Source organism: Coturnix japonica, chromosome 1 (assembly GCF_054131305.1).
Source record: "Coturnix japonica strain WE chromosome 1, WE-NBRP24, whole genome shotgun sequence".
NCBI lineage: Eukaryota > Metazoa > Chordata > Aves > Galliformes > Phasianidae > Coturnix > Coturnix japonica.
The window spans coordinates 90,994,309-91,055,853 of record NC_140663.1 but is presented as its reverse complement, the minus strand read 5'-3'; the positions used below and the strand labels follow the sequence as shown (position 1 = coordinate 91,055,853).

At 40.2% G+C, this 61,545-nt stretch overlaps 1 protein-coding gene and 1 long non-coding RNA gene across 4 annotated transcripts; both read left to right on the top strand.

Annotated features, from left to right (window-relative positions):
• The first annotated feature begins 20,982 nt into the window (after nucleotides 1–20,982).
• On the top strand, nucleotides 20,983–36,933 carry C1H21orf91 (chromosome 1 C21orf91 homolog). 3 transcript variants are annotated; one of them, XM_015880596.2, is made up of 5 exons: nucleotides 20,983–21,041; nucleotides 21,370–21,499; nucleotides 31,582–32,115; nucleotides 35,343–35,405; nucleotides 35,864–36,933. In XM_015880596.2, exons 2-5 carry the CDS (start codon nucleotides 21,376–21,378, stop codon nucleotides 36,022–36,024), a joined length of 882 nt encoding a protein of 293 aa, XP_015736082.2. In that variant the 5' UTR covers nucleotides 20,983–21,041; nucleotides 21,370–21,375; the 3' UTR covers nucleotides 36,025–36,933. The 3 variants fall into 3 exon arrangements, with proteins under 3 accessions (XP_015736082.2, XP_015736073.2, XP_085403837.1); XM_015880587.3 differs by having other exon boundaries at nucleotides 20,983–21,087; XM_085547711.1 differs by lacking the exon at nucleotides 31,582–32,115 and having other exon boundaries at nucleotides 20,983–21,087.
• Nucleotides 36,934–53,148: 16,215 nt separating this feature from the next.
• Nucleotides 53,149–54,211, top strand: LOC116654277 (uncharacterized). Its single transcript, XR_004309389.2, has 2 exons — nucleotides 53,149–53,238; nucleotides 54,124–54,211. It is a non-coding gene; the product is annotated as an uncharacterized LOC116654277 (long non-coding RNA).
• The last annotated feature ends 7,334 nt before the right edge of the window (nucleotides 54,212–61,545 follow it).

The following is a 61,545-nucleotide window of genomic DNA, read 5'->3' as shown; positions in this document are numbered from 1 at the left end:
AACACAAGAGCATACTCATTTTTAGTATTTCCTACAGTCGTTTCCTGCTCGTTCATCAATAACATCTTGAGCGTCTACTTCTCACATATCATACAGGGAGCCCATGCTCCCAACTCAGGACTGACTTATCTGGGAGAGGCCAAGTTCCCTCAAGGCCACACATAGCACTACCTAGTGTTGTACAGCCAGACACTCTTTTTTATTCCTAGCATTTAACTTGTTTTCAGCATAATAATAATGATAATGGCAGTGATAGTGAGGAGGAGGAGGAAGATAACAATAATAATACAAAGAAGTCAGGTTTTATTAGAGCAATCAATATTGAAGAAAAAAGTGCCCACATTCCCAGGCACATAAGCTTTAGCTTTCTAATATATTCCTTGTCCTTACAAACCTTGCCAACTATATTCTTTCCAATGGTGCAGTCTCATCAGAAGATTTGAAATAGATTTTTAAAAAGGAGAGAGAGAGAGAGAGAGAGAGTGGGAAGGAGAGAGAGAATCTCTTCTAAGAACATCTGGCTCAGACCAGTTCTCTCTTGGCACCTAGGATTACCACAGCTCTTGGTCATTCCTGGATGCTGTGACATATCTCTTCTTACAAGATCTGATACTCAAAACAAAACACTTTGCTGTTGCTCCCAGGTATACAGCAGTTAATCCTTTTTACAGAGATATTACATATATCTCTAGACTAATTGCCATTAACGCTTGTGTATATTACTGGATGTAAACTCACAGTGCAGAAATAATGTACTTGGATGACTTAAATATAATTTAGTTATGTCAACAGCAAGTGAACAATGTTCAACTCTAACAGCAGTAATGTTCTTTTCTTCACATACTACACAGTATAAAATAGCTCTACAGATAGCTGGATCAAACTTCAGTTGTATCTGCATCATTTTAGGGGGAGAGGAGGGAGTGCGAAGACATACTTGCACCAGAAAAGTGAAAGTAGATGATCCAGAGTCCTCTGTTAGATGACTAGTAACAAGCAAATTAACGTCTACAAATATATCATTGCATTTTCATGCTTTGAATGATTCTGAAGGAACATTTGCATTCAAGACAAGATCCTTGCTTGAATGACAAATTATCCCCACTGGAATCAAATGAGACTATTTTATATAAGTATAAAAATTAATTAAATACCTCTCCCTGCCAAGGGACTTTGGGCTTAGGCCTGATGCTGCTGAGCTCATAGGGCAGATAGGGCCCACTGTCCTGTCCTTGTAGCAGATTACAGACTACATCTATGGTCCCACAGAAGGTTTATCATTGCCACAAAAACCTAAATGCTCTGATAAATTGTTTTTGTTTCTGCACAGGCCTAACATTACAAACACTTATAATGCTGTTTCCAATGTTGGAGCAAAATCCTGCACTCAGATCTGTGGGCTATGTGATCATGCTGCAACTGTGTGAAGAAATTTATCCTCAATCCATTTTTTTTTTCCTCTTCTCACTGTTTCAGTGGGAGGAAATAGCAATTTATCTGCTTCAAATTCAAAAGAGAAGAAAGCAATTACAAAAATTATAGTAATTGAGGCATTCAGTTGCACTTCAAAGGATATTCTTTCCTTAACATCCTTGTCAAAATGTAGTTTTAGATTTCCTAACAATGCGCCCTTCCACCTACATCATCATCATCAGTCTTCTTAAAAAAAAAAAAAAAAAGAATCTTCTAGAAATTATTAGGGGCTGACCATGAGATCACTTGCTTCCAAGCAGGACAGATAACAATGCCGTTATCTTATGCTGTCCGCAGCAGGAGAATTAAAGTCTCTCTTCTGTTTAAGAACCGATTTTCACCAAACTAGGAGTGGCACGGTATATCTGAGACTTTTTTTCAATTTGGAGTAGGTTAATAGTTTCAGAAGTCCCCTGATAATGATGATGATACAATAGTTTTAAATGTTACATGCATACTTTCATTACTTGTCCCTTTCTCTAGTGGTTGTACTACCCTGTCAGTGCCCTTCTGAACCCCAAGATCAACGGTTTCAGCATGGGTGGAGGACAAGTCATCAGCAACCTGACTCCTTTGCCAGCAGGAGTTTGGCATTAACATTGCCTTCTTCACTTCTTAGGAAAAACTTAAGGTCAAATTTATGTTTGCTAACACACACATTGTGTCCTGTGCTTCACTTCTCAAGGCCTGTTCTGTCATACCAGGGCTGTGTCCTTGTGTTAGCCATAAATATCTTATTCTGTGCAGAATAGCTGCTTGTTACTGCTATCTACATAAAATTACAGTCACACCATGAAAAGATAACCAAAGTAAAAGAACATAATTGTAGCCACCTGGTCATTTGGAAGATTGCTGTTACATCTAAATCCTGATGTAAGAACAAGAATCCAGGCAGGCCAGGACAAGCTGAAACAAAATACATCTGATGGGCTTCATCTCAGAGACACTGCAAAATCAGTACAAATTCTTGGGCCAGTTACCAGCTGTAGCATTTCTACCAAAGTACAAGGATGCAGTACAATCACTGAGACCACTTTTCTTTAGAAAGACAGTGTAATGCCAAGAAAGACACACAGTGAATTGCCTGTTTTCTTTATAATAGTTCTGTATATCTTTCATGTATATGCTACTGCAGTGGAAAATCAAAACAAAATAAAGCACAAAAACTATGAAAGCATCTAAAAGGCTCCTATGGGTATGCAGCTAGCCTGAATACAAATCAGAAAGGAATGATTAATGGAGGTCTCAGAGATATGGCAATAAGACTGTAAAACAGCATGAAAAATTACTGCAGCCTTTCTCGCTTTTCCCTGTGAAAAAGTCCACTGCAATTCCATGTCAGCTGTGCTCCTTGGGTTTCACCTGAAGGTGACAATCCTTTGTTGCACCCCAGTCTCACACGCCATCATGAATTTCTCTTGGAAACCACAGATCATAGAACCACAGAACAGCTTGGGTTGGCAGTAACATTAAAGCAGATCTAATTCCAAACCCCTGTCCAGGGCAAAGCTGCCACCCACCAGCTCAGGCTACCCAGGTTCCCATCCAAACTGGCCTTGAATGCTTCCAGTGATGTAGTAGTCACACCTTCTCTGGGCAGCCTGCATCAGTTCCTCAGCACTCTCTGGGCAAAGCCATTTTTTCCTAACATCTAACCTAAATCTTTTAGTTCAAAACCATTTCCCTGGGCCAACCTTCCTGGCCCACCCCATTCATGATAATATCTTAGATACAATTTTCTCACCTTAAGTCAGGGCACTTGTCTCATCACAGCAGCATTAACTATAGTACACTCAACTGAAACAGCCAGCAGTCTACTCTCTGGTCTCTCACTCATTCTGAATGCCTCAGGCTTTGTTTTCACCCTCAGACAGTTTGGATGCTTCCTGCGCTGCTTTGTGCCTTCCTGCTGGTCACCCACTGCACTGTCTGGCTGGTTGGGATTCCCTGCACTGTACAGCACCTGCAGTAGTGCCAGGAGCATATTAAAAGAGACTGCCCCCATCAAAGAGCCGCTGTGCCAAAGTGCTCCTGTGAGGTTCAGTCCTTGGAGAGATTTTGGGTCAGGAGGGTGCTGAAGTTGCATGCTATTAATTTCCTTCTGATCCCATTTCCATAATTGGAAGACTGATCTGCTGGCCCTTAATACGGATTTTTGTGCTAATCCTTCCCAGAGTCTGAAGCAGCTGTAGAGACACTGCAGGCAGGTGAAGGTGAAGGAGCTATGGTGAAAGATCCCTGGCATAAAGTCATTGTGCATCCCCGGCATTTATTTTATTTTCTACCTGGAACATCCTTTATAGCTAAGAAATAGGAAAGAAACATAGTTATGGAAAGGAGCTGTTGACTGTGAAACTACTGAAAATCAACAGAGATTGCTTTTCATGGTCTTTTGTGAGATATGAATAACATTTTTGAGGTTTTCATTACATGCAGAAGGTCCATTTCCAATGACAGCAAACTCCCCATCAGTTTATGCACTCTGAAAAACAGATCTGTAAAACTGGTGAATTACCAATCAAAAGCAGTAGTAGTGACTGCAGTAAAGAAGACAGGGAGTAATAAGATCTTCCTTGTGTAAAGCAGAAAATGAAAAGTGTACTTGCTTTCAAGAAATGGTGATCCTCATACGGCATTAAGAATAGCTCCATGGGGAGCAGATGGAAGGGATAATAACACTTAAGCTTTTGGAACAAGTCCCTTCTGGGGCTGGCCTGCTGGAAAGATCTAGCTCATTATCTGCTGAAATGTAAATGTTATGTCATCACTACAGGAGAAAAGGAGTCAGCCTTTGTTTTAAAGGACAGGACCCCATGTTTTCTCTAATCCAGCTGCATCAAAATTAGCAGCAGTCTTTATTCTCTGATATAAATTTATGCTCCAAGATCTAAGCTTCTATCTAAAACATTAGATAAGGTTTCTAAACCCCTGATGTGAAGAAAGTCTCCAGAACATGACCTTAACCTAAAGTAATATAATATTGTTCTTCTTCAGTAGCAAACATGATTTGAAAAAAAAAAATAAACTCGATTTTCAGTTTTACTAAGGTTTTTTCCACTCTACTGAGGTGCTACAAAGCTTTCTCAGGGGCAAAGAAGTGGGCTGCAGACAGAAAAATTCCTATTTTGACTTTGTCTTGCTTTTCTTCACTAGCTTTGCCTCAGCCATCTGTGAGGGACAGACTAGACCCACGTCTGACACTCAACTGTGGTGCATGATAACCATGCTTGCTTCCAGGGGACCACAGGCCTTCATATACAAATGGGATGCAGGAGACACATCGTTGTGAGGGCATCTTGTATACAATACATGAATTAAAATAAGACTTGTGGTTTCTTCTTTCTTACTTCCCATTCTTTGTCTCTAAACCATTAACCACATTGTGTGCTTCAGCAGCTTCAAAAAAAAAAAAAAAAAAAAAAAAAAAAAGATTACATTGATCCAATGGCTTGTATCAGAAATTGTATGAAGAACACAACTAGAGGAGTAATTTTTCCTCTGTACTCAACACTTGTGAAACCCCCTCTCAAGTACTGTGTTCAGTTTTGGACACCTCAGTACAGAAAGGACATTGTGGTGCTGGAGCAGGTCCAAAGAAAGGCAACAAAGCTTGTGAAGGGCCTGAAGAATATGCCCTACAAGGAGAGACTGAAGGAACTGGGGCTGTTTAGTCAGGGGAAAAGGAAGCTGAAGGGAGACATATATTCCAGTATCTGAAAGGTGCTTACAGCAAGAGCGGGGTTGGTCTCTTCTCACTGGTGACAGGTGACAGGATGAGGGGAAATGGCCTCAGGTTGCACCAGGGTAAGTTTAGTTTGGATATCAGGAAGCACTTCTTTACAGAAAGGGTTTTTAAGCACTGGAATAGGCTCCCCAAGGAGGTGGTTGAGTCACCATCCCTGAATGTGCTTAAAAACCATTTGGATGTGGTGCTCAGGGACATGATTTAGCAGAGGGTTATTAGGGTAGTATGGTTAGGTTGTGGTTGGACTTGATGATCTTTAAGGTCTTTTCCAACCTGAGAAATTCTATGATTCTATGATAACTTCCTCTGTAACTTATACTAGCAATGGTTGGTAGCTAATTGTAAGTTAATGATCAGTTTTGCAATGCAATCATCACTTCTTCACTGCTCTTTCTTCTATTCACAATGTTAAGTAGAAAATCTGTCTTGATGAATTTGTATATTTCACAGGCAATTTCACATGAATTTATCACTTTAAATTAAAAATCAATAAATAAAACATATTGTTATATTAAATTTCAGCTCAGAATTTCCTGGTGTTTTAACAATTAAGTTTAAAGATAGTTATATAAGCTTCTATGAGTTTTGTTTCATTGGTTTTCTTCTCCCATGGTCCCTCAGAGCATCCCCTGATCCATCCTGCCCTGCCCCATGGAGAAATGGCCACACTGACCCTGGGATTGGTGTTCTCCCCTTGTGCACTCTCACTTCACTTTTGTCATTGAAGAACCAGCACTTAAACTTACACTTAAGGATTTCTCTGTGTGATCCCACTGGTGCTGAAATAGGACCTCGGAGTTGCTCCAGGACGTGCCCCATAAAGCACAGACCAATTTCCCTCTGCTTTCTGCAACCCTGGGCTTTTTGTCACCAGCCCCTGTTCAAACCACTGCAGGTGGGGATTTCTGCACACCTTGAAACAGGAGCATCTCTACTGACTTGATGGAGACTTACTGTTCTGGGGGAAAAAAGGGAAAATGCTGTTGGCATGTCCTGGTGGAGGGCACGATAGCATACACAGGGTCACCCTGCCCAGGATAGAACGGTAACTGCTCCTGGGTCACAGCTGAGCCCTGTGCTATGTGTGCTGCAGGGTTGGGGGCAAATGGAAAGGCACAGATGCACTGTGGCTGCCCCATAATTCACAGCACTAGGAGCCTGAGCAGTGCTGCCCTCTAAGCCTGTTTTGGATGGAATTTCTCTGCTCATCACTTGCTTTTTCTTTGGGATGCATGTGTCTGCATTTGTGTGACTGTAGCCAGGTATACCATAGGCATTGGTGTCTAAGTACCTGTGTGGGTTGGTATTTCCCATGTAGGAGAAATCCACTGTGAGCCCACCCAGGGATCTGCAGCTGTACTGGCACAAAAGACAGGCTGCAGGGCTGTTCCCAGTCTGGCCAGCTGCAAGAAGCACAGAGGTATGTTGTTTTTCCCCAGCACTTCCAAGCACAGCTGCTTTGGGCTCCCTGCCTTCTGCCTCAGCAGACTGCTTCCAGTATGTCCTCCCATCCCATTCAAGATGGAGTCCAGGTATGATCTTCCAGAGCATTGTTACTTGTACTCTTGCAGCATGTTTACCTCTGTTTTGCTCCATACTACAGGCAGCATCATCCTTCTGGTCCCCCAGGGGTCCCTCCAGCCGCAAATCTGTTTTTCCTATAGTTACTTAGGTCTTTTTTGCAGTAATGGAGAATGTCACAAGGAACAGTAAATTCACTCAGGAACTAAAGAGGGTCTGGGAGTTTTACAGCATTGATTGGAAGAATGTTTTGTGGTAGTCAATAGTATTCACATATATATCAAACCTGACAGCTATTGTGCCTTTCACCGCTTGACAGGGCCCCACAAAAACTACCTGGAAGCTTGTGGAGTTCTAATTTCTCAAGACAGAAGAAATTGCATTTGGAAGAAATGCACAAGGGACTTCCAAACTCAAGGAAATGCCACAGGTCAGGCAGCTAAGAAATAAAACAAGAAAAGATGGACATAAATAAAAAGCTGTTGGCAGGGCTTTTGCTGCAGTGCTTCATTATCAGTTTCCAAGAAAGAAGTATTTTTGTGCAGCAGGTCAGAGTTGAAGGAGATAGAGAATGTAGGTTCCTCTGACGTTCCTCCCAGGAGTATGCATGTGTCATCTCGATCTAAAATTGACATCATTTGGGGAGATTAACTTGTAAGTTACACAGTGCTCCATACTAATCAAAATATGAGAAGAAAATTAACACAAAGTCTTTTGCTCTTCTCAAGGGAGACACTTTTTAGTGCTGTTTCCAGTTGATTTAGCTTTTAAATGAGGAAGGTTATAATTGGTAATTAAGCTAGCTACATTTTGGGCATACAAATGAAGATGAAAAGTAGAGTTGCAGCTTCTGAGAGGAAAAAGAGTAAGCATATGGAAGCAAATGAGGCTAATATGACAAAATTCACAGCTTCATTAACATCAAGTATGCAAGTCAGGCAGGCTCCTCTTGATGTTAACACTACATTTGCTGAACTTGATAATCAGAGGACAAGCTCTGTAGCAAGCCAAAAATAAAACAAAAAGGCAGCTACTAGGTGAGAAATAGCCTAAAAATAAAATGGTGACAACCCTCACTCATCATCTGAAATGTGAAGCTGAGCCAGAGTCACACTATTGTCACACAGAATATCTGGAGTCTCCAAATGGCATCTGAATCATGGCTGGGTGTGCTGCAGTTGCAAAACAGTTCTGGATATCATTATTCCTTTTGTTTTGTACAATAAAACATTTTCATTTTCCAGCTTTGGTCAAATTTCTTGTATTAACACAGTGGCTGAAAAGCCAGGTGATTTGCAGCAAGAAGCAGGAAGTTGCAATATTTCCGTATGACAAGAGCATATAGAAAACAGAAAGATAACCAAATAGTTTGCAAACTGCTGAAAAGTGATAGGAGAAGTTGTTTCCTGATAATGTAATGTGATCTTCACTTTCTTCCAGTTGTACTTTCTTAGTCTTGCTAGCTACAATCTTCCTATTTTTGGCTCTTGCTATCTTTGTTTAACCAGGCACTCTTCTCTAGTCTTAGCACTGATGTCTCTTGCATATTTTTTCCAATGTGAACAGCTGCCTTCTGGATCTGTGTTCAAAAACCTATAGCAGTTCAAAGGAAAAACACAGAATCTTGTTCTCTCTACTCTTGGTAATATTTTGCTGCTAGCTAAGGAACAGATTTCTAAACACTGAAGATCTAAAAAATCTCCAGGTCAACAATCTTTATTTTCTATTTTTTTAATAGCTTGTTCAAAAACGTGTCCTAGAAACGTGTATCAGGAATGATAGTGAATGAACAGACTAGATTTCTTTAAAAGTTCTAACCAGAAATATTAAAGTCTGTAGAAGCATCTTGCAGACATGTGAAATGTTGTGTCTGGCTCCTGCATGCCGTGTGAATGTAAACATTATTTACATAAACATTCACTGAAAACCAACAGAAGTTTCATTCAGATTTTGTTCACCGTTCTCGAGATTTCACGAAGCCAGTTGTTACTTTTCCCTTGAAAAAGGGAGTAGAAGTGCTATTTGATACACCTGTTTTCTACTTCACTTTGCCAAGAAACATCCTAAGGAATGAACTTCAAATTATTTCTCACACTAAGACGCTCCATATGGTCAGCTCCCACATGTTTTTCTTTGCTCTCAATAAGGCTTTGCATTTAAAGTTGGTGTTTGTTTGTTGTATGGGCAGGTGGGAAAAAGAGAGACAAAGCAAGTAGCAGCTATAGTAAGGACACCAGAAGAAGAAACATTGAAAACATCTCACCCCAGATACATTTCTGTCTAGATATTTTTTTGCAGCTGGTGGCCTTGGATGGCACAAAATTGACTTGTATTTATAAGGTGTTGCATCACTCTGATGCGAGGGGCGTCCTTGTGAGATGTAGATAAATATAACAATTCAATAACTGAGTTGCAAAAAAGATATGTCTGGTCACTTCATGTTTCAAATTGCATGCTGTTCTGGGAGGCCACGTATTGTTTTACCAAAAAAAAAAAGCCTAATTACCTCACTGCATGCTATCTGGTGTACAGCTTGCTCAAGTAGGTCAGCACCGCGGAGCTATAACTGCAGCATGTCTATTTTTTTCAGTTGCTCTAGGCCATAGTATAAGGCTTCGTTCACTGAAATATAACTTTACAGCTGATACGTATCTACAGGTAGCCATCTCCTGAAGCTGCATTTACATTTCAGGCTTCTGATAAGCTCAACAACGCATTTGCAGACTTTAACTCTTTTCCGAATGTTATAACATTTATCGTATTAACACAGAGAATTATTATGCCTTTGATTCTTCCATCTGAAATGATTTGCCTCTGAAGCTGTTGCATAGAATGAAGAATCACTCAAACAATATCTTCATTGGATTGGGTACGTGAATGAGTCACTGATAATAATGTGCGATGACTAAAATGCATGAAATATATCGAAATTGGACTGCTGTTTTTTTGTTTTTGTTTTTGTTTTTGTTTTTTTTGGGGGGGGAGGGGAGGGGGGTTGTGATTTTTTTTTTCTATTTTGTTTTTGGTTTTGAAACCTATTATAGTCCTGACATTGACTATTGTTAGGACATCACGCATTTTGCAAATATGTTACAACAAATATCCTGCTATTAAACAGACTTTTTTGGCTGCATACATATGTATGCTAATAGGCTGCCCTTGCTTGTAGGTTAAAAAAATGGAACAATACAGGATGCTGATTACATCTAGACTGAAGAGGATGTTGAACTAATTGTCACTACAGGCATTTCCTTACAGACATAGCTGCATCTGCAAATTTTTATTTTTATTTTGTAATTAATTCTCTGTCCATTTTCACACTCTACATGATTTCAACATGTTTCTAGACTATACCTAAGATAAATGCATTTTGAGAATAAGGATTGGTTTTACAGGAATTCCAAAATAGAAAGTTAATGACAGTATGGCTGAGAGAATAAGAATTATGATGCTAGTTGGTCTAAAACCAAAATAGTAATTATTAAATCTGACTATTATGTTATATATTGGTACTGCTATAGCATATAAAAGTAAATAAGAAAATTTAGCATCAGCTAAGATAAGCAACATTTATAGTATTCAGAAATATCAGGGTTGCAATACATATGTAAGTTCAGGCTTCCCATAGCTACAAGATTAGAAGCAATAGAGAGAAAACCAAGTAGTAAACAAACCTGTAGCTAATCCAGCATGAGGCAATTTGCCTTATTTAGATTTAATTAGTGTAAGTATGTCTGATTAACTTATTTGAATTATTTTTTATCATTAAGATAATATAAGGACAAGTACACTAAGTTATCCTCTGTCCTTAAATCTACAGTGCATGCAGAGGTTCTCAGCTGCTGATACCTGTCTTTTCTGATGCATTATCTCTCATCTTAGATAAATCAGTTCAGATTTCTGTCCCCAGTGGGTAACTTCCTTACTAGTGCTTTACTAAAAGTAAAGCTTCTACTTCACTGAATATTACAGCCTATACTTTACTTTTGATCTACTTTTTGTCTTCCACATTTCAATTTTGCTAATTTCACATTGTAATCAATATGTTTATCTTTCATAGTACTAAAGAACATGAATTTGTCATGTCACATCTGCATCTTGCAACTGCTGAATTTCATTATGTTACATGACTGTTAAGTAAAAGCCTTTTCATCTATTACCATGAGAGCCAGATCTCTTCAGGGGAGGTTTCCAGAGCACAAACGATTTCCTGATTAATTCCTAGGGACCAACAGCTCAGAATGCTTCACTGCATATTTTTGAATAGCTATGGTTGTTCAAAGAATGCACCTGTCTATACATATTCCATAACTACCATTAATTATTTTCAGATTTTTCCCCAATTTCAGTTATGTTTGGCAGACAAACAGAAATCTCAATATTTTTTTTTCTTGTAAATGTAATGAACACAGGAACCTACGATAGAAAGATGTTAACACCTCTATGCAGGAAGACTGGAATGTGAGATTATTAAATATTGATAAAGTACTAGAGATGCATGAGGACAGAGGTGTTTTGAATTTCTCAACCCTAATACAATCTGCAACATTACTTATTCCTTCCTTCACACCAGAAAATTTATTCAGTAGGTAAAAGATTTTTAGGAGATCTCATTAATAGAAATGCTCACAGAACTCTATAGTAACTGTTTTCTAGGTATTTCAGTTGGAATGAAGTCTGGCATGCAGTGTGACAGTTAAGATGGTAGTTAGCAATCCATCAATCCATCTTTGGTCCAGTTATAGAAGAAATCACTTGAATAATGTGAACAATACGAGAAATCATAGAATGGGTTTGGTTGGAGGGGGATCTCACAGATCATCCAGTTCCAACCCCCTGCTGTGGGCAAGGTTGCTACACAAATCAGGCAAATTCATTTATTTTCACAAATCTATCTGTGATATGAGAAGACAAGAAGAGATTTTTATCTGCATTGAGGCTTTTCTTATCTCCTAGAGTGTTGCCAGAGCTGTTCAGGAAGTAGAAATATCACTACAGTCTAAACTGTTAAACTGGATGTTTCAGGACTTCCTAACAGAAGGATCTTGTTACCTTCTGTTATTTGGTTTGGACTTCTTCAGATGTACCTATTTTAAGTAAATCAGATACTCAACAAATACTTTCAACAAAGAAAACCTTAACAAAACCTTAACAAAAGCCTAGGATGTATGTTGAAAGACAAATTTAGCAGCCTTCACCTCAAAAAGGTTGCATAGGGATTTTACCCCCAAAACGACAAGGACAGTAATGTGTCTTGCTGCTTCTGAGTCAAATATTAATTTGTTAATGAGGGCAAAGCTACATAACACAGGCATCCTACTTGTGAACCACACAGCTGTTTGAGGAAATACACTTAGCAACCACAGCCTCTTCCATTTTGAGGAGCTCTATAGAGCAAAACCACAGAGAGCTGGGAAGTCAACGTTGCTGGCGTCAGCAGTCTCTTCTCTGAGGCTACGTTGGTCTCAGTGATGAGCAAGTCAGCAAGTCTCTTCCTACTTGACTGTCAGACATTGCTCTTGGAGCTTCAAGGGGAAGAGTGACCACTAAGCTTCCTGTCCATACCACAGATTCCCTTCTTACTGTACAGCCCTTCATTTAGTATAATGAAGGTGATGACCAAGCCCTGCCTTGTATGTATCATTGTGTTAGGAACCTAACATTAACATCTCAGTAGCAAGAGAAAAACATACATCCCCAGAAAATTATTCAGAATAATCCAGGTTTCTATAGTTGTAGTTAAAAAAATATATATTTTTAAAAATCAGATTGGCTTTTCTAAGTATTAAGATATTTTAGGGTTAAAAAAGAAACAGACATAATGCTCATTAAATGGAACCAGCAGGCATCTGATTTGAAATGGGATTAGTTCTCCCATCCTGCTGTGCTGTTTTCATGTACATGGATGGATTAACAAAACAGGTTGGGCTTAGGCTTTTTTTTTCCCCATCATTTCAGTTCAGGACTATCAGTCACTACTTTTTCCTGACTTTGCTGACTAAAACTTTTAATGAATCTATCAGTAGAAACTAGGCCACTGTCAGCAATGAGCTTAATACTATCTGACGCTTTTCAGAGATTAAGGCTCAGCCTGTACATACAGTGATGCATCATTTTAATTTTAATTAACTAAAAGACATGAGTAAACACAATTTTTACTTCTTGTTGAGTTTAATAGAGGCAACATGTGCATTTGGCAGCAGCACAGCACACCACCTGCATTTAACAGAGGCTGGTAAACTGAATCAACTAGATACTCAGAAATCCAGGATGTTCAGGGAATGGGTGAGGAAAGCCAATTACAACTAGGAGATGAATTGGTGATGAATGTGAAAGGCAACAATAATGGTTTCTACAGGTACATCAGCAGCAAAAAGAAGACCAGGGAAATTGTGGGACCCCCACTTAACAGGGCAGAACGACAGGGACCTGGTGACAAAGAACAGAGAAAAGACTACAATACGTAGTGCCTTTGAATACCAGTAAATTCTGCAGTCCCATGAGTCTAGGAAGAAAGACTAGAGCAAGAAGGACTTAACCCAGTGAAGTAAAAGCACATTAGGAAGCATGTAAACAATCTGGACATACCTCAGTCTTGGCAACCTGATGTAATGCTCCTGTGACAGAAGGGAAATCTATCCAATATTACTGCAAGGACACTGCCAATCAACTTTGAAAGGCTGTGGCAAACAGGAGAAATCTCTGACAGGAAGAAAGCAAGCATCATCCTTATCTTCAAGAAGGGCTAGAAGGTTCATCCAGAGAACTAGGGGCTGGTCAGCCTAACCTCAGCTTCTGGGAAGGTAATGGGACAAATAATCCTAGAAGCCATTTCCAAACATATGAAGGACAGGGCTATCTCTCAGGTCCTGTCAGTGTCATCAAGAAGCAGAGCACAGCATTGCTTCTCTGCTCCCCTCACAAGGACCTATAGGCCACCAGGAGTCCCCCTTCCAGATTCTTCTGCTTTGGGCTGAATGAACCAAGGGACCTCAGCTGCTTCTCATACATCTCATACACCATCATGCTTTTTTTCTTCTAGATCCTTCCTAATATTTGTAGCCACCAAACACCATCTTTGTTTCACTTAAACAGGAAGTAAAACTTTTCACTGTATGGGTGGTTGAACAGTAGTGCTGGCTGTTTATAGTGTGGAGTCTCCATCCTTGGAGATGTTCAAAACTTGGCTGGATACAGCCTCGGACAACCTGCTCTGTCTTACTCTGCTCTGGGTCTTTTGATCAGATAACCTCCAGCAATGCCTTTCTATATCAGCTGGTCTTTGATTGCATGTGTGACTAGAAATGTTGCTCAACGTATTGTATGCACCAACCATATAACTCAAACCAACAGGCTACATCTTTTGATGTGTTTTTTTTCTGTCTACTTTCCATCTTCTCTTATGTTTAGGCATCTGAAGTGAATTAACATGTCATTCCTAACATGGTGTTATGGAACTAACACTTCTTCCTGCAGATTTAAGTAGATTATGATGGTATAATCAGTACAAATGCACAGGCATAGAAGGAAGAAGGCAGGGCTAAGCAAATAACCTGGCCACAGGGATGCTGCAGTTATTGCTGTTTTTCATACACTGTGCAGGCAGCTGATTTTTCCTATTCTTATTGCTGTTGTTTGTTTGTTTGTTGCCTACAGAACTTTAATTCTCATTAATAAAAGGGGAAGGAGCCACTAAACAGTTCAGCCCTTACCAATATGCTGTTAAGGAGAGGTTTAAACATTAAAAAAATATGGGAGGACAGTAGCATGGAGATGTCATTTTTCTTGTGTTTGCTGCTACAGAAAATTACAGTATGAAGACAACATAGACTATTTTTGTATTCTGATACCAAAGCTAATGAAATCCGTTCCGTAAGCAAGTAAAAATTGGCTAAAATATTAAAACACCCACATACTTCAGAAGTAATACCTTAATCTTGTCCATTAGATAGGTAAAATATGTAGCTATCTTTATATTCTTTTCAAGCTGGTATTTCAAAATGTGGAAAGCTATTAAATGCTACTAATATTCCATAGCTCTGTGAGTAGGAGGTTATCTCTGCCGTGAAATCAGAGATCTCTTGCTACTCAGGTTTTGCTACTCACGTTTGTGGAGTCAGTGGATCTCTGGCACTTTCCCAAATTTCTCATGTAATATTATGCACCTGCTTGCCAAAACTGTAATGAAACTTTCACTTGAGAAACATGGGACTGCAAGCTACTTCAGATGATTTTCAGCAGACCACAGTTTGGCAACCTCAAGGCTTTGGTAACAACTAAAGTATTTGTAATAAAAAGAAGAGTTTATTGGTTTTCTAATATACAAGAAATGGAACAACTGGGTAACTATTACTGGTGAAGAGAATGTGGAAGTTTGGTGGCCCTGCCAGGCAGGGGGGTTGGAACTTCATGATCCTTGAGGTCCCTTCCAACCCAGGTCATTCTGTGATTCTGTAATGGAAGGTACAAAGCACAGTCACTGTGTTTTACAGATTCAACTCTGGGAAACAACTAAGTCTGTTCAACAATGCAGACTTAAGTCTTGTCTGATTAACAGCATGAACATGCCTTTAACATTTGTGAGGAACTTCCAACAGAGGAGGAGGCATTTTGTAAAAAAGGCCAAAGGTGATTGTGTGAGAAATACTCTAATGAGACAGTGAAGACTAGTATTACTGACAGAGAGTACATGAGGGCTGATGCTCAGTGAGACAATAAAGCTGATTCAGCATAGAGTCAATTGATCAGAAACTTTGAAGAGGACAAAGAATTTGCCTTTGATGCTGATGAACTGAAAAGCCAGAGAGAGACGGAGACATTATGTCAGCAAAGAAGATAATCCTCACAATGCAATTTTGAATGAACTTTAGAAGAGCACAGTGAAAGGCACAGGAATTAGAGAATGAAGTTGTTAATAGCTGAGGTGTGAAGTGACAGGCAGCTGAGACACTCATCAAGGCTGAATCTTCTATTCGATATGTAGAACTAAGTTAGATAATGCAGAGGCAATCCTTTTGTATTCAAGTTAAAGGCCTAAATTATTGGAAAACATATCATCTCAATTTATTATATTGTGCTTTTGTTAGCCATGGTAATTGACATCAAGGAGGTGCCAAAAAGGTATGGATTTAGATCAGATGAGGAAAGACAAGTCAGCAATGGAAATGGAGAAATACGAGTCACTAGAATAAGATACCAGTTAGTGCCAAGTTCATGGACAAGAGAACTAGAGACAGTGCTCACAGCTGTGATAACTTTGGGGGATGTATGACAAATGGTGATTAAAAGCTGACTGACAAGAATCAGCTGCTTTAAGAGAAACAGACAAGAATCAGAAGGAAAATCAGACAAAATTTTCATTCATTTTCAATAAAGCCTACCTGAAGACTTTATCTTAGAAACTGACAGGTGACGTTGAGAGGTCAGTGAAAATTAAGAAGTGCTGAGATTTGGGTAGGAAAAAGGTGTACTTAGATTGTGAGAGCGCTTCCAGTGACTAGGAGAAATCCAGAAATTTGTGAACTGCTGTATGATCAAAGAGGAAACCAAGGCCATGGCAGAAACAGGGCTGAGGCAGTAAACACCACATTCAGTTAAGCTGAAGAAAAGAGTAGGAAGCTCTGGCTGATTACTAAATAGGCAAGAATTGTAAAGAATAATCTATGGATGAAAAAGCAACACATAAACAACACTTAGAAGTGTGTTATGTCAACATAATAATTAATCACTGAGATCTTATTAGGATTAGGAAATCACATGTGTTCTTTCCAGAGAATGGGGATAAATGAGTTACTAGGAATTCTTTCCAGAACATTAATGTAAAGAAGTCATTTCTCTCCTCTGTCGTTCATGGCTTGTTTGAATAGACATGTACTGATTTATCGCCTCCGATCCACTCCAATCAGCAGTCTGCAAGAAGCCTTTGCTTACAATACACAGCTGCTCCACCCTTGTGTGCTATGACTGGAAAATAATTTTAGGTTGGCTCAGCTTCCTCTGTGGTGTGGATTATTTAATGTACACAACTGTAGATTTCTTTTTCTAACCTCAGACAATTCAGAACGTAGTCTTTTTTTTTCATGACTAATTTTTCATACTAGTTGGATATTCAGTTTCAGGAGCAGTAGTCAAGAATGTGAGTAGAAGAATGTGTAAGAGATAAAGACTGGTGGTGTGACACTACCCTGAAACAGCTTCATGTTGTGAAACGACATGGACACTCCATAGAGTGGTCAGTGAAGAAATTTCCTAGAGTTGTATGGCAGAACGGGAAAGACATTTAGGAAAGGAACTGAAGGAAAATGGTAATAAGGAGAAAAATAGAGAAACAGAAAGAGGCTAAAGAAGAAAGATTTGGGCTGTCAGTACCCATGTATTCATGCAGCTATTTTAATTAATCTCTACTGCTGCATTCTACTCTTCGTGCTATCTTGACACAACTGCTGCTTTGACAAAATAAATGTCTGGGCAGTCATGCAGTGAACTGGACAGGAATCTGGTTGATGATGGTTACTTTTCAGCACACAACTTGAATTAAAATAACAGAAATAAAATGGATAGAAGCTGGAAACACTTAAGCTGGTGCTGCTGCTAAGAGGATCAAGGAATCATAGCCCAAAAGGCAGATATAGCAAAAAGACTGGATAAATGAGCAGGTCTGGGACTGAGGACTAAGACTGGTGATTCTACATTTAGTTTGATGCAGGAAGCACATCACCACTCCAAAAATCTTTACACCAAATACAGCAACAATGTAGCTGAAGATAGTCATTTCAATGAGCTGATTAAAATAATAATAATAATAAAAATCATTGTTTTTGTTTTTTTCCTTCATCACCCCAGTTCACCTTGGAGTAGCCATAAGACCATCAGATCCAAACAGAAGGAAATTGCCAGATGAAGGAACTGCCCCTTTGCTATCAGATTTTTAAGCTACACACTGAGAGGTCTAAAGTTAGTCATGAAGACTTAAAATAATATATGACAGAAAAGGTTAAGCTCTGAGTGAAGTTAAAAGAGGACTGAGAAAATAGGAAGAGACAATAGTTCACAAAACAGAAGAGTCAAGATAGCAACTACAGCAAGATATTTTTACATGTATATATTCTGGGCTGAAAGTTGAAGTAGGAGGTGCTGCAGGACACTGAAGCAACAGATCTGAAACAAATAAACAAACAAAAAGCTAGTTAGAAACGCTCACAAGACAAAACAAAACCAGAAGAACAGCAAAAATACATCTATATTTATTAGCTGCTGACAGAGAACTGCCTGAAGAACATTAAGTCCCACAGGAGTGCCTGGAAAACCCCAGACACCTGACATGCAGAGGAAAAAATAATTCCCCCCAATCCAGAGGAGAGCAGAAAAGAAAGAGAATGAAATCAGGTTGATATGGGAATGTTACTTTCTAGATATTTGCATGGGGGCAGACCACACCTAGACTGAATTTTGATTTTTTTCCTGTATATTTTAATTTACATGTGCACACCTACACACTTTCATTTCAGCAGTGCTAATGCTATTTATATTATCCATTGGGAGCTTTCTGCAGTATTTTTAATAATTCCCACCTCTATAATTTAATAACCCCACCTCTCCCTGGACTCCTATTTGACACTGTACATTTCAGTAAGAACACATTTTAGCTTTAGAACTTCTATGTCTTCACATAGAAAACTGGCATTAGTATGCCTTCAAAAGACTGACACAAGTTTTTGTTTCTAATTGTTACCTATTTAGAGTGAATTAACTAGTGAAGTTAAAAACACGATTTCATGATACAGGGAGCAGAGTATCATTTTCAGTTCTGCGTTACTCCTTCAGCTGCCTTCCCACCAGTGCTTACAGGGCTGTAAGCACATGAAGTAATGAGTTGATGTGAGTTAGAATTAATTTTCTTTCTGTTAAATCAGTTATCCATTCCCTTGTGTCATCTCGTCAAGACTGAAACATGGTGAGGAAACAGCGTGGGAACACAACCAACAAGCTGAAGGAGGTGAAGCAGTAGGAATTATTAAAATATGATTGCTACCAAAGCCTTCCTAAAATGAAAACACAATCTCAACAGAGAGAAGGGGGGAAAAAAAAGAAGAAGAAAAAAAAAAAAAGAAAAAAAGAAAAAAAGCTTATTTAATTTCTACTAAAATAATTTTTCCAGTGAAAAATATTCTAGTTGGAATAATGTATATTGATGAAACAAGGGATTTGGAAAAAAACATGTATAAGTACATATAAGTATAACCACATCATGGGCACTAAGATTGAGTAGTATTGTCTAAGATTGCGCAGTTCGTAATGCTGCACCTGCAATAATTTCTTTCACTATTTTTAATGCAATGATGTCTATGCTATAAACTACTTTTTTTAAAAAAAACAAAAAACAAAAAAAAACAAGAAATGTAGTTCAATTACCAATAGCTCTACTGCCTCCTCCACTTCGTCTGTTAAGATTTATGGGTTGTTTGGTTTTGTTTTGGTTTGTTGTTTTTTTTCCATTGGATTTCACAGTTGCTGATACACTGTGGCAACCAGGCATAGAAACATCAGATTCTGGAAGGGAAAATACTCCATTATTTATACACTTTATAATCCTCCCTACCATCATCTGTCCAGCTTCTTCTTTCTCTTTGTAAATCCTCCACCCCAGGCTCACATCCTTTTCTCTCTTAATATTGCTTTTGCAACAAAGTCAGGCTTCTGCTTGTTTGCCACTTTTCATGCATATCAAACAAGCAATCTATGGGAGGACAGAGGAGGTGTAGCTGCCCTCCCAAGCTCAGTGTCAGCCAGTGGGAAAAGCAATTCGAGGAAGATCTCAGGAAGCTCTGAGATTAAATTGTTCTTCTGTCCTCCAACAGAAACAAATCCAGTGTCCACTCACTACTTAAATGCTACAGAGGGGTGGACTAAAAAAAACATAGGAAAATGTCTTTGGAGAGAGCAGATTTTGGAAGATGATATAACAGTTTCATAGGTAACCCCACTTTCGATATACAGGAATGCACTGTAGGTAATTTCCATGAGTTGTGGAAATTCTCAGGAAGGCATGATCTAAAAGCTGTGGCTTGACCTTCTGAAGGCAAGCATGGAGCTGAGTTAGTTTTACTTTCCATTCAGATAGCACTTACAGTCGGTACTTGGTATTTCCCATCACATCAAATACGTATGCATATAACTTTAGCACTGTTTCTCTTACGCATTCCTTTCTTGTCTTCCATTTCCCTTCTATGTACACAACTTCAAACTGTGTTCAACAGCAACTTTCCTTCCTTCCTCCCAAGGGTAACAACAATCCCCAAGGACTGATTTCTTTCCTAGAAAGCTTACAGTAGAGCAAGCTCATCCTGAAGCAATAAAAGGACACTGTTAAAATTCTGCATAGATTTGCCAGCTTTGTATATTCATGTGGTATCAGATCAGGGAATCATAGAATCAATCGAGTTGGAAGGGACCCTTTAAGGTCAACTCATAAATGATGTTCAGCTGGAAGCTGATGTGGCAGAACGAGTGTCTCCTTCTCAGGAGTTCTTCTGTGGGTTGAGCCAACCAAGGGATCTCAGTTGTTCCTTACATGTCTTTTTTCTCTAGACTCTTCATTATCTTTACAGCCCCCTTTTGGACCCTCTCTAATCATTTTATGTCTTCTTTGTACTTCAGAGCTCAAAGCCGCACACAACCCTCAAAGCCACACCAACAGAGAGCAGAGGAGGCGATCCTGACTTTGTTTTCTCCCTGCCTTACGCTAATCTTCCCAGTTTCAATTCCTATACACAGAGGACTTCTGCATTTATTACAAGACCCAATGACTCGCATTACAACCACATTAGCAAGCACTCAGGGCGCGCTAGGTGGACACTAAGCATGAAACACACCCACAGACCCCGGCGGAGCGCCCCACAGAGGGCAAGAAGGACTGAGTAGAGCAGGTCAGCCGTGACACTGCCCCGGCTTCCCCTCAGCCGCCCTCAGTCGCCGCGGGGGAGGCACCGCAGCCGGGCTCCGGAAGAGCCCAAGCGATGCTGAAAAGGGGGTGCCCGCTGCTCGTAGGGATCGTAGCGGCCGCTGTCTCGCCCCGCCTCTCCACCCCTCCGGCTCAACCCTGGGGCGGTGCTGGCACCGAGACGAAGCGGAGAGAAGCAGTTTTTGCCTCGCCTGGCGCAGCCCCCTTCTCTTCCCCCCCCCGTCCCGCCGGGGCCGTGGTCTCGGCCGGAAGCGGAGGGCGGTGCTGGCGCCGAGCTCCGGCTGCGCTCTGTGGCGAACAATAGTGGAGCGCGGAGCGAGGCAGCCGGCGGCGCGACGAGGGGTGCGAGGGGGGGGATGGCGTGGCGGAGATGGCGGCTGGGGGCACGGTGGTGATGTGTTGGGCACGGGGGGTGCGAGGAGCCCGAGATGGGAGCAAAGGGACGGGGCTGCGGGGAAGGAGGGAGGGGTGCGTGGGGTTGGGAGGGTGGCGAGGGGGGCTCGTCCCGCCAGGGTTCTAGGAGCACCTTGTGTTGTGCCGCCTCTGAGAAGGAAACTTGGCCGGGATAGAACGGTCCTCCCCCATATGCGGCTGGGCTTGGGGCAGTAGTACGGGGATGTTGTGGGGTGCTCGGAGTAACAGTCTTGTGCCTTGTTTCCTCCTCTCTCAGAGCACGATGAACGAGGAGCAGTTCGTCAACATCGATCTGGACGATGACAACGTGTGCAGCGTCTGCAAGCTGGGCACCGAAAAGGAGACCCTCTCGTTCTGCCACATCTGCTTCGAACTGAACATCGAAGGTATGGTGTTAAACGGGCTCCTATTGCACTGCTGCGCTGGCGGGATGCCCTGTGTGGATCTGGTAGCAGACGGAGCTTGTTGAAAAGCTCCCAGAGAGCTTAAGAAAGTTGTGTGCTAGAAGTTTTCTTGCTGACCAAATTAGGTTCTTTCTTGGTAACGGTCGGTTTTTGAGGCTTTCTAAAATAACATTTGCGAAGAGGTGATCAGGTTTCAGCAGCTTCTGCAAACCTCTGGCCTCAGTTCAGGTGGAACACATGGTGTGTGTGTTCGGCCTTGGCTCTGCACTTCAGTCAGTGATAGAGGGACTCCAGACAGAACTCAGTTCAGCTTTGAGTCTCATTGCATGATTTTCTTGGAAGCAGATCAGTGTTTGACAGGAATTATCAGAGTTTTGATACGTGCTTTCATAAGATGATATCTGCAACATGATAAAACCAGATTCACCAACACAGCACCTTAAAAGTTTCACATGGAATTACAGAACCATAGGGTTGGTTTTTTTTGGGGGGAGAGGGGGGGTCCTCTGGAGGTCATCTGGTCCAACCCATTGCTAAATCACTTCCCTACAGTTTACAAACTGTGAGGTAAGAGCTTTGGCAGTTTTTACAAGTCTGGCCTTGTAAGCATTGTTTCTGTTCTCCAGATCTACATAGGTTCAGTAAAATGTTTTTCTATCCAGTTTTACAACCTGAAGCTTTGTTTATTGAATGGATTTATCTTGTTACTTTTGGTAGATCAGAGATTTTCCTTTTTTAAATCAAGTTAACTTTTCATGGTTTGTTTTTTTTTTTTTTTTTCTTAAACATAAGCACTATTCCTTGATTTTTGGGGGGTATTCCACTTATAGAAAGTGGTATTTGCCATTGCCACAGACATATGACCACCTAGGCTAATCTGAACTGCTGAGGGCAGTTGACTGTGAAATCTTTAAAGCTGTTGTGTGAATGTTCCTGTTTTTTGCTGAGAGTAAGATTCAGTTTGTCTGATATATGTGAGTACACTGAGACTTTTTACACCTAACTCTGATACTGTGATCTATGAGCATTGTGCCCAGTGATCCTGTTGCGTATTCTGAATCTCAGGAGTGTGGAGCCATTATATTTCTAATTGCTTTTTTTCCTTTTGCATTGCAGTTCTGGATAGGGATGTTATACTGGATGTTTTCTTATCTACTTGCCATTTACGTTTTAACAGACTTCACATAAGTACTTGCGCAGAATCAACTCAAAGTTCTGTTAACTCTGTAAACGTACTGTCCCATATATACAAGTATGGGCCGTTTTTGCTGATAGTTTCTTCTAATTTAAAATCATATTTAAAAATCAAAGCAGTTAAAACACATGGAGAAGTCACATTTTTGTTATAATTTGAAGTGAAATAGGCTGTTCGTGCAGTAGGTAGGGCAGCACTTAAGGATGTTCCATTTTAGCATTGATGTGCACACATAACTTCTCCCTCTGTGACAGTTACAGCTAAGCATCTTACAGGATGCTTTCATATTCCACTGTTTGCAGCGGCCCATGGCAACTTTCATGTATGAAATTCTGGAAGTGCTTTTCCCAATTTCCTTGTTTAAAGTGGTGTAGTATTCTAATGCTTTAATGGAAACATAGTTTTCTCACTGATTTCATCCCTGCCAGCATCACTTTCCTCAAAGCTGTCAGTTGTAAATCCAGGCACGTGAAAATGACCTAGCCTAAAACTTGAGCTGCTCAAAGCAGATTTTCTCAAAGATACATAAATAAAGCTTATTGTATAGAAAATTGCAGGAAAAAGTCACAGCTATCTGCACGTTATAGGTGAGTATTGGTGAATCTTTGTGTCTTCACATCTGTGAATTCAGCAGCTGTAAAAGTCTGTGTAGATGGTAATGTTCTTGATCATCACAGTTAAGCAGGATAAATAATTAGAACCAAGTAAAACTGGGAACACCCCAAATCTTTAATGACTCAACACACATCTTCCTGCCTCAGTATTGTTATGGCTCTCAGCCTTATGCTTGTTTGTTTTCATATAGCTTTGTTTGGATGAAAGAATGATACGTTTGAAATAAATGTTCAAGTTCTTTTATCAGTCATTTTATTTGGAAGACTCTTGTATGTAAAGCTTCATCTGTGTGTAAAGCTTTATCTGCCTTAGCTAGGTAATTGCTGAATTTCTGAACAAGGAAAACATTATTTATGCTGTCATAAAATCTTTGTTTTTAATCAGAAATATTGTTTCTCATATTGAATACGAGGTTTTTAATGCTTAAATGGGGATGGAGGGGGAAAGTGGCTTTAAGATATAGTGGTTCTCCTCAGTGTATTTGTTAAGTCACAGAAACAACTGGTTTGAGTGCAGCTTGGAGTTTAGCTCTGCTGTCTATCACTGAATGTGTTCAGGAGTGGTGTATATGGATAATAGAGTCAATTTCTCTGATAGTTTCCCTGAAGGGAATTTTTTTGGTCACAAAACAAAGAGAAAAGGGCAAATGGGTATACGGAATAAACAAAAAGCCAAGGTGCAGGTTTAAACTTTCTCCTATTATGTTGTCAACTTTTCTTGAGGAACAAGGAGAAATTAATGTAGGGGAGAGATTACCAGTGCTTTTGCTGATCTTCAGTCTTAATGTGGGTGGACAAAAAGACAGTATTCTTGTCTGTCATGCTTTCCCTGTCTGCTTTGCTGGCTGGAGTATTCCTTCTGGGGAAGCTGAGTGGACTAAGCTACCTGTAAATACTTCGTTTATTCCCAAACCAGCTTTTGCCTTAAGGATCATTATCGGGTGATTTAACATGTTAGTGATGCTTAAGTTTTAAAGTACTTAAATATAAAATACAAAGCTGCAGTAACCATGCTTTGGGAAACTAAACTGGTCCTTTAGAGCAATTTTAAATTCTAGGTGGGATTTAGAGTATATAGGTGCTGTGGTTCTGCTGGGATTTGATGTTGGCCTTTTGTAGGCCTGTAGGCAAAGTGGACATCAGAGGTTGTTGTGTACTGTTTTGGTTTTGAATAGGTGCAATGTTAGTAATCCGTGATTGAAACAGGAAGTGTTTTAAATTCACATGTAACTATTGCGTAAGTCAGGAAACAAGACAGTGTGTGTTAGTTGGAGACTAGTTTCTTCTCAGGAACCTTTTCATTTTTGGTTTCAAAAATGGACATTATCACAGTTTAGCTTTTATTATTTGTCATAGATGGCCTGTTTATCTTACCCCATTTATGTGCTGGCATATCTTAATGCAGGATTGTTTTAAAGTGTGTTAGTATTCTGAAATTGAAGAGTGTGTAGCTGGTGGGAAGATCTGATTTTTTTTTTTTCTTACAGATTTGCTTGTCTGGTGCTGTTAACTGCTAACTTGCTTCTGTTTAGAGTTGGGCAGTGGCTGAATGGTAAATTGTGAGTTGAAACCTAAATCTGTATTGCAGGCCTTCTAATGTGAGACGGGGAGTGTGGGCTAGATAACCCAGTAACCGCATTGATTAATTTTAAGCCTACTTACATATCTGTGGTCCTTTAAAGTGCAGGTAGACCCAGTATTTCAGGCAATTTCAGCATAAGATTTAGTGTATTCTAGAGTCAAGGTTGAGACAAAGATGCTATAAACTAATATCTTGGCTTGTTGTCTTTTGTTTTCCTGCTAAGGTCTATAAAGTCTTGTATAATATCCTTATTCTGTGTTCTCTGCATTCATCTTTGAAACATGGGAATTCATTCTTAAAAGTTTCACTTCTTCCCTTTTATTCTTTTCAGAAGAGTATCTCACTGAAATGAAATAGATTGTAAGGTGTAGCTGAAAAGATTGGAAACTGTTCTACTTTCATTCTGTTCCAAGATATTACACATCTTTTTTATTTTTCTTCCCCTTCCCCCCCTCAATACTAATAAAATAACAGGAACTGAAACAGCAACAAAAGCTACAAACTTTCATCGTTGTCCTTTGGGGCAGACAGATGAAATCTTGTGTTAAGGTAGTACTTGCAGTCCAGGGGTATGACTCATTTCTGCAAACTTGAATGGACTTGTAGAACTAGCTGCAGCTTCCAGTAAACCTCTTAATTATGAATTCAAGTCCAAACACATTTCTATGGTATTTCTTAATCCATGAAGTGCCATATAGATATTGCTGAGTAAGTTGAGCTGTGTAGCTAGTTCTGAAACTATATTTTTGAAGTTTTTAAGCTTGGGAAGTTTGTACAAGTAAGCTAGGGAAGTTTGTAAGCAAGTAACTCAAACAGTTAATGCTACTTACCTGGTGTTATCCACAATACAGCACTGCTGTCTCACAGCTTCTATTCTCTTCTAGGTGATCTGACTAGTCTTTCTTTAGGAAATGTGAGACACGTCTAACTTGGTGGCTCCTGTAATAAGGTTTTCAGCAAGAATCATTGGTTCATCGAATACAGTACTAAAATTTTTTCTACATTCAACATGAATTTTGGAGATTTGTTGAAAGACTCAATTGGTTTTATGTCCTGTCTTATATGGGATGTGTTTGCTATATGTTAAAATATAAGCAAGCTGATAGAAATCTGGTGGGGGGTTTTGTGTCCCCACCTGATGTATGGAATGCACTGCCTTTATGAAACAAAAGTGAAAAGAGAATTTTAATTTGCAAACAAGATAATATCTACCATTTGTTTTATTTCAGAAGCTAATGAGTAAATAGCATTGGCATTTTTCTTTCCAAATAATCTAGTAAATCAGAAAGTTTAACTCTGCAATGAAATTGTATGAATACAGTTATAAAGCAGCACTTGGCTTTAAATCTTGTCACACAGATACGTTGGAGATAAGTCTCTAATGATCATGTTTCTCAGTGTTCGTAGAGTTGTGCAACTAAGAATAACAGTTTTCCTCCACCCCTAGTCGTTTAGATGTGAGGGTGACATGCTGTCATAGGTAGTCAAGGGATGGTTTCATTTAATGTATTTTGAAGAGGTCTTGGGGTAAGAACCCTCTTCTTTTAGCAGTCTGAATAATCTGACTGGTGGATAGACGTGGACATGTAATGTCTCGAAGCATTTCCTTCTGTGCTGCAGGTCCTAGTCCTGCACATAAGACAAATCAAAACTGAGCTTGTCTGATCTTCGTGTTTTGAATGGAGATGTAGTTGTTTAGAGGCTGCTGAACCATTATTGTTTTACAGAATCGCAGAATGGCCTGGGCTGGAAGGGACCTCAAGTATCATGAATCTCCAATTTCTCTCCACAGGCAGGGCCACCTACCTCCCTGTTTAATACTAGACCTGTCTGCCCCATCCAACCTGGTCTTGAGCACCTCCAGGGATGGGGCATCCACAACCTCTCTGGGCAGCCTGTTCCAGCACCTCACCACTCTCATAGTAAATAATTTCCCCCTAAAATCCAAGCTAAATCTTGCCTTCCTCAACTTAAAACCATTTCCCTTTGTCCTGCTGTTATGTACCCTTTAAGGAGTTGGTTCCTCTCCTGTTTATAGGTTCCTTTTAGGTACTGACAGGCTGCAGTTAGGTCACTCCTCAGCCTTTTCTCTTCTTTGTTCACTCATCACAAGCTCTTTCTTACTTACAGGATCACAGAAAGAGGTGTATGTGCTCTTCACAGATATTTCTAGAGGTAACTACTTAGGATGAACTGGAATTGTTCATTGTTCATCCTAATTGTGCCTGAAATACGTTTTTTCAGTGGCTATGAAGGCAGTCTCCAACCAATAAAAACTAAGGGTGTTATCATTCAATCATCCATTTCATTGACTTTGCCAGGACTGTACAAATCTGCATTATGAAGTACATTTCTTTTTATTTTGCTACCCTTAATAACCATATGTACTTCATGAAATTATGGAATTCATATGTATGATGGCCACTAGCATTTTGTAGTTTTCCTTTCCCTATGGTCAGGTATAAATCTTACCCAAAAGTATTCGTAAATTCTTTAAAGAGATTTCAATGTGGCTTTAATTAAGGAGTGTTCAAGAACAAACTTGAAACTATTAACTTTGTCTAGAACTATCCACGTTGATTTTAATTAATTCCATCTTTAGTTCTGTGGGGTTTTTTGTTTGTTTTTCTTTGTCAGCTGCTTGGGCTAAGGCTATTCACTGCTGCAAATTTGTTTTGTTCTCACTATTTGTTTCCAGCGTCATATTATAAATTGCTAAGAATTGAATGCAGGCTTTCTTTTACATGGAGCTGCAAGGCTGACTAAGGAGTATTTACAAACAACAGCAACAAACACAGAAAGATAAACAAGCAGGCTAATGGTCTTTTTTTAATGAAAACGTTTGTGAAGGAATCACAGAATTGTAGGGGTTGGAAGGGACCTCTAGAGATCATCGAGTCCAACCCCCTGCCAAAGCAGGCCCCCTACACCATGTCACACAGGTAGGCGTCCAGGCGGGTCTTGAATATCTCTAGAGAAGGAGACTCCACCACCTCCCTGGGCAGCCTATTCCAGTGCTCAATGTGAAGTAGTCTTGCTGTTCAAGACCATTCTTCTTGAATTGAACTTATTATAGTTATCTCCAAATAAAACTATTGTTCTAGTCAGCCTCATTTATAAATGTGAGCAAACATTTCAATTTCGTGCTGTATCTTATTATGAAGAAGAGTTATGCATAGTTGGTCACACAGTTGTTCTGGATGTGTGGGTTGCAAGGACAGAACTAAGTGTTTGTAGACTTCATCCCTTCAAAAGAATATTTTAATTCGATGCAAACTGATCTAGTACAAATAATTTAGAACTGATAGAATTTGATTACACATCTAGTTTTGCAGTAGATGTTTTCCCTCTTCTCTGCTAGTTTACTCTTAAAGAATGACTGGAAGTTAAAAGAATGTATGCTATTTCATATATTGTATGATTACAAATTCGTTTACAAAATTATTTTGCAGGAGTGGATTAGAACTCAGTGTTTAGAACTGTAGTGGCATGGGGGAAGAGTTTGCTTAGCTTACAAAGCAAAATACTCAATCTTTGGCCTAAGCGCTGATATATTAAGTTCTTACATAGTCACTTCTGTTCTCAGAAGTGCTGAGCGTACAAAGAGTATTGCTGAGAAAGGTGATATATGCTACTCGTATTTCATAGGCTATTGGAGTCAGTTCTTTTATTATTTGTCTTGAGGTTTGTCATCTTCCTCTGAAGCTTGTTCACTAGAATAGTCATCTGTTGCATGATCTTGTTTCTTGATGGCATCTGTCTTGAATTACTTGCATGTGGTCTTCCAGATGTAAACCTCCATCCCCAACACACACGCGCCGGCCTCAGGTAGAACTTCCCTGCTTTGGAATTGCTAGGTTTTTGAGTATATTTTTTTCGTTCTCTGATAAAACAAGTCTGATCGAGAGAACATACTTGAACATAGTTTCTAATCCTATTCTTGGAAAGCAAGACAGGAGGTCAAATGTACACATCCCTACAAATATGGCAAAAGGAAAAGAAAAAAACACCCCAAAACATTGACAGTTCTTTGTTTGCTGACCTGAAAGACCAGACAAAAGCTAAAACAGTTGAGTTGAGTTTTCGCAAACAGGAGTGTTTTTAATTGGCGTTATTTTTTAGTGAAGCTGCAGCATTTTGTCACTTGTGCAGGTGGTTTGTGTTGTGATTGCCTCAGAAGTGATAGAATGTATAGATGAAGCAGTGTAGTCCGACCTGCTTCTTCAGACATGTCAGAAAGGAGATGTGTGCCCTGGTGGCACAGTGGTAGGAATGCCACTTGCAACACTGTAGGCCCGGGTTCGAATCCCCCCTGTGGCGCAAGTGGTAGAAGTGCCGCTCTGCTACACAGAGGCTCGAATCCCGGGGGTTGGACTCAATGATCTCTAAGGTCCCTTCCAACCTGCACGAGACTGTGATACTGTTATTATTATTAGTTTTGAGTGGGGAGAGAACTGGTATCTTAGAAGTATTGCATATGGCAATACCTGTGAAAAGCCAGAACACAGTGCAAAACTGTATCCCAAACATCACTAACTGTGCTTTCTTGAGTTCACTCTCCTCCTTTTAGACAAATCTTAAGTATTTGCTTTAGACAGAATTGCTTTGTCCTGTCATGAGAACATTGTGGCTTCATTTATTCAACTCAAATGAAACTGTTAGGTGAACTCAGAGCTATTGTATGGAAAATTGCACAAGACTTTTTATTTCCTGCCAGTCTATAGAAGTTTTCTCTAGCTTTAAAAAGGGGAAAGAAATTTACAAGGGGTAAAAAATGGTGAAACAAATAGCATTGAAAAGGATTGCTCTTAGTTTTCGTGGGCTGGGAAATGTTGTGAAGATATACACATTTAATTGACAGTGTTGTTCCTTCATGGACTGAAGATTTCAGAGTTTATATTATATTGGGTGAGTTAAGCAGATTTGTTATGTTTGAATTATGTTAGTAAGCCATGAAGACAAATGTCTTGCCGTTCCTTGTTTGCACTAGACATGAATGCCTTGTGCTTATTTTTGTTTGCTTTTAGTGTCTCTGTAGAGACAGAGAAGGGAAAATAGCCCAGACAGACCATGTTGACCTTAAGCAAGTGGATGTTTACTTGCTGGAAGGGACTGAAAGATATTTTGATGTGGTGGAGAAGAATCTTGATTTAATACCTGTGACGGGGACATCTGTCTTTGTGTTTGCCTGGGGAGCTTCTTTCTTAAAAGCTGCCTCTGGTTAGGGTTTGTTTTAATACTTAGTTCCTGGACAGCAGGAGTGTCCGTTCTCATGACTTTGCCTTTACACTCTGCTGCTGAGGATGGAGCATCATTTTTCAGTTTTGTCATTTTGCTCCATAAATTGTACATGCACTCATGCAAACTTAACAGAAGTTATCACTTCTTAATTGTTTGGGATGGGGTGCACTTAGTTTACCACAAGAATTTGAGATGATGTTGAATACCATTGAGAGCTGTAATGGGTAGCTTTTCAGTAACTCCTCCCTAAAGTAAGTTATCACATCTTATTGCATTTCCTGGTTTTCCCTCTAATTGCATCACTTCTGCCTATCTTTTTTTGATATGTTAAGGAGTAAAATGGTGGCAGCTCACCTAGCTTAGAAGATGAAATTATATTTTCATGTTGATTGCAAATATTTTGACTTCAGTGAGCATTTTCAGCCAGTGGTTCACAGGCAAGCTTTTGATTGTCTGTAATCCGGGACTTGTGTTACAGATTCTATTTTTTTTGTTACTGTTGGGAATCTCTCAAGTAGCGTATTTCATGGAGATAAAATAACTGCTCAGTATTCTAGACTTGGGTTTTGAATCTGCTGTGTAGGTGTGAGTCTGACTAAAAAGATCTCTGCTGAAGCTGCAGAAAGTAATTTGGTACTGGAGTGCTATTCACTTAATGAAATAGTTATTTCTCGTGCCATCTGTCTTACCTTACTGTCAGTCTTCACAGGCTGTGTTCCTTTTAACATGTTAATCACTATTAACTCCTTTGATGTTTGAGTAGGTTACCTGCTGTGGCTATTTGAGTCAGAGAGAATGAGTAACCGTCTTACACAAAATTAATTTCAGGATGATTTAATGTTGGTGAGGGTTGGCAATGTTAGAGCTCATTTCTCTAACTCAGCTACAGGCTTGTAGTAATGTGAAATAACAAACTGATTGAAGTCTGCATTATGTTTGACCCATTGAATGATACAAACCTGTACGCTGCAGTATCCAAGCAGGTGTCTTAAAACATTGTGTGTAGAAGATGGGGGCACAAGTGGCTGTTATCAGAATGTTCTTCAGTATTGTTCCAAAGAAACGTCTGATGTGTAGTTGGAATCATTTAGGACAGATGATATGTCTGTATAGCTTTCATGTAATGTGTATACAAAGTTGGCAGCTTGCTTCACCTCAGTTATTGCATGAGAGGCATGCAAAGGTAGTCTGTAATTCCTGCACTAGGGGTTGCTGTGTGCAAAATACTTTGTGTGTGAAAGATTTGAGATGAGTGGAATTCGAGATCATTTCAGACTATCATGTAACCTGCTCTACTTCAGTGATTAGACCATTAACATGACAGCATCAGTTAATGGTTTATTTTCTTGGTTCGTTAAGATTGCAGACTTGGAAAAAAAATTCTGAATATAAAGTAATTGCACTTTTCTTTTTTATTGTTGTATCTTTGCAGGTGTACCAAAGTCAGATCTTCTACATACAAGATCTTTAAGGGGACACAGAGACTGCTTTGAAAAATTCCACTTAATTGCAAATCAGGACTGCCCACGTTCAAAGCTCTCGAGAAGCCCGTATGCAGAAGTAAAAAGTATCTTGAGCAAAAAAATTAACTGGATCATACAGTATGCACAAAACAAGGATATAGACTCTGATACTGAAAGCTCAAAAGCATCCCCACACCCTCTTTTTAACTTGAGACATCAGACTGATAGAAAATTGCTCCCACAGTTTGACTCTCCAGTACCTAAATACTCTGCAAAATGGGTAGATGGAAATTCTGGAAGCATCTCAAACTGCTCGCAAAGTCTGTTAGAACAAAGCGAACCCACTGATTTCAGGCTTGGTATGTTACAAGAAACAGGTGCTACGTTCTGTTGCAGCAGTGTCTTATGGTCTAATCGCAGCCAAGCCCAGAAAACTGAAAAAGCTGAAAGTGATTCACTCACCAGTGTTCACAGAAGGCATCCTCATTACAGCAGGGAAGAACGTAAGTGTATTTCTGTTTAAATGCAACATAGCAAGCAAGGGACATCCTTGCATATCTGTTGATCACTTAGTGTTCCCACAGGGTATTAATTCACAGCCTGAAATGCAGCTTTTAACAGATTGGAGTCTGTAAAATCTGTGAATAAGGTGACTGCATAGCTAAGCAGATGGGGGGGGAGGGGGAAAGCTGTCTGTTAGTTTTGATATTTTTGTGTTTATTTTTTAACTTCTCTGTTAGTTACACTCCAAAGTGATACAGGGCATGTTTAGTTTATGCAAAAAAAAAAAAAAGAACAAAAAAAAACCTTAGTGTTACAGTTAATTGCAGTGAATCTTTATTATGTCAGTCAAGTAGTTCTGCTTGTGCCAATTACTAAACTCCTGAAAGTAACTGTCATCGATTACTGAACTCCTGAAACCAACGTGTCAGGTGTCTTGGGTTACCTTTTGCACAAAGCCACTCTAAACAGTACAAGGAATTAAAGGTAAGGTAGCAAAGCAAACCTGTGTAGCAGCATACAGAGTTAATTGTTGTCAGTAGCAGCAGACTCTGTTCACACTTCACTGGATTTTTTTCTTCTCTTTGTTGAGCATAGGGAAGTATGAAGGCCTTCGTACCACCATGTCATCTCAATGGTCTACACGGTAGCCTAGACCTGGTGATTCTTGTGATAACTGTGGTGATGTTGAAAGCAGCAGAAAATAAACATTCCCATTATTTTAGAACTTGATCTCTAGAAAAGTCTTTAGAAAGTAATTGGGAAATACTTCTGAATTGCAAAAGACGTGAGAAAGTTGGAAGAAGTTCATGAAATGTTCATTGGAAAATTTAGATAACAGGAGAAGGAGGCAGCAGTAGAATTCAGAATATCAGAAGAGTGAGAAAAAGGGGATGCTCTATAAAAAGAAATAAATAAAAATTGGGATCAGCTTCTTTAGACTCCTATTTTTAATATTCTAACAGAACTCATCTTTGCAAAGTTTGGTCATTCTTCATTATTTACAAGGGGATCTTAAGTGCTGCGTGATGTTTCATATTGCATTTGTAATAAATTAGTAGTCTTAAAGCTGTAAGTCAAAACAGATGTGCTGTGCTGTTTGGCCACCTGTCCTCTGGAGTCATAAATTGGGATAAAATACATCAGGGCAGAAGTTAACAGAGGAATTATGAAAGCTTGACCTGGTTTATGGAGTTATCTAACTGCAGTTAGTCACTTGGAATTTATCTCTCTGATTTAAAGACGGGAATATAAAGCTCTTTTAAGCATGGTAACATTTATTTTTCTTTTCCCTATTTATTATGACTACATAATGCATTTTTAAGGCCTTTTTTCTTTATAATATAAGTAATCTTTTTGCAGTATTAGGCTCTTCTGCCTTGAATGATGCTCATTTGAAGACTTGGTGCTTATCTAAAGGGAAAAATCTAGTCAAGCTTTCTATACCAAAACTAGGCAACATAACTGATATGGCCTCATACACACAGTGACCAGGGCTGATGTATCCTGATGTACACACAAGGGTAATGTGTGAACCTACCTGCTTGGTACAGCTGATGAAATGTTAATGAAAACAATGAAGTAGAAAGTAACTTCTTATGGCTGCGTGTAGAAAGAGGGAAAGATTTATTAAGCTATTGATTACAATATTAAATCTGATCGGGGTTTTCATGGAGTTTAATAAGCCTTAACTTCAAAAGGCTAGTAAGATGTGAGAATTTTCTGTTCTGTTGGTAGCTGAAAGGACTACTACTGTAGTTGGCTGTCAGAGGAGGCAAGTGGATCTGTTTCCCTGTGAGGTGGCCTTATGTCTTGAGTAACAACAGATTGGCTGTTGTAGCTGCTGCCGACTCCTTTAATTTGGCAATAGCAACATAAAGTTAATGCCCCATAACTGCAAGATGTGAGAAAGGCTGGAAGAGAAACCTTAGGGAAATAAAATAGTCTTGGGGGTAAGTAAAAATTGTCCTCATCAGGACAAAGTTTAACAACACAAAAACTTCTTGCATTCAGAAATCCCTGAGCAAAAGTTGTGTAGTTTTAATATGTTTCTTTTTTCTTGGACTCCATGTGAGATAGTTTTGCCAGGATGCACCATTTGGGATGGGAGGCTGAATGGTATACAAGGTATTAAAGTTTGTTTAAGCGTCCTGTAACCAGTGTCCAGTAATCAGTATCATCAATTTTCTGCCTTTCTGTCCAAGTCATCACCCAACAGAAGCGGCACCAACCGCTTCCCACCTTATCTGGATTGAGGACAGTATCACAGTCTCACAGTCTCGTGCAGGTTGGAAGGGACCTTAGAGATCATCGAGTCCAACCCCTGGGATTCAAGCCTCTGTGTAGCAGAGCGGCACTTCTACCACTTGCGCCACAGGGGGGATTCGAACCCAGGCCTCTGGTGTTGCAACGCGGCATTCCTACCACTGCGCCACCATCATTGGCTTCCCTACTCACTACTGTTGATTCAAATCTGTATAGAATACTGCCAGAATTCTCTCCATTGAGGTTTAATACTCATTTTCTTTGAGGATGAGCAGCATGCTTGTAAACTGAATTGTAAGGAGGGCTTATGAATGGTGTAGAAGGTCTTTTAGTTCTCACTATATATGTAATGCAGGAAAATGAGAGGTAAACCTTCTATAATATTGGTCTTCTCTCACGTCAGACTGAGGTTTTACTTCATCAATTGTCACTGAGTTACTCTGTGGAAACATTATTTCTATGTTACGGATTTCTATATTATGGAGGCATTATTTCTGTGTGCCAGAAGCACAGAACCTTCTAGGCAACAAATGTAGTTGTGCAATGAGAATTCCGTCCTGGAGTGATTTCCTATGGGCCTAAAAATGTAGCGGGACTTGCTTCAGTGTTGGCTGTTTGCCATCAGCTGAACAGATGCACTTGCAGGGGTCAGAGCATGGAAAAGACATTAAACTGTCAGAAGTCCTCACAGAAGTGTTAAAGGGGAGCAAGCAGTCTGCAAACAATTCTGATTCTGGGTATTTCTCTTGTGAGGACTTTCCTATGGAATGGTAATTTTCATCAGTGTTAAGAGACACTTTTCAAGTTTTCTAACATTTATTAATGAGCAGCGCTGCCTCTGATATGCCATCATACAACGACTGATTGTTAGGATGCAGATTTAAAAGGAGACCAAAAGGCAATCTGTGTTTAGAGGTGTTCATGTTACTTTTGTAGAAGTGATAACTGATTTTTATTGTTGCAGTGAATGCGATGACTCCTGGAGAGTTAAAGCAGCTTACTGAAAAACTGCTCAAGCAAATCCAAGGTGAGAAATTTTCAGTACTTTTCGGTTTGGTTTTGTACTGCTTTGTAATAAAGAATCTTCTATTTAGAAATAAAAAAGTGATGGCTTTACTGTCAGGGCTAAGTTCTGAGCTGAAATCTCTTTACACCTTGTTGCACATGCGAGAAACTTGAATGCTTTTATTATGTAACCTTTGTGAGTGACACAAACCTCCACATACTGTGCATATTGAATTTTTGTAACTGGATTCAGCGTCATTTCAAGTTACAAACCTTGGCTCGGGTCCCCTCTAACAACTGGTGATTCTGTTTAATATACAGTATATATACCAGGCTGAGCTGGAGCTAAATAATGTTCTCCTGTGTGAGCCCACTTGATTATTAAAAAGGCACAGATATCTTTGTTCAGCATTGCTTTTTAAATCTATAATAAAACTACGGTGACCAGATGAATTAACCTAATAATCAGTGTTCTTGCAGATGTGTTTGAGGAACTGACGCAGCAAGTCCAAGAAAAGGATTCTCTGGCTTCAGAACTGAATGTCCGTCATATTGCTATTGAGCAGCTGCTGAAGAACTGTTCTAAATTGCCATGTCTACAAATGGGACGTGCGGGAATGAAATCAAATGTCCCCATATGATGGGGATACAGCTCATATCCCCCAAGGAGCTGACTTTCCCTGGTGTCTTTGATAACCATTAAATACAGCTGCACAGATACTTAGAAGCTTTTGAGGGAACTCAGGCAGCTTACTCTTTGCATTCCTAATCCATATAAAGTCTTATTCCATTTTGGTTTTAAGAAAACAGGCAAATGTTGTAGGTATTTAAAACTCTTGTAATGGGGTTTATATTCCCATACTGGAGTTGTTTTTGCCCATAATGATGCATGAACCTTGAACCAAATTTCTGTGTTCTGTTGATAATGAAATTGTTTCTAACAAAGAACGACCTGAACCTGCCTATTCCGTACAGAAGTAAATCTGCCTACTTCATACAGAGGAGGAATAAAAAAATGAGTTTTGATCAGATTTGATCACGTTACATCAAAGAGAGCTTTAACAGGAGAACAGTATTAATGAAACTCATGTCTTATTTATTACGAGCAATATTTTATTATTGACGTTTTGTACTAAATGCTATTTTAGATACTTTTCCAAATCTCTTTATAAAAATGTCTGAACTACTCTGTGTAAAGTTTACGCCTTGTGTACGATTGTTTATCCCTTTTCAGGTCTGTATCTTTCATGATACGATGTTTAAGAGGGAAGAAAAGAAAGAAGCAAACCCAAACCTTATTTCCCAAAGAGATGAATTTCACTTCTTTAAATAGTAATAATAATAAAGTGGTGGTGCATCACCTATTTTTATCAAGTTTATAACTGACAAATTTGCTTCCTGAGATGTTTGAAGAAAGGAAAAATGGTAAAGCACAGCACTTCGTAATACAATCTGTACTTAGGATTTAATGCATAGTTGTTTTGTATATGTGAGATTTTCAATGCTGAAAAAGATGACTTCGAGAAACAAAATAAATTTGTAATACTGCATTACTCTCATGACGTTTTCTTTTATTTTTCCAATGAATTTGTATCTGTGATGTTTGTATTTCAGAATGGGGACGCCAGGAATGGCACACTGTGAAACAGAATGGTCTGCTTATTTTAGAACTTGTATTGGTCAGTCATACCGTAAACTTCTAGTTACTGTTTATTGAAACAACTGTAGAGCTCCATTCAAAGCTAAAGTTCAGCTTTTTCTTCACCCTGCCTGACATCTGAACCACATGGAACAGATGTTTGTTTGTTTATCTATCAGAATGCAGTTGTATAAAGGCACTCTGAGCAGTGTGAGTGTGCAAGGACCAGGACTTGAGCTCATCTGTCTCTGGGTATTTTGTGATGTTTAGGAAGATGAAATAATGATAGTGTCATATTGCTTGCAAGTAAAAGTGAGTTTCTAAGTGAACGTGTGTTAGGTAATCCCTGATCTTGGCTGTCAGAAGATGTAATAATAGGTATAAGTATGGAAATTAATCCAACACAGAAGTAAGAGCAAACCACAGGAGCACAGAATTGCTCAGGTTGGAAAAGACCTTAAAGATGATCAAGTCCAACCACAATTAACCATAGTACCCTAACTCTAACGACCCTCCGCTAAATCATGTCCTGAGCACCACATCCAGACAGTTTTTAAACACATTCAGGGATGGTGACTCAACCACCTCCCTGGGGAGCCTATTGCAGTGCTTAAAGAGCCTACTCTAATGCATGCTATAAGGTGAGAGGAGAAATGCCGTCATTACTTACATCCATGAAAATGATCATTATTCAGCCTATAGTTGACTGCATCTACAAGTGCCAAGCTATCAGATTAGTCTGATGAGGAATTTCAGTTCACTGCACAGTGAGGTGCTCTGAAAGAATTAGGTTGTATTTCTGCTCGTCTGTGTGGTAATTAGAAGTACGGCATCTACATTTAAGTCATCCTAATATGTTTCTATGGATTGTATTTTGTAAGATTAGATTTTGATACAAGCAAGGTGAGGAGAGTTGTTCTGTTTTTGAGGTAGATTATCATTAAGGACAACTTCTAGAGCACATAAGCCATAGGAACACAGTTTTTTTAATGCTTTGCCCTTGATCTGATTTTGAGTCAGGAAGAAAGCGCAGTCCTGGCTTATGTGCTTAAAAGTAAATCTAACTATACAGTTGCTGCTACTGCTGCTTATGTTCTGAGGAAAATGTTTAGAGTGCAGAGGGGTCAGCATGTTCTCCAGCTGTCTGGCAGCTCAGAACTGGAGCTGCTGTTGTATGTCTCTGTATATCAGAAGGAGTTTAAGGAGATAGATGTGCTTGTGCTCTTGCATGCTTGACTTAAAAATCATAGAATAGCTTGGGTTGGAAGGGACCCCAAAGAACACCCAGCTCCAACCTCCCTGCCACAGGCAGGGTTGCCAACCACTAAACCAACATGCTATAAGAAAATGCAGTCACACGCATGGGTTTTTTTCCCTCTTGCTTTCCCTGACTTCTGCTGAGAAATCTGTAGTGTAAGCTCAAATCTGAGCTGCTTCTGTTTGTGTAATGATGACCCTATGGGTATTACAGATGCAAGATGTATTTTAAGTGAGTGGTAAACGAGCTTTTCATGGGAAGAGTGTTTGCAAGAGTGATGTTTGAGGCTACGAACACCTGTCAAACAAAAGCCAGTATGAAAGTCTTAGCAGCTTGAAATTTAGTAATTTTTCTCTGTATTGCAAATTATTGCTTGTTGAAAATACGAGCAAGGACTGGCCAGAAACTGGTGAAGCAGCCATCTTCATGAAGTGCTCTCTGAAAACACACAATTGCTACAGATTTTCTGTATCTCATTGTTTGTTTATTGCTGTGTTTTGGGCTTTTTTAGTTGCTGGTAAAGGACAGGAAGAATCCTAGTTTTCTTTCTTTCTTTGGGGAGGGTGATTTTTGCTTTCCACAAAGCAATCTATTACCAATAAAAATCTTCTCCTAAACTTAATATTAAAACCTATTGTTACTTTCTTTGTACTGCAGTGCTTGGAGACCCCAACAGTGAGAACACAGCTGGATGTAAAGCTCTCTCAGAGAGTAATTAAATTCACAAGGAGGAGTCTTGCTTGATCAAAATGAGATCCTTGTGAGTGTAAAAGAGCTGGATCCATTTAAGAGCTTAATCTATCACTTCCATGTAGATTCTTCCTAGTTTTGTTGTTTGTTTGTTTTTATTAGAAGGAGATTGGGAACAGCTCAATAACTGCATTATAAAAACATTGCTCTTTTCTTCCCTCTTCCTAAGTTAAAATCTCATGTTGGATGTGGATACTGTTAGCACCCCTGAATGGTGATGCATGCTCTCGTTTCTATGCCAACGAACCATTTCCAGAAAGAGGGTATGGGATTTGGGGCTCGTCGCTGCTTTTTCATTAATCAAGCCCTAGGAACAGAATTGATTTTTGTTTGATTTGTTTGACATATTTCTTCCATGTAATATTCCCTGGGTAATGCAGCTGCCTTAATTGGAAATGCAGATTGCATATGACAGTTATGTATTGGATCGCGCATGCAGTTAGACTGGGTTTATAAGATTTAGGTTGGCTGTACGTATTTGAACACCGAGATTTTGAGGAATAAATAATAAACTAATCAGTTACTTTCTTTTGCAGAATTCTTGTTTCTCAGCATGAATAGAACATTAATTCTGTTTTCTACTGCATATGAAATTAGCAATGTACAACTGTGAAACTACATCAGGGAAACTCTAGTAATTGCATTAAAGCCAAAGTCCTTTTTTATTGTGTTGGCTGAAGCAGCCACCTATTCGCTTGCATTTTGCAGTAATTAAACAAAGCTTTAAATGTTAAAAAAGGAAATTGTATTAAGAAGGGGCGTCTGAATGAAGGGAAGCAGGAATGCAGGAAGCGGTAGTTCTCCAGGTGGATAAAATTCTGCAGTAGCGTGGAAGTAACAAAGATGCTGCTAAATTGCTATTGTTGTTTGGCAGTGTAATAATAACACGTGCCCGTTGTGGATTCCTCTGTGAAATGAAAGGCAGAACTTACGGTGTTTTTCTCCCTCATTTAATTTATATCCTATACAGTGCCCATCACCAGAGAGTTCTGAAACCTATGAGAAATTTCTTGCAGTCATTTCTTCATCTACCATCTGCTGAACATTTATTTAAAGAACTGGTTTCCTCAATTAGTGAGAACAAATTAATTTGCCAGTTGAAAGCACAGTTGCAGAGGCGTTTAATTCTTTTCTGTAGGCCTGTCCCAAGGTAGCCACTTCCAGCACCTCCCGGCACTTGCCTGTATTGACCTCCTGTATTCACTGTCAGTTCCATTCTTACATTGCCATGAGAAGCTTAAGAAACACCATCATTTTTCAGCTAGCACAAACAACAATGAAATCATAGTTCTCAGTACCTGTCATTCATGGACATTTCCTCTTTGCCCCTCCAGTCCATAACCAGCATTCCTTGTAACCCACGGTTACCTTCCCCACCAGCCTCCTCCTGGTTCAGCTGCCTCCTTTCCCAAAGTCCCAGACACAGCTTCCTAACCCAGCCATGGATTTACAAATGTTGCCACCACAGGAGAGGGAGATGTAAGTGCAGGAAGAGAAGGGGTGAAATTACAGGCTGAGGAAGAGATGTTATCATATTCAGTAGAAGAGAGATGGCTCTATTGGAGTGCATCCAGATGAGGGGCACAAAATGATCCAAGGGGTGGAACACCTCCCCTGTGAGGACAGGCTGAGAGAGATGGGGCTGTTCAGCCTGGGTCTCTGGGGAGACCTGAGGGCAGACTTTCAGTATCTAAAAAGGAGCTATTACAAAAAATGAGACAAAGGGACAGACTCTTTAGCAGGGTCTGTGATGACAGGACAAGGGGAAATGGCTTCAAACAAAAGAGAGGAGATTTAGATTGGTTATAAGGGAGAAGATTTTTACAAGAGTGTTGAGGCACTGGCACAAGTTGTCCAGAGAGTTGGTGGATGCCTCATCCCTGGAGATGCCCAAGGTTAGGCTGGGCGGGGCTCTGAGCAACCTAATCTACCTGTGTCCAGGTGTCCCTGTTCAGGAAGGGAAGTTAGACTAGATGACATTTAAAGGTCCCTTTTAACTCAAACAATTCTATGATTCTATGATGATTTACTCATGGATTCAAGAATAACAGATGTGAAAATCATAAAATCATGGAGGGAAAAGCTCTGAGACCACAGGCTGGTGTTGTAGACCATGTCTAAGCAGGTGTGATTAGCAGAGCCCACAGTCTGCAAGTCTGTCCTGGCCTCAACCTTGCTGCTCCCACCACCCCCTCCCCGAGCAATGCCTGCCTTCTCAGCAGACTTCTCAGGCATCTTACCTGAGTGTCAGCAGGCTGCTCCTCAGCCAAGTAGCTCTATAAGCCCTAGTGAACTTTGCGTATGAGAAACCATATACAATCACTTTATACTCTGAAGCTGTTTTTATCTAGCATTCATAGCCTCTGCAGTGCTACAGCTGGCTAAACACTCAATACTCAAACACAAAAGATGTCTGCTAACAAATACAGTCTGTAGGTAAATTTGCAGGTGTCCTTGCAGAAACATCTTGAGGGTGTTTATTGCAATACTGGTTGAAACTGAGATAAGCATGCAGTAGATGTCCTTGATGCCATGTAAGCCTATCAGCAGAACAGGGGTAATGCTGCAACCACAGTGAAAGCTTTCCTCAGTGTCTGAGAATAAGTAGAACTCAAAAGTCTGTGGGCAAAAAGGCTTCACTCCTTGTCTGCTGCAACTGCAGCAGATGCCTTGAGATGCTCCAGTGCTGGTGTGCCCAAACACAATCCCGCAGCTTCCCATCAAGCCAAGATCAACGGGTTGTGTTTCTGATTGATTTCCTGCTGTGGGCTGAAGCATCTGCAGAGCAGATCCTGCTGTGTTACTGAGACAACCCTGTGATGTTATCTTTTCAGGATGTATCAGAACAGAGATGATGCCATCAGAGAGGGGCACTAAGTAATGTTTCACATAAGCTGCTCCTAGAGCAGCAGCAGCATTGCTACTGTTAACCTTGTGCAGTCACCCTCAGCTGCCTGCAAGGAACGCCAGAGAGCACCAACTTACCAAGTACACACAGCTGCAAGATTTTCTTTTCAAAGTGTCACACCCAAGAAATGAGGTTATTGAAAAGAGCGGTTAATAAATCTGATGCAAAACCACCTTTGGACTCTTTGGCCTGCTTTGTATGGTCATTGTTTCTCAGCAGGCTCTAAATTGACAGGATCTAGTGATATCTTTTCTAGGATAGCTAAATGCACTCTTATTGTAGCATTTAGTTTTACTCACAGAGGCATAATCAATGCTAGCTCACTTCAAGCCTTGCATATTCCTAGGGTGTTGCACTGACATTCAATGAAGAAGCCTCAGCAGCAGTAGAAGGTCTGACAAGAAGAGAAACTTGCATGTAAACCTCCCTTACAACAACTTCAGTATTTTCAAGATCATCTATCTATCTTCACCCTTATTTCAGAAGTAGATTGCAGTGCTGAGGGACTAAGAAAAGCAGGTTATTGGCTAGAGGTCATCTTTGCAATGCCAGATGCATGGTACAGTCTGAAAAAATTAGTTGTGTCTTTTTATTTCTCACCTGGGAAGCATATCTGGTTTAGCTCATTGATATTAGTATGGAAAGAATCATAGAATCATTAAGGTTGGAAAAGACCTTTAGGATCTTCTAGTCCAACTGTTAGCCCGTCCCCACCATCCACACTATATCTCACACTGCCACATCCACACACTTCTTGAACACGTCCAGGGATGGACTCTACCAACCTCCCTGGGCAGCCTGTGCCACTGCCTCATCACTTGTTCAGAGAATAATTTTTTCTCCATATCCAACCTGAACCTCCACTGGTGCAACTTGAGTCCATTCCCACTTGTCCTGTTGCTGTTACCTGGGAGAAGAGGCCAAGAAAGTGAGTGCCAGCAGCTACCTCGCTATATTCTTAAAATCAGTTAGGTATAATCATGTGTCATGGTGTATCTAAAATTAGAACTTATCTATTTGCAACACCTGCTGTGTATTTGGAATGTGTATGACTCAACAAGCCTGTTGGCTTTGAGGTCAGTCTGGTATAGAGGAGAATTCAGTGACTTCTGGGAAGGACACACAATGCCACTGTGCAGAGCACGTATGTAGAAAGTTCATATAACAGTGTGCATTGCAAAGCCTTAACTGTTGTATCCCATTAGTGAAGAGACATGGCTAAAGATTGTGTTGTGGTGTAGCCAGTGGCAGCCTAACTTCTTTTAGTTAGTGTTTGGTACGGATTCCTGAGCAGAATGGCTCTAATAATTCCTCTTCTGTGACTTTCTTTTCTGCTCCCTGATATAGGAGAAAAATAAATAGTCTGCAAAACTAAATGCCAGCTTTAAGTGATAAGGCTTCCTTAATCCTCCTAAAAAAAGATGAAATTATTGAAGAAGAGTTTCCTGGTTTTCAGCTGTTCACTGATTTCCACTAATCTACTGAAGCTAAAAAATACTGTGGGAAGTCAGTTTTCACTGCAGCAGTTTTAAGGATTTCTTTCTCCTTCTCATCTTTTTGTCTTTAAATTTCTTTCGTTCTTTCTTTTTGGAGCAGCCTGTGGCTTCCAGTGGATATTTTAATTAGAATTCAGAAATCCAGTGCAGCCAGAGTTTCCAATGAAAAGATCATAGCGTGCGGATTAAGCTGTTCAGAGCTGTGCGTTGAAATAGACGGCAGGGGTTTTCTGTGCCAAGATGGTTTTAAAAAGTGATTTTTAACAAGCGGGTAGATGTTTATGTGGGCTGCACTTCTGAAAAACAGCAATACTTCTGTCAAGCTGCAGCTTGGTTTGAAGCACCACTGCTTGAAGTTCTTTGTGCGGTAAGTCTGAACGAGGCCTTTGTACAGGTGATGGATTTGAAGGGTGGATGTTCCTTTCGCTGTGGAGACAGGTGAGGAATTAAAGGTGCAATTACACATCTAACTGGGGAACACGCAGTATTTTTCTTCTCTCAGCTGCTGACACAGCTCTCTGCTGCTGACACTGGACTCCACCCAACCCCCCCAAAAAAATAAAAATAAAAATAAAAATAAACATAAAAATAAAAATAAAAATAAAAATAAAAATAAAAATAAAAATAAAAATAAAAATAAAAATAAAAAGGAGTGAATTCCCTCTTCCTTCAAAACCGTACTTGAAAAATTCAGCTTTGTATACTCGTAGGTAATGGGAGGAAACCCTTGGATTGCTCTGCTAAGTCTGTCCCTTGAGAGGAGTGAGGTGAGTGGGAGTGGGAGGAAGTCCAGTCCTATCCAGCCACAGCTTCTCCCATATCAAGCTGTACAGTGGCAGATAAGGCAGCGCTGTGTATACCAGAGGCTCCATTTTGCAAGCAGCAGGCACACTGACTGGCTCAGCCAGCCCTCTGCACACCAGAGAAAGGGTTCACGGTGCTATAGGCACTGCACGGTGTCTGACAGCATCTGCACAGGGCTGTGGGCTTGCCTGGGGGGAAGGCTGGACGCAGAAAAGAACAGGCTGTACCCAGGGTGCTTTTGTTTATCAGCTCCAAGTTGCAACATGACTCTCTCAAGTACACCACCGAGGAGCAGCTGAAGCTCTTCCACAGAGACATTACACAAATTTGTCCTGTTGTTCATGAACAATCCTTCTTGTTTTCTTTTACTGTGGCAAGCAGCCAAGGCTTGCTTGTGCTCATGCTTTGTTTCGGTACTTGTTAATATAACACAGCGCTTAAAGAAGAATTTGATTTCTGGCATCCAAGAGTGAGCCATTGATCCAACAGGAAAAGCAGACCAGATTCTTCTGCCAGTAATGTGAGAGTGTCTGTTGGTGCCAGGAAAATAACACTAGAAGCCAGATGCTTTTGTCCTTATTTCTACCCTGTTGTATTTGATCACAGCAGATCTGTTAATTAATGGCATTTGTCGAAATTAAGTGCCTAATGTATAAATCCAGCATTTCATTTGGTGCTACATCATGGTTGATGGCATCTCTCCATTAGCTTCAGTTTTGTATTCATTTCCTTACACTGCACATCATTTAGCAGATAAGGTTTTGCACACAAGAAAGAGATTATTCAGAAGTATTCCTCTAAAAGCAGATCGGCAAGAGTTTGCTTTTTTGTACTCAATAATAGTTGGCTTTCTGTGTATACACACAGCAAATCTATGAGAGTCTCTAATCTTGTCCACAAACATCCTTCATGTTTTGCCCGATCAAGGTGACACTGCGGGCACTGTGATTTCCTTCACATTGGAGGTCAGCTCGAGGTTTTGTCAATTTGACTTCGATATTCTTCTTCTTGTTATCTGAGAAGCAAATCCTAGAGACTGTACTTACATGTGAGTAATTCCTTATAAAAACTTTGCATCTTTGCATTATCTCTTGGGTAAAACAAAAAAATAACAAACAAACACTTCCATTTTACATACATAACATAAACGAGGAAATGGCATTTTCTAGCATTACAGTGTTCAGGATCATTTGATCATAACGAGTGGCCTCATTTGCTAGCATAGCTGCTGAACATTACCGTGTTGGAATAAACTCTGCAATGCTGGTCTCTGCTTCACAGTGTCCTTTCTTACCCTCTAATCCTGGTGATCTCAGCTCTGAGGAGGTGCAGAACGTTTTTACATTAACGTGAGGCCATGAAAACAGGCCTGTGACCTTGCTTTTGCTGGAAGCATGTGCTTTCATTTACCCTGGTGAGACTGCACCCAACACTGGCCAACTTAGAGGCCTCTGAGAAAGCTCCCATGCTCATGCCAGGGCTGGCTATGCAGTACTGAGTCCTGCTGGAACCTAATTGAGGTTTGCCCTGTGGTTTAGGCTGGGCAGTGCTAAAGTGCAAAGTCAGACAAGCCATGCACAGCCATCCTGCAATAAAAACAACTCCTGATATTAAACAAAGCCAGAATTAAAGTGGCTCATCCTGAAAGTAAACACATCAGGAGCTGTCTGCCATGGGCATTTACCCCATCAAAGCTGCAAAGGCTGCAATGGCCATTGCTCTTCTGTCTTCAAAGTGCTGGAAAAACACCAACTGGCACAGTCTGGACATCTCCAGGTACCACAGAAGGCCCCAGGCCTGGCTGGGAAACTCAAGTGTGCAAGGATAGACATGCACATAGGCATGGCAGGGGCAGAGCCCAAGCACTGCTCCCCAGGCAGCAGCTGGCGGGCATGCAGACTGAGCTGACACAGCTCATACTTACAATTTAACAGTATTCTCAGAAAACTGATCTGAGGTTCTCCAGCTGCACTGTGTCAGTGCTGAACGTGAGCAGCTGAGCTGGGGCTGAGATGCACTGCAGTTGGGCAGTCACCAAAAGGAAGTGGTAACAGAACCTTATTTATAGATATTAATCAAATGTCACTGAACTTTCTCTACTCCAGGCTGAGCAACACCATTTCTCCCAGCTTCTCTTGTCTGATGAGAGATGCTCCAGTCCTTTAATAATCTTAAAGGCACTTCTCTGGTGTTCCAGTATCTCTCTAGCTGGACTCACAGGTTAAAGCTGCTAAGAGTAGGATGACCCCGGTACACTATGTGTTGTTCCTCTGTGCCCTACTGGCACGTGGTCTGGATCAAGCATGAATAAGGTTATAAAACAATGACTCTGTTCATGAGTCCCAGCTGTCATGGAAATGAGGGGGAGGAGGACGGTAGCTTAAAAGTAAACAGAAGGGACAGTGGTGATGGGTTGACAGTTGGACTAGATAATCTTAGTGGTCTTTTCCAACCTTAATGATCCTATGATCTCAGCAATGACTGTCTCATACTGGCCAGCCACAAAGGGTCAAATGGCACTGCTCTGTCAACTCTGCCAATCCAGATTACCCAATCCCAGTTCTGCAAACAGCTGCACATGCTGTGTTTTCTATAGTGCCATATTGTTTTTAAGATACTTTGAAACCTTGTACTAAAGCATGAAAAACAAAACCAACCCACAACCATGTCCCTTTCTGATGTCTTACTCTATTTTTGCTGATCAGATCTTTTCAGAAACATTTATCACACTGACTTCTTTGCTTACACTTGCAGAGAAGGCAGAATCCTGGTACTCCAGGCATCAGACTGATCCAGAACTCATCTTAGAATCATAGAATGGCTTGGGTTGAAGAGGACCTTAAAGATCATCTAGTTTCAACCCCCCTGCTACGTGCCGGGTCACCAGCCACCAGACCAGGCTGCCCAGAGCCACATCCAGCCTGGCCTTTAATGCCTCCAGGGATGGGGCATCCACAGCCTCCTTGGGCAACCTGTTCCAGTGCATCACCGCCATCTGAGTGAAAAACTTCCTCCTAAAAACTTCCTCCACCTTGCTGACCTTTCAGCTGGATTTATTCCAGTATCTCTATTGTACTGGGGAGCCCAGCTGTAGACTCTCACATAATACTACTAAAAAGAGTAAGACCATTTGCCTTATGACTACTGCCTTTCTTCAGTCCAGTTGTGGCTGGGGACATAGTCAGTATTTTCACTGTCACCTGCTGCCATGGTTGCACTAATTTTAATCGGTTAATTGAAGCCAAAGCTGGCCAGAGAATGGCTGAAGAGCTGAGAAACTGTCTTCAGTGACGGGCTCTTTCTAGCTGTGTTGATGACCTAATGCAAATCTGTTGTTACTAACTTATTTGCACTTGTTTCTTCACCTCCAAAACGTGGCAGTACTGAATTTATTTGCAAAGCTTAGCCTATGTCTGAAGTCCTGCACAGCTGTTTGCTATGCATTTGTGCTCTTACAACTTCTCAAAATTGTGGTGGATTAATCCTTCAAAAGTTATCTGAAATAGCCTGCAGGGTCACGCTGGCTTATTTTCGTGGAGCCCAAACACAAGCAGAAGGTGTTTTGTGCAATACAATCTTTGCGCTGATAAATTCAGAACTGCCTGAGCTCCTGTAGCAGCTACCTTCTTTGAACAGGTTTTGCTGGACAAAATGTCAGCAAGAGAGTGCAGTGCCTGGTCACACATAACGGGATGGCTTTTTCTCTGCCTTAGAGTGCTAAATCCGCTTATGTTGCTCTGTGGTTTGAAACTGATAACCTTCTTCTCCCTGCCCCATAACTGCTGCATGAAATGAGGCCTAAATATTCCCATTATTTCTCCCGCTGATATGAGTCTGCTATTTGATATCATACAGCTATATGCCACCTCTATTCTGAACTGCTGCTGGATCTCAGTTCCACCTCATGGCATGTTTTAAGCTAACAAACACACTAAATTGGAAACCCTGGGATAAAACACTGGTAGGAGAGAAAGAAAAGTGTTAGGTTCTTTTCATCTGTCTACTTCAAAAATCTGGTGTTAAGCTTTCAAGCTGGCACTGGCATTTATGAAACCAGGGCAGAGCAGCAGCCTTGTGTGACACCTTCCCTTTATAAACCCTGCGAAGGTACAGCGGGTGATGATGGTGAAGCCATTGGCAGGGAGAAGTGTTGAAATCTATCAAGACAGATCAGACACACCGGGAGCAACAGTGTAATTGAAAAGACATCCTGAGTACCAGAGTCTGTGGTTTCTAGGGCTCTTCTTCTCTACTACTGAACAGAGGATGCATTCTCAGCCAGATCCTGAAGCCTTCAGAAAGCAAGGATGCCAACCCACTGAGATCTCACTCTTCTGGCAAACTGAGAGGAAGCTCATACCAACACCGCTTTATTTCCCAGGCCAAACGCATCCTTGCTGCCCGCAGCATAGGATGCTGTCTTCCCACACTGTCTTCCCACAGATGTGTAGGCATGGCTGTCTGTAGCAGTGTGTTTTGCCGAGTTGTTTACCAATCCACACAGTTCCCAGAGCTGATTCACAGTGCTGTCTGACAAAGAATTGAGTCGATACTACTTCAAAGGGCAGCACGGCATGGGTGGGCTGTGACCAAGCAGCGCTGGGCAGAGGGAGCAGACTTGCCTTGGGCAGTGCTCTTCAGCAATGTCATACCTTCCTCTCAGAGTACAGGAAGAGGTTGTAGAGCAGCTGCAAAAGCTCTCAACTGCATTCACAGAAACAGACAGACAGTCTGCTGAGCTTTTGAGATGCTTTGTGTTGAACCCTGACATCACAGCTAAAGAACTTGGTGGCCTCCAGAGGCTTCAGCACTTTCATGCCCATGTTGCACCCAGGTCCTGGAGCACAGCTGCTTGTTGACAGGTACATAGGCTGCCTGGGGATCAGGTCAGGTTCTTCCTCAGCCACATACTTTGTGCCCTAAGAGAAGAAAGACTTTTTTGTTCATATACTGAGCCCTTCATGAAATTATCAGAAAGACTGTAGGACTATGTTGAGACAGACTGATGACAGCAGTAACGTTTTCTCTAATTGTCCTTAATTCTGAATGATTAAAATGGCTAAGGGGAGAATTTCACATGTTATCAAAGGTGTTCAACATCTTGCAGCATCAAATTCTCTATTACTTAAGACAACTTTTCACCTTTTCTCTAAAGCACAGTCTTGAATTATAACAACTCCAAAACCACATTTGACACTGATGAGATTTTGATATGATCAGCGTCACTGACATGTCTGGTCAATCCAATGGTGCAGCAGCATGTCTGACTCAACCAATGTCAGGGGCTTGAGCACCACTTGTGTCACAGCAGGCAGCCAACACAACCCTCACAAATTAAAAGCTCACTTTGGGGTCAGGAAACCCAGAGCTGCATTTCTGTTAAAATATGTTTTTGAAAATACGTTAGTATCTACCTACAGCCATGATGTTTTTTTCAGGCAAGCAAAACAAACTGGAACCTGATTCATTAGTAGGATACTTTAGCAAAGTCTCCTATTACGCAGAGGAGACTCTGTAGTTTGTTTATATGAATTCCAAGCTAAAAGTAATAGCTGAGTTTTCCAGGACTTCACAAAAAAATGTTGGTTGTTAGTGTCATTGCTAATTTAGTTAGTTAGTCACACACACACAGAAATCCCAGAACATGACATTAAAGGCAACCTATAATTAAGCTGGCTCAATACAACTGGAATTATTCACTGCCTGGAATACACTCTTTTCTGCAGGGGTTTCTTGGGTACATGTTTGTGTGGTCAGGTCACGTGAACTTTTGCCATCTATTTGGCTCCCTAAGAGGATATAGATTCCTTCGGTGGCTATTTGATATCTGTGTGGTATGAATCTACAAAAACAAAACAAAACAGGATGTGGACTACATTTGATATTTACTATGAAGAACATTGAAAGGATAGTGAGGAATGTCGAGATCAGGCATTCCTAGAACAAAACAGTTATTGGAAGAGAACAGGAACAGCTGTAGTTATTCTACCTGCAGTGAGAAACGTTTCTTACAGGACTGACAGTGTGTATTCCTGTGCAGTCCCAGAAGTCTTAATGTAGGAAGGGCAAACGAGGGCATTAAGCAAAAGAGCTGAACATGAAAAATGTTCCTGTTAAAATAGGAACATTGCTTTGTTGAAGGTTTCCATTGATTTCTGAATAGATCTCAGGAGAATCACTTAAAAATGGTATAGTTCACCTTCAAAAGTGCAAATACTCTTTTATATAAGAGTGAAGAATTGATAGTTGAGGTAGGAAGGGTGGAAAATGGGATACTTTGTTGGATAACACAAAATTGGTGAAGCTGCTGGGCAACAACAAAGGTTCATTTTGTCCAGTGTCCTATTTGCAATGCAGTACACCCAGAAAAGATGCTGGGAATCCCGAAAACCTGCTGTGACACATCCCAGAAATAGCTTTAGAGCTCTGCCCCACCTGCTGCTTTTCCTGAGCCAATGTCTATGTCTGTGCCATGAGTAATATGAGACACCAGGCACAGTATGAGGGCTGCTCCAAAAGTAATTCCTCCTTTTCTGGCTGACATTTCAGGTGCAGATGTTGGTGGTATGGCAGTAGAGGCTCAGCCTTCCTGCCAATATCCCATTACGTTTTGTTGCTACATGACAGATGGCAGCAAAGGGGCAGACTGACAGAATGGAGTCTGACATGGTAGTGTATAGGAAGCAATGGTGTGGAAATGAGTTCCTCCATGTGGAAAAGAATTACACTCACTGACACACACTGACACTTCCTGAACACCTACTGAGACCAAACAGTGGTTGTTAGCACAGTGAGGTGGTGCGTGGTGTGTTTCAGCAGCGAGGACAGCAACAGTGGATCACCTCCACTGGTGCAGAACCTTAGAAGCACAACATGCAGGCTCTTGTTAACTGCTGGCATAAAAATAAATAGGATTCATTATTTTGAGAGAAACCTACATATACTCCAAGCATATAAATATAAAAATAATGATATATATATATATAAAGTTATGTTTGTTTTAAGGAGATTGAGTTTTTGTTTAGAAATTCAGAGTGATGAAAAAGAGCATTTAAAAAACTAAAAGATGTGATTGTGCACATAGGCTGTTATGTCACATCAGCAGTGAAAACCAAAAACAAAATCTGCAAAGCAAGATTTTACCCATGATGTTGTTATAAAGGAGAGCTGTGCAGCTTAGCTCTCCACTCAGTTAATTTCTGGGTACAGGTCTACTGTTAATAAAGCAACATTCTCTCTCTTGGCCGCAATAGTAGATTGAGTTAAAATCAAAGAAACCAGTATCAGATTAAGACCTCTTCAGACATGGGTAATTCAGTTAGTACCAGCTTGTGCCCAGTTTACATTAGTTTTATTTTCTGTGCTGCCCTGACAGTTGTCAAAGGATGAAGTGTGCAATTAAAATGATTTGTATTCATGTATACGCATACATACAGAGCATTTATGCTTCCTATTGGTGCTGTCAATTTGGATTCATTATTCTCCTCCTGATACTTTAAGCTGAACAATTTAATGCTTGTAAAAATTTCCATTATAACAGGAGGGATGAAGTGCTCCTTTCTGCAGTCTTCCTATTAGTGCTAGAAAGACAAAAGCTCCCTCTTGTGGCAGATTTTTGTAATTACATTTTTCTTTTTATCCCATTTCCCGCTGTATCTCAAGCAGCCTAGCAACCATATTACTAAGCCCAAAGCGCTCCAGTAACAGCACTAGAGGAAAGAAACCACGGCGCTGGCCTGTTTGAAAAGCACTACATATGCTTTGGATATGATCACATACACACAGTGAATTGGGAAGCAGATCTAAAGCAGTAAATTCAGAAAACTCCTTATGTATTGACACATATAACTGCTTCATATTTATCATTAAGCCCAAAGACATTCAGGCTCTCAGTAAACAGCCGATTTACTTGTTTTTATGGGTACAGTTTCTTACCACAGCATAATATCAGCTAGACACATTTTCAGCCATAGGAGGGGCAGAAAATGTGCTTACTTTCTGAACTTTTACTCATATTCCCAGCTGCCAAGCAGCTATCATTCTAAATTAATTTGCTCCTTCCAACGTGGAAATATACCTATAAGTGAAAAACCTCAGAAAGTAGAGAGACAGAGATATCAGTCTCTGTCAATCAATAACATTAGATTCCTTAGGTGTATTCCACATTTGGGAAAAAAAAAAATAAATAAAAAAGTTCATATCTTGTGCAGCAAGATCTCTTGTAAATATATTGAAATAAATACTCACTATATCCTGATTTATTTATCTATTTCATGGGTGCCAACTCACTGAATAAAAGCCAAATATATTTTATCCACACTTCTACTTCTCAATGATGCTCCCTCTAAAATATCTCACTCTCAACCACTACACAGAGTTTGTCTGTAAAGCTGCAGGCTGCAAAGATACTGGCTTCACCAGCACTCTGCTCTAAAGAAATATGAGGTGAACTTCTTGTTTCCTGCTCATCAGTTAAAGTCTGTTAATCCTTTTCTCTCATTATTGATGCTAAAGCAGCATCCCAAGCTGTTCTTTGAACAGTTCTGAGGACGACCAGGAGAAGGGCAGCCTGAGGACTCAATCAGGTCTTCTGGATCCAAAACAGAAGAGATTCCTGCTGCAGATGGCTGACTTTCAGGGTCTCCTGTCTCAGCCTGTCTCAGCCTGACCAAGTTTGCACTCTCAGCCCTTTCTGTGAGAAGCCACTCTTTGTCCTGCCAGTCAGCAAGTCAAATTGCAAGGTACTGTCAGAGGTTCCAATGGGAGAGGCTTCAAACATCACCATGGCGCTCACATGTCATCACAGTGACATCTACCTGGTGCTCAGGGACCAGCTGGTTCAGCAGCCAGATCAAACATTGCTGACCCTCCTTTGTTGCTGGTTTTGTTGCTTCACTGTGTGTCCCCTGAATTGCTCCCTTCTGGACTCCTTGGTGTCCCTTGGGTTCTCAGTAGTCTCCCAAAGGCCTCTCTATGGGTCCAACTGGAAAAAAAAGAACAGTAAGTGTACTATGCTGATGACATAAACAGGAGATGACCAACCTCTCTGTTATTTGATTCCAATGCTTTTATTTGATAAATCAGAAGTTTAGAAAGCAATCTAACAAAATTAATGGCTTTTTCTATGTTGTTTAAATCACACCCCTCTCTACAGGATCAAGTTCTCTATCTGTAAAGAAAAGCTTTGATCTGGAGATGGTACCTGGATGCAGGACTTTAATGTATGCTAAGTTTGAAGATAACACTAAATCAGGAGGAGCTGTTGACTCCATTGGGGTAGAGAGGCCTTGCAGTGAGATTTTAACAAATGAGAGCGTTGAGCAATCACAAACAGCATGAATTTTAACAAGAATGATGATGTCTGCTTTCTGGTGGCAGCAGCAGAGCCCAGGGGAATGGCATGGAGTTGTGTCAAGGGAGGGCCAGGTTGATTGTCAGGAAAAGGCTCTTCACCAGAGGCCAATGGGCATGGAACAGGCTTACCAAGGCAGTGGTCATGGCCTCAAGCTGCCAGAGTGCAAGGAGCATTTGGACAGCACTCAGAAATATGGTTTAGTTTTCAGGCAGTGCTGTGTAGAGGCAGGAGCTGGACTCAATGACCGTGTAGATTCGTTCCAAAAAAAAAGAGATCATATTGTGTGAACAGTGGATTTTACATTATTACTTTCTCATTTCATTGGCTCATTATACCTTTGGCATATGCATCTATAGAAGCAGGACTCAAATATATTTGAGTAATGCTCAAAGCCACATCTAACTGCTAGCAGGTTGCCATACATCCGTGACTTAAGTACAGCAACATATATGTATATATATATAATATATATAATATATATAATATATATAATATATATATTATATATATAATTTTATTTTTCTGTATAGGGAACCTGCTTGGGAAAATGACGTGTGGAACTTCAGGCAGAAGACATCAGAAAAACTCTTCCTAAGTACAAATGAAATATTTGCTTAAGTAGGTACCCAGATTTCTTGCTGGCATTTGCAGGGTCAGGATTTTATCTGTTATTATATTAACAAATGAGCACACGTGCCACTTTCAAGTGCCTTCAGCACCTTGCCACGTGTGGAGGAATTATAAGACAAGAAAATATATTTTATATGAGTCTGATGTCATCTCTTTCTCTGTCACAGAGACATCCACAGGTTAGCAGTCTGCCTTAAGAGTAAACTTGTTAAGTGGTATTTATTTTTCTTTTAAAGCCTGTCATTAATATTTACTAACAATTCATTCCAAATGCACCTAGATTTACAATAAGCAAGGACCTCCAGTCCTGTGTCATAGTTCCTATATCAGTTCTTGGGAGCTCATATTTTTGTCTTTGAAGGAGTGTTTCTTATATTAAAAAAGACAGATGCTGATGTTTGCTTCATGATAAAAGATCACTGATATGTTCTGACACAAGCACACTGTAGGTGAATGACAACATACAGAGTTGTATGATAAATGTACATAAAAAAACAATACGTATTTATACTGTCTACACTGAAAATGTACATGAACATCCTTGTCACATCCTCAGTGGATAGAGGCTTCCAGCGAAGGCTTTGAACAGGAAGGGTAAGATGAACATACAATGTTGCCAGTTATGTCTTACTTTAAAGAAAGATTTCTCCAGCTGATTTAATGCATTTTGCCAAACTTGACCTCATTCCATCTCAGCAATTTAGAGGTGTAAGTCTCTCTGTCACTCTTCATAGTTCTTTGTTCATTGCTGAAACTGGTGTCTCACCTAGGACAGTATGCATCAGGATAAATCCTTTTTGCCTATTTCAGAAGAAGCTTCTTGACTTCTTGCTTACTTCTAGCCTGCTGCAGAGTCCAAAGAAGAGAGTAAGCTGATGATACACTTTAGGAAACCTCCGACAGTATTCTGAGTTTGGTATTGAATGAGAAACAACCTATTATAATTTATCTTATCTTGAACAAGGAGCAAGATTCAAGAGTGCTTGAGTGCATGAAAAAATGATATAAATTGGATTTTCTTTGGTGCACCCCAAAGTTTTAGTTTGCTTGCAGCTCTCTTGAGCGTGTGTGGAGTAGAGGTACAGTCAAGACTGTTGGCTGGAGGCGTTACAGTCTAAACCAAGGAGACAATAGTGCTGCTGAATCTGGACTTGCCTTAATGTAAAGCTGCCCGGATGCAGACCTTGAGCACTTGTTTATTTCCCTCATCACGATAACTGCTAATTTCTGGTTTTGTTCCTTGGGGATTTTATACTGCCCACAAGAATTCAAGCTTTCCTTCAGATATTGGCCTTCCTTGAATGCCAACTTTATGAGATTGGGAATGCAGTGAATAATGATTTATATCTGTCTGTCAACAGCCAGAACATAGAACAGACAAGGAGGAGACGTCAATTTATTGCTGTCAGAGGCAAGTGATGTGGGGGGAATCTTCAGGTGAAGAACCTTTTTCTAGCACCCAACCTGCCCCTCCCCTGGCACAGCTCCATGCCGTTCCCTTGGGCCCTGTCACTGTCATGGAGAGAAGAGCTCAGCGCTGCCCCTCCGCTCCCTGTAAGGAGCTGCAGCCGCCATCAGGCCTCCACCAGCTCTGGACTAAACCAACCAAGGAACCTCAGGCATTTCCTACACTCCTTCCCCTCCCGACCCTTCCCCATCTTTGTAGCTCTCATGGTCTCAGAACTACAGGCATAGTGGAGTAAAACTGCAGAAACAGGAAATTACAGTTTGTACATGAGTAAATGGCATTTCAAAGAACCACATTACTTATATCGCAGCATCCGTGTCAAGTTGAAAGACACATTAATTAAATGGTACTTGTTGTCTGTAAAATGATAAGGAGGCTTTTCTTCAAGCAACACTAAAATATGAATGACTTAAGCGAGCAGAGGCCTGGGGACTGAACTCTGGTCAGAGACCAGTCTCACACATCAAACTGCAATAGATAGTCAAAAGCAGAACTTTCAAAGGAATGTCTAAACCTCTGTGTGACTGCTGCCAACCAAAATGCAGCTTAGGCTGTTTCCTATCATGATTCTTCTCCTGAAATTCTGGCAATAAATTTTCTGTTGCTTAGCAAAGTGTGCCACATAATCTGTCTTGTAGATGCACTATCAAAGTAATGTTAATCAGTGTATGAAAATCCATTTAATAAAATATATTAAAAAAAAAAAAAAAGAAAAAAAAAGAAAGAAAAAAAAAAAAAGAAAAAAAAGGCATGAATTGGCTGATGTTGGAGCTGTCTGGTGGATTACACAAAGTGCCTGCTTCACCGGACAGCTAATCCAAAGTAATCCTCTTTCGAGATCACTGATTCACCATCTGATTTGTAACCTGATTTGCACTGGGAATGTCTGCTGCTGCCAATTATTTCAAAGGGACAGATTGTTTTTCACTACATACACTCCAGCCTCCAGAATCGGATGGGCAGCACGCTATTTTCAACAGCTGATGAAATACAACTTAAAGAAAAAATAGAAGATCTGCACACATTTCTGGCCTTCTGCTAGAAACAATCCTACAGTAAAAATCCTATTTTGGCAGTCGTACCTCAAATAGACACAAAGGGAAAGTTCACAGGTTAAAAGCTTCCCTTTTAGCTTTTCCATAATCCTTTTCTCCAGCTTCCAGCTTCCTCTTTTTTCTGACTTACAATTTTCTCAGTCATCTCAACCAATGCCTGGGTGTGCTTGCTGCTTTTTCACACACACAACTGAAGCTGTTGGAAGAATGCTGATCCATTGAATGCACTGGACTTTGATGCCAGTAGCCTGGGTTGGGTTATCTTTCTCTTACAGAGCTCCTTTTTGATCTGTGGTATCTCACTTAACAGATCTCCAGCTCAGTTCCCCAAACAAAGATAACAATCTGCCTGCCCCTTGATCTGCCAGCATTTGGCTGTTGTTACTATTTAGACTACAAGATCTATGTGGCGGGACTGGTTTCTTACTGATTGCCTGTAGTGTTTAACCCAGTGAGGCCAGTCTGGGTCAAAATATTTACACTTGTCTCTACCCTAAGTATAGCAACTACACAATTAATTGCTAGTGGTAAAAGAAAGCACGTTTAACGAGTTCATCAAATTAATATTAAAAGAAGAGCATTTCTATGCTTCTCTTTGACTAAATTCCTATTCTTTAACTACATCATATATTAAATATGAATGTATGTGTGTTTTTTTGTATATAAAATGTGATTTTATTTATATATTGACTTCTTATACTGGTTTCATATTTTGGTTAAATATTTTGGTTAAATATTTCCTCATAAGTTGCTCTTTCATTAAGTAATTCTAACTGTTTGAGCCTGCTATCAGATACAAAATACTAAATATAAGACTGTGGAATCCAGCATATTTTTCACATTTGCATGTACCATTTAATAACTAGGAAAATACATTTAAAAATAATAATCAGTAAGGAGGAAACTTTAAGCATGCATTTGTTTGTTTGTCTTTTCACTTCATTTACAGAGAGTAAGTTAATAATAATTAAGTCCATAAACTAAATCAGGATTACAAGCTGAGAGCAGGGGACAGAAGGACTGATAAATGAACAGGAGTAATTCCAGATCTCAGACCATTCTTACTCCATTGCTATGACACTGAAATATGCAGATTGCTGGTCTCCACTTGAATTTCTGGGTAATATACTGTAAAAACAACAGTCACTTAAAGAATGTTGATGATATGAATTAGTTTGAGGCTAATTATATGAAGCTTGACATACTATTCACCTGAAGTACTGTGTCCAGATGTGGATTCCTCAGTACAGGAGAGGAAATGTATTCAAACTAAAAGAGAGGAGATTTAGATTGGATATAAGGAATAAGTTTTTTACCATAAGAGTGATGAGGCACTGCCACAGGTTGCCCAGAGAAGTGGTGAATACCCCATCCCTGGAGACACCCAAAATCAGGCTGGATGGGGCTCTGAGCAATCTGACGTAGCTATAGTTGTCTATGTTCATTGCAGGAGAGTTGGACTAGACTTTAAGGCCCCCTTCCAGCTCAAACCCTAACCCTAACACTTCCAACTCAAATAATTCTTTGATTCTATATTTCTTAAAAGGCTAACTGATAAACCCAGTAGAACTGGATGTTGGCAAGATGCTATTAATTAACCACATAAATGTCTTCAGTGCCTACCAAAAATACATTGTAGAGTCAATGGAAAGCCACTGCAGAAACTTCTATAGAGCAGCGTAAAAAAGCAAACTAACTCCCTGTTGCAAACTTTACTGCAGTGAAATAGAAAGAAATTGATGTTCTCATCTCACACTGAGGTTGGATCTCAGAATCTGATCAACATACATTTCCACAGTACACACTTTGCATCGCTTTTAGTGAAGGTGTAGCTTTCATTCTCAACTATGTCTTGTTTCCTGAGAAACAGTGTTTGGATTTGACTTGCTTTGTTACTCAAGAGACATAAAAAAGAAATGAAATTGGTACTTGCTACAAAAGGGATGCTTTGTTGGGCTTATGGGCACAGAGCTTTGTTTAGCAGCCATAACTTATGGCATATTCAATGGCATGACTCCAATAATGACAGTTAATTCACAGGGAAATTAACAAAAGGGACAGAGACAGGAAAATAAAGAGGAGAAAGGGGGTCTAGCAAGCAAGAGTAACAGGAACAGTCCAGGAGGCTTAGTTAACTGCAGCACAGTAGCTGGCAGTAATGAAGGTGATGGGGATGACTTGGATTTTAGCTATACATTCCTTTTGATATTACACTGGTGTTTTTTTCTGGGACCTGATCAAATTTCCCACTGACTGCTTCCATTTAAAATGCTCTTAGCACTGACAGACGTATGTTAACTAGGTGCAGTTCCACACACCTGTTGTGAAGCTTCCATGGGCATGTATTATTGGGTACATAGTTTCAAGAATTTAAGTGCCTGTTTAGTTTATTATGCACTGTATTTATTCTTCACTAATGAAAGCTAAAGGCCACAATACAAGAGGCAATGCAGAAAGAGGGTGGAACAGGTGACCGTCACACGGGGGTAGCTGTTTTCCAGGAATAAGGCCAGGAAAACTACAGGAGTGCAGAAAGGGAAGAGAAGACCACAGAGGTTCTGATAATGCTGGTTAAGATGAAAGACTGCCATTTTCTAAGAGTAAACATACTGTTTTCTTAGAGTACATTTACTCCTAAGGTCACATAACTTCAGTCTTGACATGTTACTTAAAAATTAATTTCACACAACTGCATCTCCTATCTCATGGCCTTCTCATTCAGATTCTTGACCGAGCAAGCAATGGTCATACCAAAGGACCTGAGATGGCTGGAAGAAGGCAGATGCCTCTCTGACATGGTTACCAGGCCAGTGGGCACAAGAGGCAGAAAAACTTCCTGCAGGTTTCCAAGCAGTCTTTCAGCAGCGTTAGCACTGGTCTGTTATCCTTAGGCAGGAGTCAAACCGACAAGCTAAAGACAATGGCAGTCTTATTTATGGTTCTGCTCTGTACATCTAACATTTCAGGGCTTGTACACCAGAACTGTGTTGTTGTGAGTGGGTGATGAAAATGAGAGCTGAAATCAGAATGATCATTTCTAGCTTTCTGCTTATTTACTTCCATTTTCCCCCTCCTTTTTTTTATTTTTACCCAAAGAGAGAGTTCAAATGCAGATTTTCTGATTGTTTCTATTTAAAATTAATACAACAACCCACTTGGAAATGAGGCATATCCATCCAGATGAGTATCTTTTAGAGAAGGCTTTCTACTGAGAAAGTCTTGATGTTAGACTCAGTGTTCCCTTTCACTTCAGAATAAATTAGTTAAACAGAAAGAAAATCAGCCATACCCAAATGCAAAGCTTGTTATATCCCATGAATTTCCACTGTGTTTTAAGAAGATGTAACAAGGAACAAACATAAAATGCATTTCCTACTGTGCTCAGTGCTGGATGGAATTCATGCCAGTTCCAGGGTTACATTAAAATCTCTGGGAATGCACAAATAATATCCAAGTTGAGAAGCTTCTATTTGGCTAAATACTAGCAAAATAAAAATGTTAAATATTTTTAGATGTAACATCTAGTTGATGTTGCACTAACTTTAAATATTGATTCCTATTCTAATATTATGTAAGGTTTTACACTGCACTAAAGCAAAATCATGCAATAAAAATGGAAAATCACCTCAGGGTGATGCATATTTGTTTTATATATACATAATAATGTCTAATGCAAATATGTATAAATATGTAGGTATGACTTAAAATCAAAGAGTAAACTGTACATCAACAGAATATATTTTTAAAAAGAATGATGAAGTGACTTTAATGGAAATGGACAGAGAAGCAGCCATGGTGGTTTGAATAGATTTTCATTTTAATTCTTTCTACTAAATCCACTTTTACCTGCTCAGCTATCAGGTTATTATTAATTCCTACAAACAGCCCCTTCTGAGTGGTTCACTCCTGCAATCTCTCTGAATACACACATTCTCTATACATGAGTCATCGCACAGCAGGACAAATTTAATCCTTCTTCTTCTGCATGACAGCGCAATGCCAAGCAAATACGTTCAGAACACACAAAAGAAGAGAAGCCACCGCCAATATCAGCAAACAATAATAGCGTTTAAGTTTTTCCATACATTTTCTTGCTTCAGGCAATCCACTGACATGCCCAGATCTGGCTCTTTAGTGTAATACAATAGGACAACGATTTACTCGTGTACACTGCATTTTATGAATAGTAATAGAATTATTTTAGGTCAAATAACAGTTGGTCTTACTCTGCAACTAAAGAGATTGGAAGAGCTAGTCCTAAGAGCAAGGAAAAGAAGCTCTGGAAACCTCCAGTCTTAGCAGTCCATGTCACAAAAGCCACCTACCTGCTACTAAGAGGAAAAAAGCAAACTCTTCATCTGATTTTTCATGACAGAGAGGCCAGATGCCAGTACTGAGCATTCAGAGAACAGGCAATCCTCCCAGCAGGGTACCAAGCTCCATGGGTCCTCCAGCCCCATAATAGCACGCAGGAGCCCCACACACCACCCACTGCCTCCCAGCCTTAGCTGGCACCTCCAGAAAGCTCCAGATCCATGAGATGGAAGGCAGCTGAGATCATCAGCTCCCATAGTATGTGCACAAGGCTAAGGAAAAGACAACAGAATATATCCATCATCAGATGAACCAACAGAGCCTTAAAGAAAGAATTACAACGTTTATTTCTTATGTCTCAAAACTGTTAAGAATAAATTATTACAATTTCTTGTTATTAGCTACGTACAAACGTGTGTGTGGTTATTCATACTTCATACAGATTTACATTGCTTACTACCATACAAACTATGTCAATAGTTGCT

Bases quoted from the DNA above. Each gene is read 5' to 3' on its own strand.
- C1H21orf91 (XM_015880587.3), top strand. The intron at 32,116-35,342 runs GTAAGTGTATTT...TTATTGTTGCAG, and splicing joins TCATTACAGCAGGGAAGAAC to TGAATGCGATGACTCCTGGA. The intron at 35,406-35,863 runs GTGAGAAATTTT...GTGTTCTTGCAG, and splicing joins ACTGCTCAAGCAAATCCAAG to ATGTGTTTGAGGAACTGACG.